This window comes from Pan troglodytes, chromosome 4, assembly GCF_028858775.2.
Source record: "Pan troglodytes isolate AG18354 chromosome 4, NHGRI_mPanTro3-v2.0_pri, whole genome shotgun sequence".
Classification (NCBI taxonomy): Eukaryota; Metazoa; Chordata; class Mammalia; order Primates; family Hominidae; genus Pan; species Pan troglodytes.
Genome location: NC_072402.2, coordinates 116,315,703 through 116,387,791, shown reverse-complemented (window position 1 = coordinate 116,387,791; position 72,089 = coordinate 116,315,703). Strand labels below are relative to the sequence as shown.

Sequence of the window (72,089 nt, the reverse complement as noted above, 5' to 3'; positions counted from 1 at the left end):
AACTGTTAAAACTAATAAATTTAGTAAAGTTGCAGGATACAAAACAATATACAAAAATCATCAGTGTTTTTATACACCACCAACAAACTGTCTGAAAAAAGAAATCAAGAGAGCAAACCTTTTTACAACAGCTACAAAAATAAAATGGGATACTTAGGAATAAATTTAATTAAGGAGATGAAAGACCTGTACACTCAAAACTGTAAGACATTGATGAAGAAAATTGAAGAAGACACAAATAAATGGAAAGATAACTCATGTTTACAGATTGTAAGAATTAATATTGTTAAAATGTTCATACTACCAAAGTGATCTCAGATTCAATGCAATCCCATAGAAAAACCAATGAAATTTTTCATAGAATAAGTGATTCCAAAATACAGATGGAGCTATAAACCTTCAAATAGCCAAAGCAATTGTAAGCAAAAAGTACAAAGATGGAGGTATAACATCACATGATTTAAAACTGTACTGCAAAGCTATTGTAATCAAAATAACACAGTACTGGCAAAAAAAAAAAAAAAAAAAAAAAAAAAAAAAGAAAAGACAGATTGACCCAATAGAACAGAACAGACATCCCAGAAACATACCCATGCATTATGGTCAGTTGATTTTTGACAAAGGTGCCAAGAATACACAATAGGAAAAGAATAATCTCTTCAATAAATGGTGCTGGGAAAACTGGATACTCACATGCAAAATAATAAAATTGAGCCCTTCTCTCACCATATATACAAAAATAAAATGGATTGATGACTAAAATGTAAGACACTAAACTGTAATCTAATCTAAGAAAACAAAGGAGAAAATCTCAGTGACATTAGTCTGACAATGATTTCCAGGTTATGACCCCAGAAGGGCAAGCAACAAAAGCAAAAAGAAACAAATGAGGTTTCATAAAACTAAAAATCTTCTGTGTATCATAGGAAACAATTAACAGATTGAAGAGACAACTTACAGATTGGGAGAAAATATTTGTATGCTATATATCTGATAAAGGGTTAATATCCGAAGTCTATAAGGAACTCAAACAACTCGATAGCAAGAAAACAAAAATCCCAACTAAAAAGTGGGCAATGGATTTGAATAGCCATTTCTCAAAAGAAGACATACGAGTGACCAACAGTGATATGAATAGAAGCTATCATGGCTAATTATTAGAGAAATACAAATTAAAACCACAATGAGATACTATTTCACACACATCAGAATGGTTATTACCCAAAAGATAAAAAGTGTTGGTGAGGATGTGGAGAAAAGGAAACCCTTGTGCATTGTTGGTGAGAATGTAAATTAGTGCCACCTGATATAGTTTGACTCTGTGTCCCCACCCAAATCTCATGTCGAATTGTAATTCCCAATGTTGGGGAGGGATCTGATGGGAGGTAATTGGATCATGGGGGCAGATTTCCCCCTTGCTGTTCTCATGATAGTGAGTGAGTTCTCATGACATCTGGTTCTTTGGAAGTGTGTAGCACCTCCCCCTTCACTCTCTCTTTCTCCTACCGCTATGTGAAGACATGCTTGCTTCCCCTCACCCTTCCACCATGATTGTGAGTTTCCTGAGGCCTCCACAGCCATGCCTCCTGTACAGTCTGTGAAACTGTGAGTCAAATCTATTTTCTTTATAAATTATCCAATCTTACGTAGTTCTTTATAGCAATGTGAGAAGAGATTATTGCAGAAAATTGGTGCAAGAGAAGTGGGGTATTGCTATAAAGATACCTGGAAATGTGGATGCAACTGGGTAACAGGCAGAGATTGGAATAGTCTGGAGGGCTCAGAAGATCACAAGAAAATGAAGGAAAATTTGGAATTTCCTAGAGACTTGTTGAATGGTTGTGAGCAAAATGCTGATAGTGATATGGACAGTGAAGTCCAAGTGGAGGTGGTCCCACATGGGGATGAGGATCTTATTGGGAACCAGAGTAAAGGCCACTCTTGCTATGCTTTAGCAAAGAGACTGGAAACATTGTGCCCCTGCTCTCAGGATCTGTGGAACTTTGAACCTGAGAGAGATGATTTGGGATGTTGGGTAGAAGAAATTTCTAAGCAGCAAAGCATTAAAGATGTAACCTGGTGTTTCTAAAAGTGTATGCTCATATGCATGAAGAAGGAGATGGTCTGAAATTGGAACTTATAGTCAAAAAGGAAGCAGAGCATAGAAGTTTGGAAAATTTGTGACCTGAGCATGTGGTAGAAAAGAAAAGCCCATTTTCTGGGAATAAATTCAAGCTGGCTGCAGATATTTGCATAAATAAAGAGGAGCCTAATGTTAATAGCTAAGACAATGGGAAAAATATCTCCAGAACATTTCAGAGAACTTCTCAGTAGCCTCTCTTATCACAGGCCCAGAGGCCTAGGAGGACAAAATGGTTTTGTGGGCCAGGCTCTGGGCCCTGCTGCTCTGTACAGCCTTGAGACATGGCATCCTTTGTCCCAGCCACTCCAGCTCCAGCCATGGCTAAAAGGGGCCAAGGTGCAGCTCAGGCTGTGGCTTCAGACGGTGCAAGCCCTAAGTCTTGGCAGATTCCATGTGGTGTTGCGCCTGCAGGTGAACAGAAGACAAGAGACAAGAGTTTGAGGCTTGGAAGCTTCTGCCTAGATTTCAGAGGATATATGGAAAGATCTGGATGTCCAGGCAGAAGTCCATGGAGAACCTCTACTATGGCAGTGTGAAGGGGAAATGTAGGGTTGGAGCTCCTACACCAAGTCCCCACTGGGGCACTGCCTAGTGGAGCTGTGAGAAGAGGGCTACTGTCCTCTAGACCCCAGAATGGTAGATCCACTGACATCTTGCACTATGTGCCTGGAAAAGATGCAGACACTCAACACCAGCTCGTGAAAGTAGCCATGGGGGCTGTAACCTGCAGAACCACAGGGGAGCTTCCCAAGGCCTTGGCAGCACAGCCCTTGCATCAGTGTGGTCTGGATGTGAGGCATGGAGTCAAAGGAGATTAGTTTGGAGCTTTGAGATTTAATGACTACCCTGCTGGGTTTTGAACTTGCATAGGGCCTGTAGCCCCTTTGTTTTGGCCAGTTTCTCCCTTTTGGAATGGAGGCATTTAACCAATGTCATACCCCAGTTTTATCTTGGAACTAACTTGTTTTTTATTTTTTTAGGCTCATAAGCAGAAGGTACTTTCCTTGTCTCAGATAAGACTTTGGACTTGGACTTTTGAGTTAATGCTGGAATGAGTTAAGACTTTGGAGGACTGTTGGGAAGGCATGATTGTGTTGTGAAACGTGAGAAGGACCTGAGATTTGGGAGGGGCCAGGGGCAGAATGATATGGTTTGGCTCTGTGTCCCCACCCAAATCTCATGTTGAATTGCAATTCCCATGCTGGGGGAGGAACCTGGTGGGAGGTTATTGGATCACGGCGATAGATTTCTCCTTTGCTGTTCTTGTGATAGTGAGTTCTCCCAAGATCTGGATGTTTAAAAGTGTGTAGCACTTCCCCCTTTGCTCACTCTCTCATGCTGCCACATGAAGATGTGCTTGCTGCCCCTTCACCCTTCGCCCTTCACCATGATTGTGTTTCCTGAGGCCTCCCCATCCATGCCTCCCGTACAACCTGTGGAACTGTGAGCCAATTAAACCTCTTTATAAATTACTCAGTCTCAGGTAGTTCTTTATAGCAATGTGAGAACAGACTAATATACCGCCATTATGGAAAACATTATGAAAGTTCCTCAAAAGGATAAAAACAAAACTATCATATGATCCAGAAATTCCACTTGTGAGTGTTTACTCAAAATATTTGAAATTACTTTGTCAAAGAGATGTCTACACTCTCATGTTTATTGCAGCACTATTCACAGTAGCCAAATTTTGGAATCAATATAAGTGTCCATCAATAGATGAGTGGATAAGGAAAATATGGAACATATACATAATGGGATTCTATTCAGCCTTTAAAAAGAAGGAAATTGTCATTTGTGACAAATTGATGAAATCGGAGAACATTATCCTAAGTGAAATAAGCCAGGCCCAGAAAGATGATACTGCACTGTTCTCACTTATATGTGGAATCTAAAATGTTTGAATTCATGGAAGCAGAGAGTGGAATGATATCTGTAGAGGATGGGGTTGGGGGAAACGGGGACACGATAGTCAAAGGGGACAAAATCTCAGACATGAGAAATAAGGTTTTTTTTTGAGAATTATTACACAGCATTGTGAATATAGTTAATATTAGTGTGCTGTACTATTCTAAAATGCTGAGAGTTAATTTCAAATTTTCTCAACACAATGAATAATACATATTTGAGATGATGCATAGGTTAATTAGCTTGATTTAATTATTCCACATTTTATCACAAATTGGTAACATCACTTTGTACTCCATAAATATATGCAATTATAAATAGTTAATTTGCAATTTAAAAAATTGTGATTGAATAATTGGATATCCACATTTGAAAAAGTGAATCTGGACATAGACCTTACTCTTCACAAAAATGAACTCAAAATAGGTTACAGACTGAAATGTGAAATATAAAACTACTAGGAAATAGCATAGGAGAAAACCTAGATGAACTTGGTTATTTCAATGTAATATTCATATTAGATAGAGCACCAAAGACAAGAGCCATGAAATAAATAATTGGTAAACTGGACTTCATTAAAATTAAAAACTTCTGCCCTGCAAAAGACAATATCAAGAGAATGAGAAGACAAGCTGCAGACTGGGAGAAAATATTTGCAAAATACATGTCTGATAAAGGACTGTTATCAAAAATAGACAAAGAACTCTTAAAACTCCACAGTAAGAACTCAAACAACCCAATTTATGAAACGGTTCAAAGACCCTGACAGACAACTCACCAAAGATTTACAGATGGTAATTAAGCATATGAAAAGATGCTCCTCATTACAGATCATCAGGGAAATACAAATTAAAACAACAGTGAGATGCCTTTGCATACTTATTACAATGGCCAAAACTCAGAACACTAAACACCAAATGCTGACTAGGCTGTGGAACAACAGAAACTCTCATTCATTGCTGGTGGGAATGCAAAATGCTATGGCGACTTTGGAAGACAATTTGGAGGTCTTACAAAACTAGAAATACTCCTACCATATGATCCAGCAATAGTGCTCCTTGCTATTTACCCAAAGGAGTTGAAAACTTATGTCCACACAAAAACCTGCACACAGATGTTGATAGCATGCTTTTTTTTTTTTTTTTTTTTTGGATTTGCTAAACCTTGGAAGCAACCAAGATATCCTTCAGTAGGTAAGTAGATAAACTGTGGTACCTCCAGGCAATGGAATACTTTTTAGCGATAAAAAGTATCACTAGTTGAAAAAAGAAATCTGAAAAGACTACATGCTGTATGACTCTAACTATATGACATTCTGGAAAAGGAAAAAGTATGGCTACAGTAAAAAGATTAGTGGTTGCCAGGGATTGGGGTTGGGAGGTGGGGGAGAGGGAGGAATAGATAGAGCACAGATGTTTAAGTCAGTGAAATTACTTTATGTGATAGTGTAATTATGGATACAAGTCATTGTATATTTGTCCGAACTCAGAGAATGTGCAACACCAAGAATTAACACTGATGTAAACTATGGACTTTGGGTTATAATGTGCCAGTGAAGGTTTATCAGTTGTAATAAATGTACCACTCCGGTGGGGGAGGCTTATAATGGGGGAGGCTTTGCATGTGTGCAGCAGAGGGTATATGGGAAATATCTGTACCTTTCTCTAAATTTTGCTGTAAACCTAAAACTTCTCTAAAAAATAAAAGTTATTTAAAATGTTTAACAACAACGGAAAGATGTACCCTCCTAATGGTGACAAAAAATCATATTTTAGACCTTCTTCAACTAGAGCAGAGAAAAGAAAACTCAAGTCACACTCAGCAGACTATCCATCTACACTTTCATTTTCTGCCTCTAGGCAGGGACTGAATCTACTTTGCCTTTCCATTCCCAGGATCTAGCACAATGTTTGCCACATAGAAGGTCCAAATAAGCTTTTATTCCATTCAGTTGCTAGTGCATGCACATGTGCAGAAGTCCTTACAGACTATCCTGCCTCCCAGCTGAGGGAGATCCTTAGATTGGAAAGACTCTGGAGACCTTTCTTGGGCAATCTACAATAGAATTCAGTTTCTGAGCACAATCTCTAAATGGCCTAGGAAAATCCAGCTTTGCTTCTTCTCAGCCTTCTAAAAGTATCACATGCTAAATTTCAGTATCACTTCTTGGCATAGCATGAGTATATTCATTCCAGCATTCTTTTTTTGCGGCTGAAACGTAAAAAATGTCTCTTTTAAGTGATAATAAACTGCCTCCCAATTTTTCTAAGAAATTTTCATGTTCATTTTAAGTGTGTAGGTAAAATCAGCTACCTGTCATGGGGCTGGTCACAGATAAAGCACCTCCCTGTTTCAGCATAAAAAAAGCTGGCAGTAAACATCGTTTTCCCATCACATTGCAGAGCCCTGTTATTGCTTTCAGGGGAGCACCCCTCTCAAATGGCAGCTTTTTGGCTCCATATTTGCCCCTGAAAGGCCCACTGACCCCATGAAAGCTGTTACTTTTTATAATCCCAGATGATCAGATTCTGTTAAAATCTAACCAATAGGCAATTCCGGCATTAGAACAAATTCAGTTCTCAGAGTTGCTAGATTCTTTATTTCTAGTCCACTTCATTCTCCAGCTCAGGAGCAATCATCTTTGTAAAGTGTCTTAAGAGCCTTACAGTAAATAAAAATGATAAATGTTGACCTTCCTGGTCTCTTTCCAACCCTAAAATTCTATGATTCATTTCTTCTTAAGGCCTCACATTTTCAAGGCCCAAAGAGGTTTAAATAACAAGCCAATGTAAATAGCAGGTAATGGGCCCTGATAAGTGTCCTGAACTGAAGGAATAGCTAAAGGAAAAAAAAATGTAAGAAAATGAAATACAACAGGAAATATCTTTATAGTTGCCATCAGAGATGGTAGGAAGCCTCAAAAACTGCCCTTGAGAGCAACTCAAAACTAAGCAGCCTGTTAACAACAACAAGCAGATATCATTTACTGCCTTCCCCAAACTGTTCTTTCAGAAGGTTGGTACTTTTAACTTCACCATTCCAAGCGTCATGATGAGGCATTAGGCAGCCAGCTGTCCCCAGCACACTATGCTATCAAGACCTGGGTTTGCTAAAGGCGCGTGGATTGTTAGCAGCCCACGGGTGAGTTGTATTCTGGCCAAGCATTCAGCCTGGCAATAAGAAATGCATTTCCATTTTTCCCCCATCACAAAAGGAAGTTTTACCTAGAAATTGGACAAAACAAAAAAGTCAAATCTATTTTTGGCTACTGGAGTCTTCCCACAGCTTCCTTATCTTTCCTCAAGCCATCTTCCTGGCCAGTCTTCCCTTTAGATATTCCCAGATGCATAGCTAACATTGTCATTCTACCTTTTTGCATCTGCTAAAAATAAAATTGTCCACCAACACCTTGAACAATGTCTCTGAAGTTCCCACAACATGCTTTCCTTGCCGTACTTCCTGCTTCCATTTTCCTGAACCTTTCACACTCAGAATCTATAACTAATACCTCGTATTTGGGGACAGCTTTTATTCTTGGCTTTTTATTTTCCTCCATTGTCTTTTTTCTTTTGTAGATATCACCCAAGGTGCTCACCAATGGTCAGCACTGATAGAAGTCAATAAAAGTAGTAGTAAAACTGTCCACTGTTTACGTTAAAAATGTTCATACCAGAAGCCAGGCTGTGCAGAGGGTACAAGAATATTTATTTTTTTCCTTCCCTTTCAGGTTGAAATGGAAACAATGGCCTTAAAAAACAGGCCTTTTGCATGCTGGTCCATGTTTTTGCTTAGAATTATCACTATGACATCTAGAATATTGAGTATTTTCCTGTCATAATTTTTATTTAAAGAGCTAAAAAGTATAATAAGCAATATTCATTTGGCAACTGATATGAAGTGAGTTTCTAAATTCTGTGTGTTTTTGATTCAACAAAGCAATTTTTTTTTTGCAATTTTTTGGTGTAATACATACTCAAAGGGCTAATGTGCTTGGTGTTTAATCTGCTGATATTATCTATGTTGCTCTCTTTTATCCTTTAGTATATGTCTTTGGGTCAGGGAGAGCATGATGTTCTGTCTTCCACCTTTCTAAGTTTTATTTCCCAAAGCACCAAAGAGTAAATAACTTAGAAGAAGAGAAAAGGCTGCCACAGTATCTTACTAATGAAGAGGATATTGCCTGTTTTCAGAATGTTCTTCACAATAAGATACATCAGATTAAGTGTGCCATTTCTCAATAAGCACATAAATACAGCTTGGCCTTTTTAATCCTATGAAAACAGCAACACAGTCTTCTCATATGCTATCTTTCTCCCTTTCAGTTTCCAGTCTTCAGTGCATTTTAACGTTGTATACATATCTGTCCTTTCATGAGGCCAATTTATTCCCTATTAATTAACCTCGATGCTAATTAGTTTATTTGAGCTCTACTGGTAGAGTTTACAGAAAATAACAACATATCCATTATGTCAGCAATCAAAGCAAAACGAGATTGGGATGATGCCAGTGATCAAAGCTCATCAGCGAGATTCAGGGACAAGGAGAAGAAGGTGTTTTGACTTCAAAAGACTTTTCATGATAGTGTTAGCAGTCATTTACTTATTTGAAAGAGCCATTTCAGAAGCAATCATCTGAAGAATAAAATGAAGGGGGAAGCTTTAGCTTTACCCAGTGTCACTTTACCTTGATCCTTCAAGCCATTCATCCTCCCCTCCTCCCAAAACGCTGAGTCTGGAGACCGGTGGAATTGTTTGACTTATCAGAAATGTCCTGATTTGTCTGGAGTAGAAAATTAAAAAAAAAGATGACTGTTGCTCACTTTTGCTGAGGACTCAACAGTGGCAGGCAGCTTTTTAGAGAAACTCCTTCCCCTGGTAAGACTTACAAAACGCTGATGTTTAAGAAGGTTCATGTAATCAATAAGGTGATATTACCTAATAGTCCGAGGTCAGCCTGCAGTTCTTTCCCAGTGTAGCGTGGGTGGGGCGGGGAACTATAGCAATTACTTTTGAAATCCTACTCTTCTTAAACCCTTTGCCAAAAATACTCCTTATATCACTAGCCATCCCCAGATATCAATGTTACCAATTTCAAGTACTTATCACTCCGCTAAATTCCACAAGGTGAACAGGAATAGTATAAAGTATGGTCTCTACTGATCTTGACTGGGTAAAGAGCAATTAGAAGTGTGTGTGTGTGTGTGTGTGTGTGTGTGTGTGTGAAGTAGTGCTATCTCATATCCTTGATTTTGGTCCCCCCATCTATATACTCCCCTGTTTCTAATATCCCTAGAGATATTCCTTCTAGATTGCCTCCGCCACACTTATCCAGCTACAAACATTGATTGTTCAGAGCAGTGCAGCACACACAAGCCAGATGAACAGCCAGAGAGTGGGGGAATTTCAGACACAAATCATATTCCCCTGAAGAAGCCTAATACTTATACTTTCACATTGTACGGTCAGCATAGCTCAGATTTAATTAAAGCACTCAATCGCACCATTACCATTTTTGGTGACAGCTCAGGTATAAATATATTAAGCACAATTCTTCCCAGGCCCAGCTTGTCGGCACTCTCCTTAAATGCCCTTTTGTCTTCTCTAGCCTTTTTTGAAAGCCCTGAACTTTTAGCTTATAAATGATTAGTACCTATACACTTCCACCTCCAATTCCTAAGTTAAATTACTGTCTTCAGCCTTTCTCTGGATTCCTCAGGAGTAATAAGTCTCTTCCATTGGACCATAATTTTTCCATTTTAACTTTAACCAAAACTGCATTGACATCTCAACCTCCTTCCTCATAGCTGACTTCTTTTTATCTCCTCTGTCACTGGCATGGATATAGGTTTTCTCTCTCTCCATGTATCTTATTTTCTCCATATTATGCTCTTATTGCTTAGTTCCATAGTTTCTTACTATAGCATCATTCTCTGTGTTTCTTCAGTTTCGATTGAAATTCTTTTTCCTCATTTATTTAAAAAAATATTTTTTGAGTACAACCTCTGTGCCAGGATCTGTCCTGGGGGCTTGAGGTACTTCAGTGAACAAAACAGACAAAGATCTCTGCTCTTGCAGGACTTAACATTCATTCTAGCAGCTGGAGTGAAAAATTAAAAAAATGAAACTCTTATGTGTTACCATACTGTGGTTAGTACCTTAGGAAAAAAGAAGTAGAGAACGGTAAGGGGAACAGGAGCATGGTGGGGATCACCACATGGAGAAAGACTTGCATTTGGTGAGGGAGATAGCTCAGTAGACATCTTGGGGAATAGCAATTGAGATGAAGAAACAACCAGCTGGATCAAAGGCCTGCAGGCAGAAGAATGCTTGGCCTTGCCTGGAATGTTTACAGAGAAGAAGGTGGTCACTGTAGCCAGAGCAGTGTGAATGAGGGGAAAAAAGCAGAGAGTCATTGACTCCTCTTGAAAATCACCTGCCTTCTCTACCCACTGATGGATCAGTGTCTCCCATTCAAAGTAGAATCATATCCCTTTAAAACCTCACAATACACATCTATGTCTAGGTAACTCCTATACATATAAAAAAGTAGCTGCTGATTAGTGGGAATGTAAATTGTACAGCCATTTTGGAAATCGGTATGAAGGTTCCTCAAAAAATTAAAGATAGAAGTACCATGTAAGAAACAACATCAATATCTCCAAGAGCTATCTATGCTCCTATGTTCACTGCAGCATTATTCACAAGAGCCAAGATATGGAAAAAAACTAACTGTCCATCAATAGATGAATGGGTAAAGAAAAACACTCTGTAATATTGTTCAGCTGTAAAAAGAAGGAAATCCTGCCATTTGTGATGACATGAATGAAACTGGAGGTCATTATGCTAAGTGAAACAAGCCAGACAGAAGGACAAACACTACATGATCTCATATGTGGAATCTAAAAACGTCAAGCTCATAGAAACAGAATAGAATGGTGGTTGCCAGGGGCTGGGAGTTGGGGTGGAGAAAACGAGGATGTGCTGGTCAAAGGGTAAAATCTTACAGTTTTATAAGTTCTGGGTATCTAAAGCACAGCATGGTGACTATAGTTCACAAGTTTTATATACTTGACATTTGCTAGGAGATTAGATCTTAAGTGTTTTCACCACACCAAAAAGAATAAGAAAAAAAGGTAACTGTGAGGTGACAGATGTGTTAACTAACTTGATTACGGTAATAATGTCACAATATATAAGTATAGCAAATCATCACATTGTATACCATATATATATATATGCAACTTTATTTGTCAATTATACCTCAATAAAGATGGAAAAAAGTAAAAATGCAAATAAAAAGTAGTTGCCCACATTAAAAAAAAAACCAAAAACTTGACACAGACTAGTTTGTACCACCTTCCTCTGGCTGTGGGCCATTTTCTCAATTTACAACACCCACATTGCTGGGGAATATGGAACACTCTTACTCTGAACGGAATATGCTGTATATCCTATAGGATGTATTAGGCGAAGGCAGAGACTGAAGTGGAGCACAACACAAGGGTGAAATTCACGAAGGAAATGGGTTAACTATCAGGGAAGTGAGACGATGGATGAAGCAGTTTTCCTCTCCCACTGAAATGACTCAGTCCTTCTCTGTGCCCTCCCTTGATGCCTCTAACAAGTTTTTAAGGGTCCACAGGCATTAGAAATATTTCATTCATCATGTAGAGAACAGTGTTGAGATGAATTGTGTAAACAAGAGTGTTTTTAAAAAAGTGTTTATTCATGCATTAAACAAATATTTATTACACATTGTCCTGTGGTGAGAAAGATAAGCAAAATATGGCCCTGAACTTGAGGAACTCACAGTCTTTTTAGGTTGAGAAGGACACACACGAACAGAATATAAATTAAAAACTCCATGCAGTTTTAAAGATAGGAGGCCAAAATTAGGGGTGCTCTTTAACTGGAAATGTTTTTATAAACACACTTGGATCCCATCCTGAAACCGCTAACAGTGTTTTTCAACCTTGACTGCACATTGGAATCACCTGAAGAGTTTTCAGTACAAGACTGCCTAGGTCCCAGCCCAGAAATTCTGATTTAATTGTTCTGAGATGCAGCCTGGGCATCAGGATTTTTAAGCTCTCCAGGTGACTCTAGTGTTCAGCAGTGTTTAAAAACCATTTGTGGTAGGTTGTATAAAGGTTCTGAAAGTATCCGTGCCCTAATCTTCAACACCTGTGACTATTTTACCTTGTCTGGTAAAGGAATTTTGCAGATATGATTACATTAAGGACATGGAGGTGAGGAGGTCATTCAGGTGAGCCCAGTGTAATCACAAGCGTTCTTAAGAGAGAGAGGGAGGAGGCTCAGAGTCCACAGTGGGAGATGTGGTGATAAAAGGAAGGCGCTGCAGTGATATGAGGAATGGGCTGTGAGGCAAGGAACATAGGTGGCCTCTAAATGCTGAAAAAAGCCTAACAAAACAAAACACCCAAAAAACAACAACACAAAGAAAAACCCTGATTCTTTCTCGAAGCCTCTAGGAAGAGGAACATAGCCTTCCTGACACCTTGATTTTAGACTCTGACCTTCGCAACTGTGTAAGAGTAAGTTTTTGTTGTTTTAAGCCATTAAGTTCGTGGCAATTTGTTACAGCAGCAATAGAAAACTAATATATCACTGCTTTAACCCAGTAGGTCCGAATGGAACCCAGGTATTGGATGTTTGCGTGTGTGTGTATTTTAGGTTCCCCAAGTAAGTCAAAATTCATGTCCTCCTTTACTATGTAACAAAGAGAAAATTCCTCCTGCCTTCTTCCAGCCCCCACTGCTGGACTAGTAAAACGGCAGCTCTCCAAGCCAGGGGAGTGAGGGGAGCATAGGAGTGTGGTGATGGGGGGCGGGGCAACACTAATTTGTAGGGTCTGCCACTTTCTGTGATGTAAATAGTCCCATCATGGTCCAAACTGGCTCCAGGACACCACTGGTGGGACACTGGGGAAAAAACAATGCAGATCTCATGGCCTATTTGGTCTGAGCCTATCTGAGGCCAGCCCTGCTTAAGAAAAGGAATCCTCCACATGGAGCAGCAGCCTAGCTCACTTAAGTTTGCTGGAGTTTCTCTCCAAAGCTCAGCTAATAAATAATGCGGTGTTACTTCCACTCATTCAACAAGTTGTTTTTTTTTTTTTTTTTTTTTTAGCTCCCATTCTTCTAGGTATTATTTTAGGCACTAAGGAAACAGCATTTAACAAAACAATTTTTCCTTCAAACATGCAATGCACACTTACTGAGACCAACTGTGCCAAGCACTATTCTAAACCCTAGGGATATAACATTAGAAATATATATATTTCTTTATTATATATATAGCATTATTTATTATATATAGGATTAGAAAAATTATATATATTTCTGAAGAGAGATATATATAGCTTTTTCATGGACTTTTATTCTAGTTAATAAAGACCTTTATAAACAAAAAAGTAAAATGTAAGAACATCAAACAGGTTATAGCTATGGAGAAATGAAGCAGGGTAAGGACATACGTGGCAGGGGCAGTTAAGATTTTAAACAAGGGATTATGAAAGGCCTTCAGAAAAAGTAACATTTGATTAATGATCTAAAGGCAGTGATGGAGCAAGTCCTGACGACATCCGAGCATGTCAAGTGAAGGGAACAGCGTATGGAAAGGTCAGAAAGTGGAAGTACGCCTAGAAAATTCCATTTTGGAGCAGAATAATAAAAGGCAAGAGCAATAAGAAATGAAGTCATAAAGATAGCAGGGGCCAGACAACAGGACTTGTAGCCCTTAATAAGGAATGTGGCGTATTATTCTAAGTACCATGAAAAGTCATTGAAAGATTTTAACATGTCTAAGTCTTTATAATTGAAATGGATTTCTTGTAGAAAACATGCAGTTGTGTCTTTTTTTTTTTTTTTTAAGACAGAGTCTTGCTCTGTCGCCCAGGCTGGAGTGCAATGGCACAATCTCGGCTCACTACAACCTCTGCCTCCTGGGTTCAAGTGATTCTCCTGCCTCAACCTCCTGAGTAGCTGGGATTACAGGTGTGAGCCACCATGTCCAGCTAATTTTTGTATTTTTAGTAGAGACAGGGTTTCACCATGTTGGTCAGGCTGGTCTCGAACTCCTGACCTCGTGATCCGCCCACCTTGGCCTCCCAAAGTGGTGGGATTACAGGCATGAACTACTGCGTCCGGCCTTCCTTTTTTTTAATCCACTCTGACAATCTCCTTTTTTTTAAGTTGGTGTATTCAGACCATTCACATTTATTTTTATTTCATTGTTTTTATTTTATGTTCAGAGGCAGATGTGCAAGTTTGTTATATAAGTAGATTTCATGTCTTCTTTTCTTTCTGTTTTTCTTCTTCTTCTTTTTTTTTTTTTTTGAGACAGACTTTTACTGTTGTTGCCCAGGCTGGAGTGCAATGGCACGATCTCGGCCTGCTGCAACCTCCGCCTCCCGGGTTCAAGCGATTCTCCTGCCTCAGCCTCCCGAGTAGCTGGGATTACAAGCATGCATCACCATGCCAGACTAATTTTTATATTTTTAGTAGAGACGAGTCTTCTCCATGTTGTTCAGGCTGGTCTCGAACTCCTGACCTCAGGTGATCTGCCCGCCTTGGTCTCCCAAAGTGCTGGGATTACAGGCGTGAGCCACTGCGCCCGCTGGTAGATTTCATGTCACAGGGGTTTAGTGTACAGATTATTTCATCACCCAGGTAATGATCATAGTACCTGATAGGCAGTTTTTCCATTCTCACCCTCCTTCCATTCTCTACTCTCAACTAGGCCCCAGGGTCTGTTGTTCCCTTCTTCTTATCCATATGTACTCAGTGTTTAGTTCCCACTTGTAAATACATTCGGCATTTGGTTTTCTGTTCTTGTGTTAGTTTGCTTAGGATAATGGCTCTTGGCTCCATCCATGTTGCTGCAAAGGGCATGATCTCATTATTACGGCTAAGCAGTATTTCATGATACCACATTTTCTTTATCAGGTCTACCGTTGATGGGCATGTAAGTTGATTCTATATCTTTGCTATTGCGAAAGGCACTGAGATGAACTTTGTGCATACATGCATTATTATAGACCATTCACATTTAAAGGGATAATTGATATAATTAGATTAATAATTTCCATGTTTGTAACTGTTTTATATTCATTGCATTTGTTGTTTATTTCTTTACCCTTTCTTTTTCTGTCTCTTTTAGTTGAGCCTTTATAGGATTGTATTTTACTTCCTCTCATAGAGTATCAATTATACTTCTTTTTAATAGTTTCAGTGGTTTCCATAAAATTTGAAACATACATTTTTAATTAATTGAAGTCACCTTTAAATAATACTATATTGCTTTACATGTAGTATAGGTACCTTAGTAAAGAATATTCCCAATTCCTAATTTCTATTTCTGTGACACTGCTGTCATTAATTTCACTTATCCATATGTATAATCACCCAATGCATCGTTATTATTGTCACTTAAAAAATTTCAATAGGTTTTTGGGCAACAGGTGGTGTTTGGTTACGTGATAGGTTCTTTAGTGGTGATTTCTGAGATTTTGGTGCACCTGTCACTGAGCAGTGTACACTGTACCCAATGTGTGGTCTTTTATCTCTCATCTCCCTCCCACCCTTTTCCCCAAGTCCCCGAAGTCCATTGTATCATTTTTATGCTTTTGTGTTCCCATAGCTTAGCTCCCACTTATAAGTAAGAACATACGATGTTTGCTTTTCCATTTTTGAGTTATGTCGCTTAGAATAATGGTCTCCAATTCCAACCAGGTTGCTGTGAATACCATTATTTCATTCCTTTTTATGGCTGAGTAGTATTCCATGGTGTGTGTATATATATCCACTTGTTGGTTGATGGGCATTTGGGCTGGTTCTATATTTTTGCAATTGTGAATTGTGCCACTATAAACATGCATGTGCAAGTATCTTTTCATATAATGACTTCTTTTCCTCTTGGTAGATACCCAGTAGTGGGATTGCTGAATCAAATGGTGGATCTACTTTTAGTCCTTTAGAGGATCTCCACACTGTTTTCCGTATGGGTTGTACTAGTTTACATTACCACCAGCAGTGTAAAAGTGTTCTCTTTCACAACATCCACATCAACATCTGTTATTTTTGATCTTTTGATTATGGCCTTTTTACAGGAGTGAGGTGGTATTGCATTGTGGTTTTGATCTCTGATCATTAGTGATGTTGAGCATTTTTTCATAAGTTTGTTGGCCATTTGTGTATCTTCTTCTGAGAATTGTCTATTCATGTCCTTAGTCCACTTGTTGATGGAATTGTTTGTTTTTTTCTTGCTGATTTGATTGCATACCTTGTAAATACTGGGTATTAGTCCTTTGTTAGATGCATAGTTGGTGAAGATTTTCTCCCACTCTGTGGGTTGTCAGTTTACTCTGCTATTTCTTTTGTTGTGCAGAAGCTTTTTAGTTTAATTATTTCCCATCTGTTTATCTTTGTATTTGTTCTGTTTGCTTTTGGGTTCTTGGTCATGAAGTCTATGCCTAAGCCAATGTCTAGAAGGGTTTTTCTGATGATATCTTCTACAATTTTTATTGTTTCAGGTCTTAGATTTAAGTCTTTGATCCATTTTGAATTTATTTTTGTGTAAGGTGAGAGATAAGGATCCAGTTTCATTCTCCTACATGTGACTTGCCAATTATCCCAGCACCATTTGTTGAAAAGGGTATCCTTTCCCCATTTTATGTTTTTTTTGTGTGTGTGTGTGTGTGTGTGTGCGTTTTTGTTGAAGATCAGTTGACTGTAAATATTTGACTTTTTTTCTGAGTTCACTATTTTGTTACATTGGTCTTTGTGACTTTTTTTTATTATACTTTAAGTTTTAGGGTACATGTGCACAATGTACAGGTTAGTTACATATGTATACATGTGCCATGCTGGTGTGTTGCACCCATTAACTCATCATTTAGCATTAGGTATATCTCCTAATGCTATCCCTCCCCCCTCCCCCCACCCCACAACAGTCCCCAGAGTGTGATGTTCCTCTTCCTGTGTCCATGTGTTCTCATTGTTCAATTCCCATCTATGAGTGAGAACATGCGGTGTTTGGTTTTTTGTCCTTGCGATAGTTTACTGAGAATGATGATTTCCATCCTCATCCATGTCCCTACAAAGGACATGAACTCATCATTTTTTATGGATGCATAGTATTCCATGGTGTATATGTGCCACGTTTTCTTAATCCAGTCTATCATTGTTGGACATTTGGGTTGGTTCCAAGTCTTTGCTATTGTGAATAGTGCCGCAATAAACATATGTGTGCATGTGTCTTTATAGCAGCATGATTTATAGTCCTTTGGGTATATACCCAGTAATGGGATGGCTGGGTCAAATGGTATTTCTAGTTCTAGATCCCTGAGGAATCGCCACACTGACTTCCACAATGGTTGAACTAGTTTACAGTCCCACCAACAGTGTAAAATTGTTCCTATTTCTCCACATGCTCTCCAGCACCTGTTGTTTCCTGACTTTTCAATGATCGCCATTCTAACTGGTGTTAGATGGTATCTTATTGTGGTTTTGATTTGCATTTCTCTGATGGCCAGTGATGATGAGCATTTTTTCATGTGTCTGTTGTCTGCATAAATGTCTTCTTTTGAGAAATGTCTGTTCATATCCTTCACCCACTTTGTGATGGGGTTGTTTGTTTTTTTCTTGTAAATTTGTTTGAGTTCATTGTAGATTCTAGATATTAGCCCTTTGTCAGATGAGTAGGTTGTGAAAATTTTCTCCCATTTTGTAGGTTGCCTGTTCACTCTGATGGTAGTTTCTTTTGCTGTGCAGAAGCTCTTTCGTTTAATTAGATCCCATTTGTCAATTTTGGCTTTTGTTGCCTATTTTTTATACTAGTACCATGCTGTGTTGGTGACTATAGGCTTATAGTATAGTTTGAAGTTGGGTAATGTTATGCCTCCAGATTTGTTCTTTTTGTTTAGTCTTGCTTTGGCTATGTGGAATCTTTTTGGGTTCCATATGAATTTTAGGATTGTTCTTTCTAGTTCTGTGAAGAACTAGCAAAAAATAACCATCGTGGTATTATGATGGGAATTGCATTGAATTTGTAGATAGCTTTTGGCAGTATGGTCATTTTCACAATATCAAATTCTACCCATCCATGAGCACGGGATGTGTTTACATTTGTTTGTGTTGTCTATGATTTTCTTTCAGCAATGTTTTCTAGTTTTCCTTGTAGAAGTCTTTCACCTCCTTTGTTAGGTATATTCCTAAGTATTTTATTTCTTTTTGCAGCTATTGTAAAGTGGTTGAGTTCTTGATTTGATTCTCAGCTTAGTCGCTGTTGGTGTATAGCAGTACTACTGATTTGTGTATATTGATTTTGTATCCTGAAACTTTACTGAATTTATTTATCAGTTCTAGGAGCTTTTTTGATTAGTCTTTAGGGTTTTCTAAGTATACGATCATATTATTGGTGAACAGCAACAATCTGACTTCCTCTTTACCGATCTGGATGCCCTTTATTCCTTTCTCTTGTCTGTTTGCTTCAGCTAGGGCTTCCAGTACTATGCTGAATAGAATGTTAAGAGTGGGCATCCTTGTCTTGTTCCAGTTCTCAGGGGAAATGCTTTCAACCTTTCCCCATTCAGTATAATGTTGGCTGTGGGTTTGTCATAGATGGCTTTGCTACCTTAAGGTATGTCCCTTCTATGCTGATTTTGCTGAGGTTTTTAATAATAAAGGGATGCTGGATTTTGTCAAATGCTTTCTCTGCATCTATTGAGATTATGTAATTTTTGTTTTTAGTTCTGCTTATCTTGTGTGTCATATTTATTGACTTGCATATGTTAAACCATCCCTGCCTCCCTGGTATAAGGCCCACTTGTCCATCGTGGATTAGCTTTTTCATATGCTGTTGGATTAAGTTAGCTAGTATTTTGCTGAGGATTTTTACATCTATGTTCATCAGGGATATTGGTCTGTAGTTTTCCTGTTTTGTTATATTTTTTCCTGATTTTGATATTAGAGAACTGTCTTCATAGAATGATTTAGGGAGGATTCCCTCTTTCTCTTTTTTTGGAATAATGTCAATAGTATTGGTACCAATTCTTCTTTGAATATCTGATAGAATTCAGCTGTGAAGTCTAGTCCTCGACTTTTTTTTTTTTTTGGCAATTTTTCAATTACCGTTTCAATCTTGCTGCTTGCTGTTGGTCTGTTCAGAGTTTCTACTTCTTCCTGGTTTAATCTAGGAAGGTATTGTGTTTCCAGGAATGTATCCATCTCTTCTAGGTTTTCTAGTTTGTGCGCATAAAGATGTTCATAGTAGCCTTGAATAATCTTTTGTATTTCTGTGGCATTTGTTGTAATAACTCCCATTTCATTTTGAATTGAGCTTATTTGGATCTTCTCTCTTGTTTTCTTGGTTAATCTTGCTAATGTTCTATCAATTTTATCTTTTCAAAGAACCATCTTTTTGTTTCATTTATCTTTTTTTGTTTCAATTTTATTTAGTTCTGCCTTCATCTCTGTTATTTCTTTTCTTCTGCTGGATTCGGGTTTGATTTATTCTTGTTTTTCTAGTTCCTTGTGGTGTGACCTTAGATTATTTATTTGTGCTCTTTCAGACTTTTTGATGTAGGCATGTAATGCTATGAACTTTCCTTTTAGCACCGTTTTTGCCATAGCCCAGAGGTTTTGATAGGCTATGTCACTATTATTATTCAGTTCAAAGAACCTTAAAATTTCCATCTTGATTTCATTGTTGACCTCATGATCATTCAGGAGCAAGTTATTTAATTTCTATGTATTTGTGTGGTTTTAAAGGTTACTTTTGGAGCTGATTTCCAGTTTTATTCCATTGTGGTCTGGGTGGCTTGATATAATTTCAGTTTTCTTAAACTTATCAAGGCTTGTTTTGTGACCTATCATATGGTCTATGTTTTAGGTAAACAGCACATGGGGAAAGTTCCATGTGCTGACGAATAGAATGTATATTCTGCAGTTGTTGGGTAGAATGTTCTACAAATATCTGTTAAGTCCATTTGTTCTAGGTTATAGTTTAAATCCATCCTAGGGTATGGTTTAAATCCCTTCTAGTTTGTAGGGTTTCCTTCGTCTTGACTTTTGATAACCTGATGACTATGTGCCTATGTGATGACCTTTCTGCAATGAATTTCCCAAGTGTTCTTTGAGCTTCATGTATTTGAATGTCTAGATCTCCAGCAAGACCAGTGAAGTTATCTTTGGTTATTCCATCAATTATGTTTTCCAAACGTTCAGATTTCTCTTCTTCCTTAGGAATACCAATTATTCTTAGGTTTGGTCATTTAATGTAATCCCAAACTTCTTGGAGGTTTCATTCACTTTATTTTTACTTTTTGATCTTTTTTCTTTGTAGTATTGGGTTAATTCAAAAGCCTTGTCTTTGAGCTCTGAAGTTATTTCTTCTACTTGTTTGATTCTATTATTGATACTTTCCAGTGTATTTTACATTTCTGTAAATGTGTTCTTCATTTCCAGAAGCTGTGATTATTTTTTATTTATGTTATTTATTTCTCTGGAGATTTTTCCATTTATATCCTGTATCATTTAAAAAATTTCTTTAAGTTGGTATTCACCTTTCTCTGGTGCCTCCTTGAGTAGCTTAATAATCGACCTTCTGAATTCTTTTTATGGGAATTCAGAGATTGTTCTTGGTTTGGATTCATTGCTGGTGAGCTACTGTGATCTTTTGTGGGTGTTAAAGAACCATGCTTCGTCATATTACCAGAATTGCTTTTCTGGTTTCTTCTTTTTTGGATAGACTATGTTGGAGGGGACATCTGAGGCTCAAGGGCTGCTATTCAGATTTTAGCCCATGGGGCTTCTCCCTTGGTGTGGTGCTCTCTCCCTTCCCCTAGGGATGGAGCTTCTTCTTCTTTTTTTTTTTTTTAATTATACTTTAAGTTTTAGGGTACATGTGCACATTGTGCAGGTTAGTTACATATGTATACATGTGCCATGCTGGTGCGCTGCACCCACTAACTCGTCATCTAGCATCATCTTAAAAGTCAAACTGCAGTGCTTATTATTTCCCTTCTGGGTGTAGCCACCCAGTGGAGCTACCAGGCTCCAGGCTGGTACTGGGGAGTGTCTGCAAAGAGTCCTGGGATGTGATCTGTCTTCAGGTCTCTCAGCCATGGATACCAGCATCTGTTCTGGTGGAGAGAGCAGGGGAATGAAGTGGACTTTGTGAGTGTCCTTGTAGTTTTGTTCAGTGCATGCATTTTGTGTTGGTCGGCCTTCAGCCAGGAGGTGGCACTTTCAAGACAGCATTAGCTGCAGTAGTATAGGGAGGATACAAGCTTGCCCCAGGGTCACCTGGATAAGTATTCGGGTTTCTCAGGTGGAAGGTAGGGCCATGGAGCTTCCAAGAGATATGTTCTTTGTCTTCGGCTACCAGGGCGGGTAGAGAAAGACCATCAGGTAGGGGTAGGGTTAAGCATGTCTGAGTTCTGACTCTTCTTGGGCAGGGCTTACTGTGGCTGCTGTGGGGAGTGCACATGTGGTTCTCAGGCCAATGGAGTTATGTTCTGAGGAGGATTATGGCTGCCTCTGCTGTGTCCTACAGGTTGCCAGGGAAGTAGGGGAAAGTCAGCAGTGACAGGCCTCATCCAGTTTCCACACAACCCGAAAGGCCAGTCTCACTTCCACCGTGCCCCCAACTACAGCAATGAGTTTATTTTCTGGCAGCAGGTGAGCAGGGCTGAGAATTTGCTTTGGACTGCAAGCCTCCCTGCTGAAAAAGCAAGCAGGGCTTTCAGGTTTTGAGCCTCCCTACCTGCCAAAGCTTCTGTGCTAGTATCTCCACTTCCTGTTCACCCCATTACAAAGTTCAGCTGGAAGTTTCCTTCTCCCTGTGGTCTTTCCCTAATTCCACTGGTAGCCCTCCGCAGGGACCCCTGTGAGACAAAGTCATAAATGGCTTCCTTGGGGAACAAGAATGCCCACAGGGCTCTTACCGCTGCTTCCTCTACCCCTGTATTTCTCTTGGCTCTCTAAATTTGTCTCGGCTCCAGGTGAGGTTAGATCCTTCTCCTGTGATCTGGACTTTCAGGTTCCCGGTAAGGATGTGTGTTCAGCGGTGGACTTCCCTCCTTACACACTTTGAGCACTCACAGCTTTTTGGCTGCAGCCCCAAGCCGCTTCTTTCAAAGGATCTGTTGATTCTCTTGGCTTTCCTGGTATGTTCCTTGTAGTAGTTCTTGGAGCAAAAGGTCACGATGTAAATCTTCACGTGCTTCTTTGTCTATCTGAGTGGGAGTTGCAAATTAGTCCAGCCTCCTGTCTGCCATTTTTTCCTATTATCACTTTTTGCAAAAAGCTTTTAAAGAAAATTAAAAAAAAATGGTTTTAGGTAAACAGCAGAATTGAAGGAAGGTACAGAGTTCTTTGTATATTTTAGATAACAGTTTTTTATTAGATGTGTCTTTGGCAGATATTCTCTGCCAGCCTGCAGCCTGTCTTCTCATTCTCTGGGCATTGTCCTTTTTAGAACAGATGTTTTCCATTTTAATAAAGTCCTGATTATTAATTATTTCTGTCATGAATTGTACCTTTGTTGTCATATCTAAAATATTATTGCCAATCCAAGGCCATCTAAATTTTTTCTCTTATGATGCCTTTTAGGAGACTTATAGTTTTAGATTTCACATTTAGATCTGTAACCCATTTTGAGTTAATTTTTTGTGAAGGGTATGAGGTCTCTGTCAAGATTCACCCCTTTTGTTTTGTGAAAGTGGATGTTCAGGTGAGGTGTAGTGATTCATTCCTGCAATTCCAGAAATTTGGGAGGCTGAGATGGAAGGATGACTTGAGGCTAGAAGTTTGAGACCGTCCTGGGCAACATAGTGAGATACCATCTCTACAAAAAATACAGATAAAAAAATGAGCTGGGTGTGGTGGTGTGTGCCTGTAGTCTTAGCTACAGCTTAATCTGCTGGGGCATTATCAAAACCTAACTGACCTGAGGGAATGGAAATACCCAACTATACACCTATAGCCTTCACTTGGGAGAAGAGAAATAACAACTTCAGCTTATTCCATCCTTCCCGTTTCGCCTAAGAGGGCAAGTGAAAAGCAAGCATGGAGTTCACTGTCCAGAGACACAAACTTCCTAAAAGACTGAGATGTAATCATAGGCCTATAGAACACTCCCAGCACCACCTTACTACCACATTACTAAAGGACTATTTGCAACAGTTCCTTTTACACAGTATGTCATGTCTATCTCTCAAGAAAAAAATTAGAAGACATACTAAAAAGCAAAATATATATATATACTTTGAAAAGACAGAACAAGCATCAAAACTACATCATTCAGATATGACAGGGATGTTGGAATAATCAGACCAGGAATTTAAAACAACCATGATTAACATACTAAGGGCCCTAATGGATAAAGTAGGCAGCATGAAAGAACAGATGAGCAACATGAGCAGAGAGATGGAAATTCTGAGAAAGAACCAAAAAGAAATGCTAAAGAACACTGTAACAGAAATGAAGAGTGCTTTTTATAAAATTTTTGAATTATTTATTTATTATTTTTAATTTTGATGGGTATATAGTATGTGTATATATTTATGGGGTATAGGAGATATTTTGATACAGGCATGCATTGTGTAATAATCATATAATGGAAAATGGGGTACCTATCAACTCAAGCATTTATCCTCTGTATGACAATTCAATTATACTCTTTCAGTTATTTTTAAATGTATAATTTAATTATTATTGACTATAGCCATCCTGTTGTGCTATCAAATACTAAATGTTATTCATTTTGTTCTGATTACTTTTTGTACCCACTAACCATCATCACTTTTTCCTCACCCCTGGCAACCCTTTCCAGCGTCTGCTAACCATCCTTCTACTCTCTATCTCCATGAGTTCAATTGTTTTAGTCTATAGCTCCCACAAACAAGTGAGAGCACATGAAGTTTCTGGTTTTATGCTTGGATTATTTCACTTAACATAATGACTTCCAGTTCTATCCATGTTGTTGCAAATTACAGGATCTCATTTCTTTTATGGCTGAATAGTACTCCATTGCGTATACATACCACATTTTCCTTATCAATTCATCTATCGATGAACACTTATGTTGCTTCAAAATCTTGGTTATTGTGAAAACTGCTGCAATAAACAAGAGAGTGCAGATAACTCTTTGATATACTGCTTTCCCTTCTTTTGGGTATATACCTAGCACAGGGATTGCTAGATCACATATTAGCTCTATTTTTAGTGTTTTGAGGAACCTCCAAATTTTTCTCCATAGTGGTTATACTAGTTTACATTCCCACCAACAATGTAAAGGGTTCCCTTTTCTCCACATTCTCTCTGGCATTTATTAGGCTGGTGCAAATGTTTTATTTTTTTCAGTTGCTTTTAATTGCCTGTCTTTTAGAAAAAAGCCACTTTAGCTGGGGTAAGATGACATCTCATTGTAGTTTTGACTTGCATTTCTCTGATGATCAATGATGTTGAACACTTTTTTACATACCTGTTTGCTATTCATATGTGTTTTTTTGAAAATGTCTATTCAGATCTTTTATTCATTTTAAATCAGATTATTAGATTTTTTTTCCTATAGAGTTGTTTCAGCTCCTTATATATTCTGATTATAGATTCCTTGAGAGATAGGTAGTTTTCAGATATTTTCTTTTGTTCTGTGGGTTGTCTCTTCACTTTGTTGATTGTATTCTTTGCTATACAGAAGCTTTTCCACTTGATGTGATCCCATTTGTCCATTTTTGTTTCGGTTGCCTGTGCTTGTGGGGTTTTGCTCAAGAAATTTTTGCCCAGGCCAATGTCCTGGAGATTTTCCTGAAAGTATTGTTTTACTAATTTCATAGTCTGAGGTCTTAGATTTAAGTCTTTAATCCATTTTCATTTGATTTTTGTATATGGTGAGAGAAGTCTATTTTCATTCTTTGGCATATAGATATCCAGTTTTCCCAGAACCATTTATTGAAGAGTGCACGTTCTTTTCCCAGTGTGTGTTCTTGGCAGTTTTGTCAAAAATGAGTTCACTGTAGATGTATGGATTGGCTTCTGGATTCTCCATTGTGTTCCATTGGTCTCTGCGTCTGCTTTTATGCCAGTAGCATGCTGTTTTGGTTACTATAGCTCTGTAGTATAATTTCAAGTCAGATAATGTGATTCCTCCAGTTTTGTTATTTTTGCTCAAGATAGCTTTGGCTACTCTGGGTCTTTTGTGATTTCGTATAAATTATAAGATTGCTTTTTGTATTTCTGTGAAGAATGTCATTTGTATTTTGATAGGGATTGTATAGAGTCTGTAGATTTCTTTGGGCAGTATGAACATTTTAACAATATCGATTCTTCCATTTCATGGACATGGAATATATTTTCTTTCTTTGTGTGTGTACTCTTCAATTTCTTGCATCAATGTTTTATAGTTTTCACTGCAGAGACCTTTCACTTCTTTGGTTAATTCCTAGGTATTTAATTTCATTTGCAGCTATTATAATTGGGATTGCTTTCTTGATTTCTTTTTCAGATTGCTCATTGTTGTCATATAGAAATACTACTGATTTTTCTATGTAAATTTTGTATCCTGTAACCTTACTGAATTTATCAGTTCTAATAGTTATTTTTTTTTTGAAAGAATCTTTAGGTTTTTCCAAATGTAAGATCATATAATCTATAAATGAAGATAATTTGATTTCTTTCTTTCCAGTTTGGATGCCCTTTATTTCATTCTTTTGTCTAATTCCTGTATCAAGAACTTCTTGAAGAATGCTTTTGATAGGCTTATTGGTAGACTAGATAAGGCCGAGAAAAGAATCTCTGAGCTTGAATATGTATCAGTACAAACCTCCAAAACTGAAAAGCAAAGAAAATAATGACTAAAAATAATAGGAACAGAATATTCAGGAACTGTGGGACAACTACAAAAGGTGTAAATACACATAATGAGGATACTCAAAGAAGAGAAAGAAAAAAAATAGAAGAAATATTTGAATAATGACAACTGGGAGTTTCCCCCAAATTAATGTCAGACACCAAGCCACAGATGTAGGAAGCTCAGACAACAATAAGCAAGATATATGCAAAGAAAACTATGCCTAGAGAAGTTGTTTTCAAACAACAAAAAGTTAAAGAAAAAATCTTGAGGGAATCCAGAGGAAATAAAACCACCTTATTTATTAAGGAGCAAACATAAGAATTTCATCCAGCTTCTCAGACCTGCAAATAAGAAGAGAGTGAAGTGAAATATTTACAATGCTGAGAAAAAAACTCCCACCTAGAATTCTGTTCCCTGCAAAATAATTCTTCAAAAGAGGAGAAATAAAGACTTTCTCAGACAAACAAAAATGGAGCAAATTTGTTGCCAGTAGACCTACCTTGCCAGAAATGTTAAAAAGAAGTCCTTTAGAAATAAGGAAAATGTTCTACGTCAGAAATATAAGGAAAATATGAACATTAAAGAAGGAATAAGTGGAGGCAAATAAAAACCTTTATTTTTCTTATTGTTATTTGATCTAACAGGTAAGTTTGTTCAAAACAGGAGTAGCCACAGTATATTAAATTACATATATATATATATACACATATATATGCTTATGTATGCCTACATATAAGTAAAATGAATAACAGCAGGAGGGAAGAATTAGGATTAATTTGTTATTATAAAGTGCTCACACTACCTATGAAGCACTATAATGTTATTTGAAAGTGGACTTGGGATAGCTTTAAATGCATATTGCAAACTCTAGGGCAACCACTAAAAAATGTTTCAAAAGAAGTATAACTTATATGCAAAGAAAGGAGAGAAAATAAAATTATAGGCTATGTGTTTCTGCTTAAAACAAGGCTATGCATTGATCAGTTGATGGAAAGGTAACCAGAGGCTCACAGGAACCTAATCCTGTATTTCCTCTAGGAGCAGTGGTTCAGTGTACTCTAATTTACTGTTCATGACACTTTATAGAACATAGCTAGCATGAAAATGAGAATGAACTGTGCTGTTTTTTTAAGTTTGAATGTGAAATAAGATAGGACTATATTAATACATTTAAGTTGTGGAAATGTTTATAAGTTTGGTTAACAAGAAATATTTATAGATTCTCTGACAGAAATTATACAGCCAGGTATATAATTATACTACCCTATCATTTTTAAGAAAAGAGAACAGATGGTGCCTCCACCCTCCCACTACATTCTCCTCTCATCCCTAGCTCCATCCTACACCACGTAGAACCTTGCATCCATATATAGACACTTCAAATTTCATGCTTAATTTTATTCCTCTTCTACCCCCTTAGTCCAAATAATTAGCCCTTTTTGATCCCTGTGGCTGAGGGATGAGTATGTTGATAGTATGGGACCCTTGGGAGTCAGATGAAAAGAGGCCTTTGCAGGCTCTGGAAGAGGGATCAGGACCACCAAGCAGAGAATTCTGAGACCCAAGTTATTGGGTCTACAAGGTAGGGGAGACACAGGTTTCTAGTTCTGTGTTGCTCAAGTCCTTGTTTTTCCTTTTGGATTCCTTGCTCCATGGGGAAGATCACAGTCAAATAAAAGACAGAATAGTACTGGGCCTGGCTCAGAAACCTTAGTTGGCTAGGTCTAAGTTAAGTACTGTGTATGGAGTATGGCGTATGACACAAAAAGTAGTTTTCTTTCTGAATTAGGAAGAGGAAATGGGTGTTGGGGGAAGTAACAGGAAATTCTTAATAGAGGAAATATCTTTCAAAACTCAGCTCATAAGTTAACTAGGGAGATTTCTAGGTGTGCTGAGATAAGGACTGAGTTGGAAGAAGATATTTCAGGCCGTAGTAGTCCCTTTACACACTGCTGATAAAGATATACCAGAGACTAGGTGCTTTATAAAAAAGAAGAGGTTTAATGGACTCACAGTTCCACGTGGCTGGGGAGGCCTCACAATCATGGCAGAAGGTGAAAGGCATATCTTACATGGTGGCAGGTAAGACAGAGAATGAGAGCCAAGTGAAAAGGGTTTCCCCTTCTAAAACTATCAGATCTTGTGAGACTTATTTACTACCACGAGAATAGTTTTGGGGAAACAGCCCCCATGATTCAGTTATCTCCCACCAGGTGCCTCCCACAACATGTGGGAATTATGGGAGCTACAATTCAAGATGAGATTTGGGTGGGGACACAGCCAAACCATATCACAGGCAGAGGCAGGAGTGTGAACAAAATCACTAAACCAAATAATATATGCTCTTTTCAGCAAGCTGTGAGTAATTCAGTAGAGCTACAGCACAACACAAGAGGGATGGGAGATACAAATAATAGAACAGGCTAAGTTATGGAGAACCTTGAATGCTGTACTGAAGGGTTTGTCCTTTATCTTGCTAATGCTGAGGATTTATAGAGTGACACCATCAAATCTCTGCTTTGGTTTAGCATATGCAGCTTGGATTGGAGAAATGGGGTTGGAAGGAGGACTTTGGAAGTAGCTATGAGTGTGCTATAATTTGCTCAAGTGAAAGGTAAAGAGAGACTGAACCTGTCATAGCACCATGGTGGTGATAAAAAAGAACATGAACAAGAGTGATAAAAACTTACATTTATTATGTAAAAGGCACTGTTCCAAGTGCTTTCAGGCATAAATTTAATTCTTACATCAACCCTGAGCAATAGGTACAGTAGTCCCCTTGTCTGCGGTTTTACTTTACTGTGTCAATCATGGCCTAAAAAAAATTAAATGGAAAATTCGTAAGTTAAACATTCATATATCTTCAATGGCATGCCATTCTGAATAGGGTGATGAAATCTTGTGTCATCCCGTTCTGTCCCACCTGAGACATGAATCGTCCCTATATCAGCAAATATTCACCATCTATGTTCCCTGCCCATTAGCTGTCCTGGTTATAAGATCGACTATTGTGGTATCACAGTGCTTGTGTTCAAGCAACCTTGATTTACTTAATAATCCCAAGGTACAAGAATAGTGATGCCAGAAATTCAGATATGCCACAGAGAATCCATAAAGTACCTCCTTTAAGTGAAAAGATGAAAGTTCTCAACTTAAAGAAAGAAAAAATATTGTATGCTGAGGTGGCTAATATCTATAAGAACAAATCTATCTGTGAAATGGTAAAGAAGGAAAGAAAATGCATGCCAGTTTTCTTATCAGAGTTCAAACTAAAAAAGTTACAGCCATAGTGTGTGATAAGTGCTGAGTAAACACAGAAAAATCATTAAATTTGTGGATGGAAGACATGAACAGAAACGTGTTCCGATTGATGGCAGTGGGCTTTAGTACAATCTGCAGTTTCAGGCATCCGCTGGGGGTCTTGGAACATATCCGCTGTGGCTAAGGGGGAACTACCGTACTGTTATTTATTCTTATTTTACAGATGGAGAAGCTAAGGCAATGGCAGGTTAAATGAATCACTCGAGGTCATATATCTAGGAAGGAGTGGAGTCAGGATTTTAACTAGTTCCAGTTCTAGAGCCCATATTCTTAACCCTTAAGTTGAGCTGAAAGGCGAGATGAGTCAGAATGTGAGAGGTTAGAGAGAGGTTGATTCTATAGGACCTGATAACAGATTAGATGTAGAGGATGAGAAACCAAGGATGGTTCTAGGATTAATTCTGGGTATGGCTTGAGAAGATGCTGGTGCCAATTAGAAATGGAGAACACAAAAATAAGAGTGACTCTGGGATGATGAGGCTGTGTTGATCTTGCAGCCTGCCAAGTTGGATGTGTTGATGGCACATTCAAGTGGAAACATCCCTCAGTGAGGTCCTGAAGCTCAAGGGAGAGGTCTGTCAGAGGAGTGGGCCCACTGAAAGGTGAAGGCTCATCTTTGATGAGCAACCCCTAGCTAACAGAGGTAGAGTGGAGAAGTGGACAGATTTAGCCTAGAAATGACTTATTTTACTAAAGAAGGCACATAGAGTAGATTATAAGAGTATAAACCATGGAGCTTTGCTACATACCAGCTGTACAATGAGTAGCTTAATCTTTCCAGACATCACTTTTTGAATCTGTAAAATGGAGGGTATAAATTCTCCCTCATGGTGTAATTATGAGAATTTAATGAGTTCATTCTTGAAAGTATTTAAAACAGTGCTTGGCACATATTAAGAAATAGGCAATACTTTAAGTCATGGCAGATTTCTCTACAAAGAAACTTTAATGCCAAAGCAGGGTCTCTCTCATTCTCTCTCTCTTTCTGTGTGTGTCTATTTCTCTGTCTTTGTCTTTCACTCTCTTTCTCTCCTTTTCTCTGCCACAACATGACAATCTGAGAAAATGCCTTTATAAAGTGGGTCCCTTTGTAAGGCAGATCCCATTTTGCCACAGGAAATACTGAATTGAATTAACAAGAACATTCAAATCACACACATACCAAATATAGCTTATTTTTTTTCTGTACATTTCTTCTTTCTCCTGAGCTCTTCCCTGCTGAATACATGAAGGCAAGTAAAATTTAATCCAACATAAAAATTATAGTCCTTTTCAAAAATTTAAAACAGTGGTAACTCAGTCTCTTTCAGGTAAGTGCTAACAACTTTCAGATATTCTTCCCCTTCCAGACTTGTCTCCAAGATGGAGTCGGTGTAGGGCATTTGGGGTAGAATGTGGAAGCTTTAAAAGTGACAGAGATAAGGGTGGCCTGAGACCCATGCTTCTAGGGCTTTCTCCTTTCCTCTGGGCCTCTGGTTTCTGAGGTTGTCCCTGTTTTCCAGGTGTGCCATTTGATCCTCACTCTATGGCTGGTGAATTCCTGATGGATTCTATCAGCCTCACCCAACTCCAGCTTCATCGTTGCTGGCTCTTGCCCTCTGCCTGAGGTCTGATTGTGGCTCCTTTCAGTCTCCAGGCTGAGTAACTTACTTTCTAGCCCAGAGTCACAGGGTCATGTTACTCCATCAAGACAAAACCTCAGGTAGGCTCCAGAGATTGACTATCCTTGACCCCCACTCTCCAACCCCGCAGTTTGTGAGACTATCCAGGCTCTTTGATGTCACACAGGAGCCCAGGGTGGCTGGGGTTCCTCATTCACACAAAGCTGTCACTCTCCATCTAGAGCAGCAGGACGCAGTGTGGGCTCATGTGTTTTACAAAGCAGTCTGCTCTTAGTCACAAATGGGAATGTGGCCACAGCTCCTCTCTCCTTTGTGTTTTCTCTTAAACCTAATTAACAAAAGTGTTCTCTCTGATTTGAGTCTGGAGAATGTGGTCAGGAAGGCCTGGCCTCACTGCCTCCTTTCTTTGCTTCCTTCCCCCTATTTTCCAAATCCACAGGGGCTGGAAGGAAATAGCCTTTTCACCTCCCCCTCCCCTTCTTGTTTGATGGGATATTCTCCATATCACATTCTCTTCCCTAATAAGGTCATCTTTCCTGTTCCCCTTTCCCTGGAGCAAATGGGGAAATGAAAATCTATTAATTATTCCAGTGATACTAGTGATCAAAGACTTGGCCACTTATATAAGCCATCACAATCCTCGAGGAAAAAGCAGAACAACTATAAACCTCTACAAAAACTTACATAGTAAAGCCTGTTCTAAATCTTATAAAATCATTTTAATGCACTTCTTAGCTTGGCATATGTAAAGAATTCCACAGTATCACAAATATTACTTTAGCATATAAAATAAAGCTCAATTGTGTCATAAATTGGGCCTCTTTAAAACCAATATGCTTACATAATAAGCTTTCGTTAAATATTTAATTCGCTAAAGTTTAGTCTGCTTTTTAGAATGTGGTTAAGTCTTCTATGGGCAGGATAGTAATTAATCCATAGTTTATTAACAACGTGTTCCTAAAAATGTTACTTAACACTCTGTACCTCAGATGCCCTGTTTGTAAAATGAGAGTATTTGCAATACCTACATCATAGATTTATTGTGGGAATTAGATTAGGTAGCACCAGGCACGTAGTAGATACTGTGTGAACAGTTGCAACATTCATTATGATTTGAGTGGGCTGGGTCCTATGTCTTACTCATGCTTTTCTTTCACTGTTGCAAACATTGGTGTTAAAAATTATTTCTTTGATCATTATTGTTTGTATTATTTGTTGTTATATACCATTGCAGCAGCTGAACATTTGAGGTCACCTTTGATACCTGTAGTTGTGAGGATTTGGAAAACAGAAGTACCTTGCCTTTATGTAGCAGGTTTATTTTCATTCCTTCATTGTTTCTTAGATGTCCCAGGTTCTTTCAACTCAGGTATGCCATGGTTCTTTCTGCCTCTTTCTTTGCCTCTCTTGAAATTCTTTGAGCACTAAATAATTCAGGTATTACAATAATTGTAGTTATTTTTGAGTCCGTTTATACACAGAATTCTTCCACATGGCAGAAGATATGATGTCAGAGTACCTGCTAAGCATCGCCACACCCACAATGGTTCTATCAAAGAGGAGAAAAATGAAAAGAGATGAAGAAGACACACTGGCATTAGCGATGGCTGAGGAAGAAAGGAACATTAAATAGCCTTGTTTAAATATACATTTCTGGGATTACTAGTGAGGTGGGTTTTACATGAGCTATTCAAAAAGATTAAAATCCTGTTTGTCATATTTTTAGCAAACATTTCATCTTATCAGTTGTCTTTTGACTTCAGATATGAAAAAGTTTTGAAATTTTACATCATCAAATCTATTGACTACATGTTTTGAGAATTATGTTGCTTTTAATGCTGGAGTTTTTTTTCCCTCTGTAGAGATTTGGCAAAGAACGACTTACATTGTTTTTGAGTCTTAAAGTTTTGACTTTTTAAAGCATTTAACTCTTATCTCCTTTGAGCTTATACTGTTTATTGTTTGAGATATGTGTAATAGCTAAACTTTTATTTTTTCTCTTTTCAATCAAAGGAGAAAATTGCTTTAATATAACTTACTGAACTTATTGTACTTCTTTTATCATGTATTAATTTTCTTTATACTTGCACTGTAGAGTAGTTGCTAGCAGTACTTGGTTGTTGAGCATGTGAAATATGGCTAGACCAAACTGAGGTGTGCTGTGAGTTTAAAATACATATGGTAGATTTCAAATACTTAGAACAACAACAAAATGTAACTCATCTCAATAATTTTTGGTGTTTATAACATGTTGACATGATAATTTGTCAGTATATCAACATGATATATGTTATATAATGACACATAATATACTCTATTGATATATATTATATTGATATGTAAATATATATTTTTTATATGATATGATATATGATATGAATATATGATATATTTATATGATATGTAAATAACATAAACATGTTATTTCACTTTTACTTTAAAAATGTTATTATTACAAAATTTTAACTTATGTATGGCTCATATTACATTTCTGTTAGGCAACTCTACACATTCGGGTTTGTCTCTATGCTATTGATTCTCAATATTGTTTGCAGATTTAATTATTGTACCCTTATAATATGTTTTTGGGTCTGATTGAACTAGTTTCTTCATTTTTATTCTTTATCAGCTTTCTTTTTATTTATATTTGCCTATTTATTCTTCCAGATAATTTAAACATTTTTGCCAAGTTCCAGTAAAAGTAAATCCCTCATTTAAATTTTAATCTAAATCACTCAAAATTTATAAATTGATTTGGAAAGAATTGACGTCTTTATAAGACTAAGCCTTTTTTTCCCCAAGAAAATAGAATTTCTTCTTATTTTTTGTCTTCCCTTTTTATATTTTTTGAAAACTCTGTTTTTCATCATGTAAATTATACACATTTGATCTTTCAATTATTTCTAGGTATCATTTTTGTTTGTTTATTTGTTTTTGTTTTTTTTGAGATGGAGTCTCACTCTGTTGCCCAGGGTGGAGTGCAGTGGCATGATCTCGGCTCCCTGCAGCCTCTGTCTCCCTAGTTAAAGGAATTCTCCTGCCTCAGCCTCCTGCGTAGCTGGGCCTACAGGCGTGCGCCATCACGCCCGGCTAATTTTTTTGTATTTTTAGTAGAGACGGAGTTTCACCATGTTGGCCAGGATGGTCTTGATCTCCTGACCTCATGATCCACCTGCCTCGGCCTTCCAAAGTGCTGGGATTACAGGAGTGAGCCACTGTGACTGGCCAGGTATCATGTTTTTTATTGCTGTTGTAAATATGAGTTATTATTCCAATATATTTTCTGACTAGTTTTTGGCAGTTTAGGGAGGATGATTTTTTATTTTATTTTTATTTTTTTATTTTTATTTTTATTTTTTATTTTTTTTTCTTTCTTTTTTTTTTTTAATTATACTTTAAGTTTTAGGGTACATGTGCACATTGTGCAGGTTAGTTACATATGTATACATGTGCCATGCTGGTGCGCTGCACCCACTAACTCGTCATCTAGCATTAGGTATATCTCCCAATGCTATCCCTCCCCCCTCCCCCCTCCCCACCACAGTCCCCAGAGTGTGATATTCCCCTTCCTGTGTCCATGTGATCTCATTGTTCAGTTCCCACCTATGAGTGAGAATATGCGGTGTTTGGTTTTTTGTTCTTATGATAGTTTACTGAGAATGATGGTTTCCAATTTCATCCATGTCCCTACAAAGGATATGAACTCATCATTTTTTATGGCTGCATAGTATTCCATGGTGTATATGTGCCACATTTTCTTAATCCAGTCTATCATTGTTGGACATATGGGTTGGTTCCAAGTCTTTGCTATTGTGAATAATGCCACAATAAACATACGTGTGCATGTGTCTTTATAGCAGCATGATTTATAGTCATTTGGGTATATACCCAGTAATGGGATGGCTGGGTCAAACGGTATTTCTAGTTGTAGATCCCTGAGGAATTGCCACACTGACTTCCACAATGGTTGAAATAGTTTACAGTCCCACCAACAGTGTAAAAGTGTTCCTATTTCTCCACATCCTCTCCAGCACCTGTTGTTTCCTGACTTTTTAATGATTGCCATTCTAACTGGTGTGAGATGATATCTCATAGTGGTTTTGATTTGCATTTCTCTGTTGGCCAGTGATGATGAGCATTTTTTCATGTGTTTTTTGGCTGCATAAATGTCTTTTGAGAAGTGTCTGTTCATGTCCTTCGCCCACTTTTTGATGGGGTTGTTTGTTTTTTTCTTGTAAATTTGTTTGAGTTCACTGTAGATTCTGGATATTAGCCCTTTGTCAGATGAGTAGGTTGTGAAAATTTTCTCCCATGTTGTAGGTTGCCTATTCACTCTGATGGTAGTTTCTTTTGCTGTGCAGAAGCTCTTTAGTTTAATTAGATCCCATTTGTCAATTTTGGCTTTTGTTGCCATTGCTTTTGGTGTTTTGGACATGAAGTCCTTGCCCACGCCTATGTCCTGAATGGTAATGCCTAGGTTTTCTTCTAGGGTTTTTATGGTTTTAGGTCTAACGTTTAAATCTTTAATCCATCTTGAATTGATTTTTGTATAAGGTGTAAGGAAGGGATCCAGTTTCAGCTTTCTACATATGGCTAGCCAGTTTTCCCAGCACCATTTATTAAATAGGGAATCCTTTCCCCATTGCTTGTTTTTCTCAGGTTTGTCAAAGATCAGATAGTTGTAGGTAAGTGGCATTATTTCTGAGGGCTCTGTTCTGTTCCATTGATCTATATTTCTGTTTTGGTACCAGTACCATGCTGTTTTGGTTGCTGTAGCCTTGTAGTATAGTTTGAAGTCAGGTAGTGTGATGCCTCCAGCTTTGTTCTTTTGGCTTAGGATTGACTTGGCGATGCGGGCTCTCTTTTGGTTCCATATGAACTTTAAAGTAGTTTTTTCCAATTCTGTGAAGAAAGTCATTGGTAGCTTGATGGGGATGGCATTGAATCTGATTTTTTTAAATGTATCTTGTACTAGAGATTTTTACTGAAGTTTAAAAAAATTAATTTTAATTGGTTTTCAACTGATTCTGTTGTTATTCTCCTTTTCAAATTAAAATGCAAGACCACAGTAAGCTCCAAATAAGCTTCTATAGCTCTCTCCAACATTATAGCTCAAAAAATCTAATTTTTGCAAAAAGAATAGCTAGGTATAACATACCGCTGTTTATTTTAGATGAAATTTTCTCAGAATTTGACTGTAATATTGGAAATCACAGAGTTAGAATGTTTTTCTTGTATGTCCTTTAGATGCAAGGACTAGGGAAAATGGTGAATGATTCAAAGAGCACAGCTACAAATACATTTGGGACACTATGTGAGTGTGAGAGCATGTGTCTGTGTGTGTAAGACCAGTTGTAAGAAAAAACTGTTGGCTCCTGATAGTTGCCTTTTGATGGGTGTTTGAGGTTGCATTCATTACCCTAGGTAGTTACAAGTTTAGATGAATATCTTCTCAACTGGGATTACACCTTGAAACCCTCAGCCTTTTTCTCGGATCTCTGAGAGCCTGGGGCTTAAGTTTCATTCTTGCTACATGATTATAGGAATTCAATTTTTATTTGGTCTTAAACATCTTTTCTTTCTGCTCTCTGCCCGTATGTTTTCATTAATGCCTTTAAAAAGCCTTCTTTCTTTTCAGGTAACACAAACAATATTTTTATTTTATTTCATTAAAAAGTAGTATGTTTATTTTTAACAAAAATATTTGAACACAAAAATCTCTTAAGTATTACAGTGATTTTAGTTATCTTTGACTCTACTTATATATGGAATTATTCCTAGTCACAGAAGTTATGATGTCATTGCATTCTGTAACAGTGACTGCACCAATACCAGGCAAAGTAAGAAAGGAAGGGGCCTGCAGGAGGGATATTCCCTCATTAAAATGAATGTTGTTAATCAACATCATCAAAGAGCAAACCAAATTAATAGAAATCAAGAGGCAGTCTATATTTGTAGATTAACCTCAACGCTTGCCTAAAGGGGGAATATAATTATCTCTAATGATGTATTCAAAGGTATCTGTCCACAACAAAATGTTTTCTCTCTAGGTCAACTTACAGCACAAAATACAGGCTCTAGACTTTTGTTGTGCTCTTGTGGGCAGGCACCACCTCCCTTCCTGCCACACCAGAATTTCATCAGGGGACTATCCTGCTGGCTGGCAGAAAACATGAATATAGCATTTGGAAACATGAAATTGCTGTTATGCAAAGTACATGTGCACACACACAAATACACACATTTAATGTGGAATGGAAATCTTTGCTGAAAAATGTCATCTTGACATGGGGTGTGTGTGTGTGTGTGTGTGTGTGTGTATGTGATGGTGAAGCTGTACCTTCTAACCTTTTGGGACTTTTATGTAAATGGAGATTATTTATATGTTGTTGGGATGTGGAATATGACTCTCTTGCCAAGCACTCCAGTTGTTTAGCTTATTTCCTGGGTAATATGATCAGAAAAGCAAAGACCATAAAATTTAAGGTGTTAAGCATCTCTTTAGCCCCGAGTGAGGAATCACTTTAAATGAGACAAGAATATGTTCATTTGTATTCCAAGCAAAGATGGAAAAAATCTTATAAATTATTAATCCACCAAGTAGCATGTATTATCCTGAGCTATTATCCTGGGTCAGGCTGCATTTCATGCCTGCTCATTTTCTGTTTGGAAGGAAAGCTGCCATGATGCAGAGGACAGACCACCACCCCTCCCCATTCCCAACCCCAACAAATACCAAGACAATAAATTGTAATGAAAGGATAAAATTATTTAAGTTCTTTCTTATCCATATTCTATTCTACCGTTAAGTTGTACTGAAACAGTGTAGATTTAGCTTTTTCCCCTCAAACCAACACTGAAATAAAAATGTATTTAAGCTGAAAGAAAAAACATCTCATAACAAAGAAAGGAATATATGTGTATATGCATATAAATATATACACACATACATACATACCTATTTTAAAACAGAGAATGTTTTAACACAGAATATATTAACACAACAGCAAGACTTATGACCTTGGGTTTGAAGTATGAAATACTAACACAGAAGTGTAAAAATGGAAAGAAAAACATTTATTCGAATGCTAATATATATATTAAAATACATATTTTTACTTATTAAGTACTGTTGCAAAAATAAATATTTGTCAATTTAAAATGCTTACAGTATAAATTCTCAAAGCTATTAAAATATATTTAATGTCAAATAGGTAATTAATTTTCTTTTTTTATTATACTTTAAGTTTTAGGGTACATGTGCACAACGTGCAGGTTAGTTACATATGTATACATGTGCCATGTTGGTGTGCTGCACCCATTAACTCGTCACTTAACATTAGGTGTATCTCCTAATGCTATCCCTCCCCACTCCCCCACCCTACAACAGGTCCCAATGTGTGATGTTCCCCTTCCTGTGTCCATGTGTTCTCATTGTTCAATTCCCACCTATGAGTGAGAACATGCGATGTTTGGTTTTTTTGTCCTTGCGATAGTTTGCTGAGAATGATGGTTTCCAGCTTCATCCATGTCCCTACAAAGGACATGAACTCATCATTTTTTATAGCTGCATAGTATTCCATGGTGTATATGGGCCACATTTTCTTAATCCAGTCTATCATTGTTGGACATTTGGCTTGGTTCCAAGTCTTTGCTATTGTGAATAGTGCCGCAGTAAACATACATGTGCATGTGTCTTTATAGCAGCATGATTTATAATCTTTGGGTATATACCCAGTAATGGGATTGCTGGGTCAAATGGCATTTCTAGTTCTAGATCCCTGAGGAATCGCCACACTGATTTCCACAATGGTTGAACTAGTTTACAGTCTCACCAACAGTGTAAAAGTGTTCCCATTTCTCCACATCCTCTCCAGCACCTGTTGTTTCCTGACTTTTTAATGATCGCCATTCTAACAGGTGTGAGATGGTATCTCATTGTGGTTTTGATTTGCATTTCTCTGATGGCCAGTGATGATGAGCATTGTTTCATGTGTCTTTTGGCTGCATAAATGTCTTCTTTTGAGAAGTGTCTGTTCATATCCTTCGCCCACTTTTTGATGGGGTTGTTTTTTTCTCATAAGCTCTCAATAAATTAGGTATTGATGGGAAGTATCTCAAAATAATAAGCGCTATCTATGACAAACCCACAGCCAATATCATACTGAATGGGCAAAAACTGGAAGCATTCCCTTTGAAAACTGGCACAAGACAGGGATGCCCTCTCTCACTACTCCTATTCAACATAGTGTTGGAAGTTCTGGCCAGGGCAATCAGGTAGGAGAAAGAAATAAAAGGTGTTCAGTTAGGAAAAGAGGAATTCAAATCATCCGTGTTTGCAGATGACATGATTGTATATTTAGAAAACCCCATTGTCTCAGCCCAAAGTTTCCTTAAGCTGATAGGCAACTTCAGCAAAGTCTCAGGATACAAAATCATGTGCAAAAATCACAAGCATTCTTATACGCCAATAACAGACCAACAGCCAAATCATGAGTGAGCTCCCATTCACCATTGCTTCAAAGAGAATAAAATACCTAGGAATCCAACTTACAAGGGATATGAAGGACCTCTTCAAGGAGAACTACAAACCACTGCTCAATGAAATAAAAGAGGATACAAACAAATGGAAGAACATTCCATGCTCATGGGTAGGAAGAATCAATATCGTGAAAATGGACATACTGCCTAAGGTAATTTATAGATTCAATGCCATCTCCATCAAGCTACGAATGACTTTCTTCACAGAATTGGAAAAAACTACTTTGAAGTTCATATGGAACCAAGAAAGAGCCTGCATTGCCAAGTCAATCCTAAGCCAAAAGAACAAAGCTGGAGGCATCATGCTACCTGACTTCAAACTATACTACAAGGCTACAGTAACCAAAACAGCATGGTACTGGTACCAAAACAGAGATATAGACCAATGGAACAGAACAGAGCCCTCAGAAATAATGCTGCATATCAACAACTATCTGATCTTTGACAAACCTGACAAAAACAAGAAATGGGGAAAGGATTCCCTATTTAATAAATGATGCTGGGAAAACTGGCTAGCCATATGTAGAAAGCTGAAACTGGATCCCTTCCTTACACCTTATACAAAAATTAATTCAAGATGGATGAAAGACTTAAATGTTAGACCTGAAACCATAAAAACCCTAGAAGAAAACCTAGGCAATACCATTCAGGACATAGGCATGGGCAAGGACTTCATGTCTAAAACACCAAAAGCAATGGCAACAAAAGCCAAAATTGACAAATGGGATCTAATTAAACTAAAGAGCTTCTGCACAGCAAAAGAAACTACCATCAGAGTGAACAGGCAACCTACAGAATGGGAGAAAATTTTTGCAATCTACTCATCTGACAAAGGGCTAATATCCAGAATCTACAATGAACTCAAACAAATTTAATTTATTTTCTTCTGCCAACTTCTTCATGGCCGGAAGCAGGAGATCAAAAAATCTTGGAAAGTTTTGTAGGTAAATATGAATATATCTTCCAAACAAAGACACGAAAGTGAGGACGTAAGGTTCTGGGATTATTCTTGGCTAGGATTCTTTAGGTATTTCAGGTATGGAGTTTGTCTACTTCAGGTAGTGTCTGTGTATTTTAAATATAGTTTCTATATTTCAGGTTTAGAGTATTTAGCCAACTAGTGTCTGTAGTTAACACTACAGTTAAAAAAAAGATCTTAATAGTCGAGTGGCTAAAATTCTCTTAAATTCTGTCATATACCAAATTTTCCATAGTGATTGAGTGACTTAGGGCATAGGCTAGTGCTAGCATGCTTAATGATTCAGGCTTTTATTGTTAGAGATTCAGGATGTATTCAGAGTGTGGAGAAGGGTTTCTCTGGGAACATAAATGAAGTGGGAGCCAGAATGAATATTTTCTGCTTCAAATGTCTTCTTGAGTGATCCTGCCACTGACGTTCGTTCTGTGAGCTCTGATGAGGGCAGCTGTTAGAAAAACATGCTTTTGTTATAGTGTGGTTTTCTTAAAAAGAGAATTGTAATAATAATAGCATTTGGCAGTAAAACTCAATGTGCAGTAAAATATCTTAAAATTGCACTGACTAAAGTTCAGTGGGTATCATGGGTTATGACATTCTTCTCTGAGAGAGAAGGCCAGAATTTCAATGGTGCCAGAAATGAAGACCTACTGAAGTGTTAGGTCATGGGAATGGCCTGGTCCACAGTAGGAAGGGGAACCCCCTGATGGCCAAAAGGGCCTTTGATGTTTTGCCTCCTCCAGGCTCTGCCTCACCTCTACTTCTGATCTTAAACTGAGTAACCTTCTAAGTAACCTAATTGGTGGTCCAGCACACTTCTCCTGCTGTTTAGTCCCAATTCTAATGAAAAAGTCTGGATAATTAAGCTCTTTCTTAGTTGCCTCAAGCCTGGCTTCTCTGACAGCTTTGGTCAGCAAGCCAGCTGACCCTGCAGAGCCCTGTACCATCATTCCCTTAGCTCACTGGGGCAGGTTTTCAGCATCCTGAGTCAGGTTTCCTCATTGGGTGATTTCATTAGCCCCTGTCTGGTGCCAAGCAAACAGTTCTCTTAACACTCGACATGCCCAAATTATTAAAGACCATAAATTACAGCCCATAGCGGTCTTACACTTGACTGCCTCTTCCCCTTACTTTGTTCACCCCCTTTGACCCCATTTGAACTGCAGTTCTTCACACTACATTCTTAACAAGGTTATTTACTCTGCATGCCCAATGAGATTGTGCCTTATGTAATAAGGTCTCAGCTCTGAGGTATGTCCAAGAGGGCAGACTTTTCAGCTGCTAAAAGAATTAACATTTTAGCTGAAGATGACCCTTTATTGCTAGATGTGCTTTCATAGCCCAAGTCTGTGACCATTTAAGAATGTCACAGTAACATATGGAGATTTTTACATCTTCACATAGATCAGTTTTGCAGGTCAGAGTAACCGAGGGTGAGTAACAATCTATGCCAGCTGTGTAGTTAAGAATGCCAATTTATTTTTAAAATGGCTGTGTGCAGTCAACTTGATTATTTACGAAAATGGGAGAAAGGAGTGACTATGATAATCAAAGTTCACTTGCAATTTCAAACCTCATTTAAACAAGCTGTTTAACCTGCTCTCTGTCTGCTAGTGGGAAGGAGAAAAAGCAAATGAGTCAGACAGTGGACCCACTAGATACTCAGGATATTGAGATGCTTGGGTGTGAGAGAAAATGTTTCTTAGTTTTATAAATGTTTACTGAGTTGTTTACACTGATTTGATAAGTATATCTGGGACTTGGTGCAGGTAGGTGTTTCAAAAATTTGAATTTACTTCACCCTCAATGGTTCCTGCCTTATTTATATATGTATGCTGGATGCATTTATTCACATTGATAGTCCCTGCATCCCAAATTCTCAGATGCTGCCAGACATTCTCTCTGTCACAGCCCCTTGTTCCCCAACACACTCCACTTTAGGTTCTGTGCACAAAGGTGTCACTCTTACAACCCTAAACACTACCCTTCTGTCCTCTTCTTGTCTCCTTTTGTCCCCATGTTTTTCACTTATTATTTCTATGTAGTAGAGGGCTTGGCCCAATGAATAGCATTGAGAAAGGGGGATGACAAATGGCAATAAGAAAATAAAAGCCTTAAAATTTGATGAAGCTGAAGAATTTTTATCTTCAAAAGATACTACTTAAATGTAGATCAAGTAGTAGTTTTATGTTGCTCTACTTTTGGTGCCACTTGGGGATATAATGATGATTTCAGGATAAAGGGGGTGTAGAAAAATCAAATAGGGCAGATACAGAACAATGTCAAACACAGCCTAAGAAAACAGTGATTTCACAATATTGCATCCTCCACTGGGCATGAAACTCTAGTATTCTGCTATGGAGGTTTCATTTAAAATGGAAGAAAAACACAGATCCTTGAGCACTCTGAGCTTTCACTTGCCACTTTAACGCTGAAGCAAAATTATAGAATTGAAGCATTGCTAAGAGGAGGGAAGGCCAGGCAGGGCTGGTGGAAGGCAGAAAGGAAGACCTTATCTCAGTGCCGCTGTAGGGAAGGGACTGTATTGGAGCGGCTGCAGGTTCCCTGGGATTCTGTTTCCACTTATTCTCCCTAGTAAGTGGGTGTTCATGCTAAAATAAGACAATTGTGGTTTCCCTAATTTCTATGGAAAATTACTTAATGGATAGAAATTGAAATTGTCTTAAATATTTGGCTTCTGCTGCTATTTATCTATACTAGAACCTGGAATAATATGGTATATAAATTAACCCTAAAAGACAGCATTTTAATTTCCACAGGTTGCCATTGTGCAGTGCACAGAGAGCGCTCCCTGCCACCATGAGTCCTGTCATCTTGGAAAGCAAGATGTTATAGATGCAAGATCATAAATCTTAGAGTCCTGGATTTATCTTTCTACTCTATTGCTTACTACCTTGCTTGTGCTCAAGGTAGCTCCCTTACCTCTCTGGATCTCAGTTTTCACTGAGATTCTGCAAATTTGGATAATAACCAAAGCATAGGATTGTTTTGCTGTAATTATGCATGTTAAAGCACTTGGTCTTTGCTAGGGTATATGGCGTATATATGTGCCCAATATATGTTTTGCCTTTTTCCTTTCTTTACTTTTCTTGAATAAGTAGGAAAAACACAAGTAGAAAAAAAACAGCTTTCTAAGCCATTTCAATTTCTCACAAAGTAACCTTGATCAGTGTTTTCAGGCTTTCCTTAAATCTTACCTATGAGCCAAATATAAAACAGATAAAAGTGGAGCTTGAGTAGGAGCTTGGGGCTTCCACTCTTCAATTTCCCAAGCCTCATTCTTCTTGTGTCCTGAGGGAATGGAACTCCCAATTCCAAGTAAATAGTGACCTCTGGAGCTGTGCAATGGGATATATGCCATGGCATCTCCATGGGTTATGACATCTCTGTGCCTTCAGTAAATTATTAGAATTACCTTTTCCTCCTAATTTACTGATTTATCTGAGCTATTTTAATGATATCATATACTGGATTCACAAAGACTATATCAGAATTCTGCACCATGCATTCTCACCAAACCAAGGGGAGAGAAGCACATGCTTAAGGGATTCTGAAGCACAAAGTGTTTGGACCTGAGATATGCACAAAATTTCCTTGAGGCATTTTGTTTTGAGAAAGGATATTCCATTTTTAAGCAACATGATCCAGCTATCTGCACATTTTCCAAGGATTATTACTTGTCCTTGGGTGTACTCTGATGCCTGGTGTCAAGATCAACTAGAATATTTACTGAACTCCCTGGCATATAGTGCATTTCCTCCTGATAATTTATAAACATTAGGTTTTAGTAGAAAGTTACCAAAAAAGTTTCTTGAATAACTGAGCTCCCTTATTCGTGCTCACTGATGCTTAACTGGATGGAGCATTGGCACCCAGAATATTAAATCCTTTTCATACAATTAGGTTATGTGCTTATGCATACTAACAAGTATGTGAGTGTGGGATGTTTATCTTCTTCCTGAAGATTATAAATTCTTTTGGCAGGTACTGTCTCTTTCTATTTCACTGTGTAATATGTGCCCAGAGGCAATTGCGCATCCTCCAAACAGAAATCGATGAAGTTAGAGAATGTCCTGAAATGTATGTCTCAAATATGTTGCATTTTCCCTCACTAGTACGTGCATCAACCACTTGGTGGCTATCCTCCTGCATCTGTTATATTTATTACATTAGTTTTCAAAATAGATTCTTTATTTCATAATCATTTAAATAAGAGAAATTAAAATTGGTAAAGTATAGAATGCCATCCTAATTTTTGATTTGGGACAAATACTTAAATGACTAATTCAAGAACTGAATTTTAAACCTAAATTGCAGTTGAGAATATTTTGAGATTTGGGAAATGTCATTATGCTATCATTGTATTTGTTTTCTTTTGCCCATCTTGTACCTACCAGCTGAAGTAAACGTCTTGAGGTACAGGGACAGTAGTACTGTTGCTGTTTCCAATCCAGTCCATTTTGGCATTGAATGAGATGTAATATCATTGGAGTCTGATTGCTGAATCGGAGAGAATTGAACCTATTTTTGTTCTCAGGAAGGGAGAAATTTGAAGGTTACACTGAGATAAGGAGTAACAGGAGGAGGAAGAATAAGAAATTTTTGTTTCTGGATTTTCCAAATCCAGTGGCCCGTATAACTACACCAACTGTTTTCAGGTGGTCAGTCCCACATTGTGGATGTATGTCGCCATCCACCAGAATAATTCTATTATTTTTTTGTCATCTTTATAACCAAGTATGGAAGTACTGGCATGCTTTGCCCTCTCCTGGCTTGATTATTACATTAATCAAGATGTAATAATTGTCTGATAGGCATCCAAGGTTGGGCTCCCATAGTTGTGGTAGGGGTTGTGTTCTTACTACTTCCAGCACATCAGTTTGGCATATCAGTTATCTGCTTCCTCTACCCTGCTAACCACAGTACACTGTAGTCCTTATATGTGAAACCAAGAGAAATGACTTGAAATGAAAATGAATATTAGTAACCTATCGCATGGGTGGCCATGGGCTGTAGTTCATTCTGAATAGTGCTAGTTAAGACTCTGAACACATGTCTGAGAAACTTCAGATAACTGGTTTTATCACACACAATCATCCATGAGAAACTGCACCCCAGAAAGCTTCCATGTGTGTTGTTTACATTTTTATAGGTACATAAGCATTATAGTCTAAATAGTTCACTTAAGGTCACCCTACTAGTATTTAATAATAAATTAAGTTTAATCAAGAAAGGAACCAGATTGCTCTTAGGTGTATGCAATTCTATAATATTTTTCTGTAAGAGTAGAACAATGATACTGAATCTTGGCTATATTTTAGAATCACTTGGGAGCCAAGTGATTGTTTAAAAAGTAGTGCCTGATCCTACCCCACAAATATTTTATAATTCATGCTGGGATGTGACTTGGGATTTTTGAAAGCTTCTCATGTGATTCTAATGTGGTAACCAAGGTTGAGAATGCTTGCTCTGAAGTACAGATTCTTCTTTAAACACCATTTGATTTTATCATTTAATTGAATCATAATTTGTGAGCATTATATTTGTTGACTGATAACTTGTTTTATCTGTCCCTCTCAGAAGAATGTAGGCTCTGTCAAGGCACAAACCATTTCTATCTTATTCGCTTTTGTATCCTTGGAGCCTGGTATAGTGCTGGATAAATGAAAATAAGTAATATTGTTTGTCTTTGAAAACAGTTCATTACCAAGGAGAAGTACAGGCTTCAGTTTTTCTAGGCAGCATTTAGCACTTTTACTGGAATAGTAATTTACTTAAAATGTGAGGGTGATAGCAATTTCTGCGGATAAGTGACCACATAAGAGAGTCAAGTGGAGGAGGAGATGGGGAGGAAGAGAAACAACAAGTCAGTGGCATGGAGCTGTGCTCCTGAGAGGAGCGTTCTTTACATGAGGAATTTTCAGAATGATAAGTTGGCTTTTCTTTGGCTGAAAATGACATTTTAAACTTCAATCTAATTTTTTATTCAAACTTAAAGTCGGTGTAAATGAGGAACCTTGATGGACAGTACAGGATGAAGGAAGACAATCTTAGTGGGACCTTGGTTTACCCAACATTTCAGGAAAAGAACCGGCTTTCACAACGAGTAAGCTGGCCTGGGCTGGGCTGGGCAGGGCTGTGCAGGGGGTTGTCAGAAGCAAGGCTCTCTCATGTCTACTTTAATTTTACACTAGGTGATTAATACAACCAAAAGTCACCTTTAACCTGGAGAATAATTCAGCCCGCAACAGCTCATCAATCTGCTGTTGCTGTGCAGCAGCAAAAATTTAATACATAATAAATAATTTTTCACTGGCTCACAAGGAATAAAGATTTCTTTGTAAAAATATTTCTCATTTTAAGGTTAACTATCATCACACACCATTAATGCTTAATCATACACCTAATTTGAAATCCAAATACTGAAGATTTAAACTGAAATTTTACCCACAACGTGAAATGATTAATTTGGTAAGTTGTGATCTTTGCATGTGGTTCCACTACTTACAAAGATAGGATGTGGAGGAGGAGTTGTAAGAAAGCTGAGTGGGAACACATTGAGTCAGGGTATGTGTTTATATAATGCATTCCACAGACTACTTTAAGTTTTACATGACAGACGTTTTAATAATACTTAGTATACACCAGGCGTTGTTATTAGCAAATAACAAATATTAACTCTTTAAATCATTATATCCATCTATGAAGTAGATACTATTGTTATCATTCCTAGTGTGCCGACAAGAAACAAAGGCACACAAGAGATTATAACCTCTGCCTGCGTTAGTCTGTGCTGAAGATCACAAAGTGTATTAGTGATACAAGCAGGAACCCAACCTGAATTGTCCAAATTAGAGTCTGTGTACTTAATCCATAAGCTAAATTACCTCTCTAGGAAAAAACCTTCCACCTCTATGTGCTCTCTTCTTAAACCTGAGGCAGGAGGCCATTCTCACCACTTCAGTTAAAGCTGTTTCATGTCCAGGAGGAAGATGACTTTTGTAAGATCGTTGACCAGTGGCAAGGGGCACCGTAAGTGCATTTTGAAGGAGTGGCTGTTCTGATCGTTGGACCTGCACTTACCTGAGCAGTCCCAAGAGAGGTGAAGACCAGAAAGGCCAAGTTAAACATTTTGTTTGCATCTGTATTAAAAGAGAAAGAAAACATGTGTGAACTTTCTCATGGATACAGAAGTAATGGCCTCTAGTAAGCGGGCTGAAGTGTGGTGAGTTGGAGACTCACTTTTCCTCACATGTCTTCTGTGCTACACAGGTGTTTTCAATACTGTGCAACTGTTAGTTTCATAATATTTTCTACAAAAAGAAATATCATTCGCCTGTAATCCCCAGCACTTTGGGAGGCCGAGGTGGGCCGATCACGAGGTCAAGAGATCAAGACCATCCTGGCCAACATGGTGAGACCCCATCTCTACTAAAAATACAAAAATTAGCTGGGTGTGGTGGCAGGCACCTGTAGTCCCAGCTACTTGGGAGGCTGAGGCATGAGAATCGCTTGAACCTGAGAGGTGGAGGTTGCAGCGAGCCAAGATCCTGCCACTCCACTCCAGCCTGGCGACAGAGCAAGACTCCGTCTCAACAACAACAAGAAAAATATTCTGTGTGTATACCAATTAGTATAAGCCCGAACTCAGGGAGGTCTTTGCTGTAGAAATTCATGTAGAAATTACAAGTATCTGAGCAAAGGTAGATCAGGACAAGGGAAGCTGAGTTTGGGGGCTCTTAGGGAAAAATAACCCTTAGGAACTGGTGACTTGTGAGTTCTACCTCGTTAAGCTAGGTACCCAGTGATGGGAAGGGGAAGCATATCTGACAGGTTTCTACCATGGCCATGAGAGCTAATGATAACAGAGCAGATGGAGGTTGAGGAGATTTGGGAGGAAAGGGCACATGAAGTTTAGGTTATGTTGCATTGGTGTGGCCTGTTGAGCATCTAAAATAGGAGGAGAACCCAGATGCATGATCCTAATGCCTGCTGTGGCATTGATGCTTGATGCAGATATGCTTGATGGGACTCTGAATCCTTGGAAGGGCCTTATTTTGACGACTTGCCAGTTGAAAATGTCAGTAGGGGCTAGTGCACATGTATCTAGGCTGATATTTTTGCATTATAGACATGTCTTTAAATCTAATAGCAGAATTAGGTGCCATGAGTTAAAATACATATGATTAAGTCTGGACGTGGTGACTCAGGCCTGTAATCCCAGCACTTTGGGAGGCCGAGGCTGGTGGATCACTTGAGGTCAGGAGTCCGAGACCAGCCTGGCCAACATAGTGAAACCCCATCTCTACTAAAAATACAAAAAATTAGCTGGGAGTGGTGGTGGGCGCCTGTAATCCTAGCTACTCGGGAGGCTGAGGCAGGAAAATTGCTTGAACCTGGGAGGTGGAGGTTGCAGTTAGCTGAGATCATGCCACTGCACTCCAGCCTGGGCAACAGAGTGAGACTCTGTCTCAAAAAAAACCAAAAACCAAAAACCAAAAACCAAAAAAAAAAACCCAAAACCCAGAAACATACAATTAAGTGTTTTTTAGAGCTGTGGTTAATCAGATCATGATAGTCAAATGAATAAATTTTAAACCCTTATTAATGTTTTTAATGTTAAGCATTTACAGTTAAAATCAATATTTTTCTCAAAGTAATGACTCTAGATATTGGATTATATCATTTAGGCATGAAACTTTCTGATAAATATGCACTGGGAAATGATTTCACGTCTAACTTTTCTTTCAGGGAAAGTGGAAAAGTTAAAGGGTTTGGACAAAACCACATATAACAATGTATTTTGTGCAAAAATATTTTTTAAATAATAAATGTGCATTTAAAACATTGTGAAAATTTGGTTTCTGTAACACTGTATGAATTCTAAGAAGGCAATAAAAAGTATTGTTAATCAACTGTTGAATTAATGTTTATTATAACCAGAAATTTTTATTTAGAATTGTCAAAATTATTATAAAGTAGAATTGCATATTTTATATGCTGCAATACTTTGGGGCCCCTCATCATTAATGTGTGGACTAATAGGAACATAGTTTTAATATAAGCTTAACTCCATTCTTTGCTTCACTGAGGGTCTAAAGTACAAGTTCTTTTTGCTTTCAAGGAAAGGAGGATTTAGAAAGTTTGTTTAGTGTGATAATTAAGGGCATGAGCCCTGGAGATAAACCACACAGGTTCAAATCCCCTCTCTAGCACTGATTAGCTGTGTGGCTTTGGGAAAATTATTTTTTCTGTGCTACAATTTTATAATCTATAAAAGGGGAATAAAATTATACCTACCTCTGATAGATGTGGGTATTAAGTTAGTTAATACATATAAAGCAACTAAACCAATGTATGAATATACTAAATATTTAATTAACATCAGATATTATTAGTTTTTGATTGGCTCTAGATCTGGTAGTAATCAAGGCCTTGCACTATCAAGGCCTATTATAAAAGACTACAGAGAAAGAATAATAACCGCTCGCTTGTTGAGTGCTTACTGTGTATCAGACACTTTTCAAGGCACCTTTTATGTACTAAAGAAAAGGGAATTTATAGGCATAGAAAAATTGTTTTTGATAAACATAGAGAAGAAATTTTCCCTGTGTCTGAAAGATCCTCTAAATTGGCGAGAGAGACCATGGGTCCTAGGAAAAGAATGGGCTTGGGTCATGCTTCCTAACAGCACAGCCCCGAGAGAAAGTTGGGGGTTGGTGCTTCTGGGCCAATGGGATCATAGGCACTTTTGTAAAGAAAAATTCCTGATGAGAAGATTTCTATCATGGAAACAAAGGTCCATCAAGAATAGACTATGAAGAGTAGTGTCATTGTTTCAGCATCCTGAATCTTTGTGGTTCTTGTATTGACCTGCAATATTGGTCAGCTGTCACCAGAGGGTGCCCTGTCCACATCTGCCCAAAAAGACTAGATTAACTCTCCTTCCTATGGACATACAGGAAATATTTTATTAATGGCAGCTAGAGTAGTCTCCTTCCACCAGGGGATATACCTGTCCAGTACAGTGACTGACTTACTCCATGTGAACGTCCATCCTCATATCACAACACTCCAGCATATCTGCAAGACCAGAGATGGTGGCGGGGCGCCGATCAATCAGTTGATGGGACGGTGTTATCGTGGAGCTGAATTGAACCCTCTTAAAACCCCCTGTGCTGTGGCAGCAATAAATGATCCCTACATTGCATTAATATTCAGTGTATATTTGGGCTTATTTTAGAGACTTAATAAAAGTATAGTGGCTGGACATGGTGGCTCATGCCTGTAACCCCAGCACTTGGGATTAGGAGGCAGGAGGGAGGAGGACTGCTTGAACCCAGGAGTTTGAGACCAGCCTGGGCAACACAAGGAGACCTCATCTCTATGAAAAAAGTATGTCCTATAGCAAGATAGAAGAGGTAGATTCTATACATTCCGTACTTAGATTTCCCCAAATCTGTGTGAGCCTGTGTGAACCGAGGCAAGTCATTTAATGTTACCCGTTTCCATCATCTGAAGAATCAAGGGGTTGGGTTACAAGATGATAAAATTTCTAATAGTTTCTCTAAGATTTGGAACTTAAATGGATGATTGTGAATGCCTATAGAAGATCATGGTAAAATCTTTGAAGCGAGCTGGTAATGTAGTACTAGTATTTGCAGATTGACAGGCATGAGTGCTGATAAAAGGAGAGAGAGGTTATTGGAGCAGGCTTTGATGATGGATGTGACTAGTTGATTAAGGGAAGAAAAACAATAGGCTGGAGAATGGAAACAAGATGATGACTGCTGGAGTAAGTAATTAAGATTCTTATCCTCTGGTGACATTAGGCAGGGTTCTGGAAATCTTCATGCCTTGGGTGGATTTGCAGACTGATTTTTTTGTGGGCTAAACTCAATAATTTATTGTTCTTTTTTGTTCTCCTTACATTATTTGCGCTCCTTAACCCTGAGAACTTAAAGAAGAATGGAAAGCTATGCATTAAAGATAGAAATAGTGGCAGGAATATTTTCTTAGCTTCTTGGTTTCTTGTACTTGGCTCCAGGATGCAGACTTTCACAAATTCAGGCACACTTTCTTTAGGGAGGAATGTGGCTTAGAGTTAAAAGATGTTAACACTCCTTGGGGACTATTCTTATAGCTGCCTGAGTGGCAGGGTACTGTGACCTTGAAGAGAACCAAGGAGAAAGAACAGGTTTCAGGAGATAGGTATCATGCCAGCTGTAGCAATTGTGACCCATCCAGCTTCTGTGCATCAGAGTTGAACCATCTTTTCACTGGTTTCTCTCCTTGAAAACATTAAAAGTGAGTATTTATCTCTCGTTGGCTTATTTATTCCTCAGACTCAAAATGGTGAATGCATTGAATTACTTTCTCTGACATAAAGTTTTTAGACACTTAGAAACTCTTTCTTTGTTATTTTTTTGGTTTCAGTATATCAGTAGAGAGTTATGTTTTCATATATAATACTAACTTTTTAGATTTTTAACATTGTTATGGTAGTTTTAGTTTTCTTTCTTTTTAACAAAAGGGGGAGATAAATCTGTGGATGAATGTTTCCTTACCTAGGCTGAAATCTCTTAGATATTTTCTTTTCTGTAAACTTCTGAGGCACACGGTTTCAAACTTTCTCACTTTCAGAAACTTAGTGCCCTTAGTGATTCAGTATATTTTTCACAGTCACGCCTAGGCCAAAAGAAAAACCTAACAATTGTGTTTATTAAGTACATAGGTCCAAACAATTTAAGTATTTATACCTAACAACTTAACAGCTTTATGAAAAAATAATATACATAAGTTACCTGTGAGATTACTGTAGCATCCCAGAACACCTTGGCAAACAGTTTGGGAACCATGACTCTCAGAATAGATAACCGCAGATGGAATTTAAAGAAATTCCCACTGCAGTAGAGAGTTAGGTGGACAACTAACAACTTCTATATGGCCTGTCATTATCCAGATGGTGGGAAGCTGAGACATTACCATCTGGGCAACTAGAAAGGCAGGTGTGGTAGTAGCAGGGGGAAAGATGATGGCCTTCTTGGGAAAAAGCTGAGAGAAAATCCTTGGCTAATTCTAACTCAAGGAATGCAATGAAGGTCCTTGGAAGACAGAGTCAAGTTTGTTCCAGTGTCCCACCTCAGTGATTGCTGGTGAGGTGAATGGATTTTATACACGTAAAGTGCCCAGATAGTCTCAAGTCTCAGTCTTTATGCAGTCTCATAATGTAATGTTTGATATATGCATTATATAAATTTTGCTGCTACTTAAATTCATTGATGAAACTCTGTGGAGTGTGAGTCCTACCTCTGCATTTCATATAACACCAAGAGTGCAAGAACTGGGGCAATATGCTATCTATCAGTGTTCCTTATGGAATTTGGGTGTTACATCTTTTTTTTTTTTTTTTCTTGAGATGGAGTCTCGCTCTGTTGCCCAGGCTGGAGTGCAGTGGCACGATCTGGACTCACTGCAAGCTCCGCCTTCCGGGTTCACGACATTCTCCTGCCTCAGCCTCCCGAGTAGCTGCAACTATAGGCGCCCGCCACCACGCCCGGCTAGTTTTTTGTATTTTTAGTAGAGATGGGGTTTCACCATGTTAGCCAGGATGGTCTCGATCTCCTGACCTCGTGATCCACCCGCCTCGGCCTCCCAAAGTGCTGGGATTACAGGCGTGAGCCACTGCGCCCAGCCCGGGTGTTACATCTTAATAATACTTGCTATTATAACATTTCCCAGAGTGTGTTCCATGGGAATTAATTGATGCTACTTGAAAATAATGTTCTGCAATTAGATGTGTTTGATGAATGCTGGGTTAAAACAAATTATGCTGGGCTTCACAGAGCCTTTAATATGTTAGTCTACATTGTGAAGCTTCGGGAGGAGAGATAATAGCATAATTTATTCCCTAAGCTTCATTGATCAAGGCAACTTTTTATATTGAATGAAACATCTTATAGATTCATGTTTCATAGAATATACTTGGGGTGAGTAGTTCCAAAGGATCTTTTTAACCTATTTCTTTTGAATTATTTGAATAGATATTTACTGATCAGGGCTCTGATTTATCTGATATTGTCTTCCACGTTGGGATTACAAATTGAACCCTAACGTTATTTTTATGAGAAAGGACAATGTATTTTAAATCAGTTCTTTTGCACACTAGTTTTCTTCAGTGCACCATGGTTTAGGTGTGAATCATCTGTATAGTGTGATTGCGTTTCCAACATTCTAATGCTGAATTATGTATATAACACAATTCATAATTTACTGACAATTTCCTTGCAGATGAGTGCTTCTAGTCATCAGAATATAACAATGCACATTTATTTCCAGTTATCCACAAAGTCTTCAAGCCTAATAATACATGTTTTTTAAACATGTATTATTTAAAGGGGTAACCTTTTAAATTCCTAAGTATATGCTGTATCACATAAGTTTGGTCCCCCCATTAAAAACATAACAAACCCTCTTGCCTTTCTAGGTTTTGGATAAGTTGGCAAACAACCAGAGAAAATGTGGATACCAAAATATCACAAAATATAAAGTCTGTTATTGAAATGGTCAGGTTAATATTGAACTCCAGAATTAGGCAGACATAACCCTTCAAATCCAGTTAGCATTAGAGTGAGGTAGGCCTCCCCCTACACAACTTATGCCAAACATATGCTTTCCTCAGATAAAGCCAGTTGTACAAAAGAAGGAAGGGGGCTGAGTCTTGCATCCTTCTACTGCCCCCATTTTACCTGGTCCCTAGGAGTAGTGTGAGACTGGAACAAGAGATCTGGGATTACACTGATTAGCATGCTTCACAGGAGGGAAATATAAGGAGAAAGGAAGAAGTATTTCTCAGTAAAATCCGAGTTAGCCAGGAAGGCTCAGGAAATCCCTGTTTGGTGATGAGATCATTGTATCATTGTTGAGAGATTTCTAATTCATGATGCAATGTATTTTTAAATGGTAAGTTTTGGAAAGCTTGTTTTTATAATTCTAAACTCTTTCAGACATCAGTTGTGTATCTAATCTTTTGTTTACAGGACCTACTCAATCTAAATCAGAAAAAGAACAGGCTGAAGCTACAAATAAGATAAAAAGACGTAGAAATGACTGTCTTGTATTTATAAAATGGCGATCATGAGATTTCATGTTAATAACTGACTACCGAGACATGCTATTTGGCTCTATGTGTCTGTTTCCCACAGAAAGGATGTCGGGCCTGGTGTTGATGGGCAAGCTCTCCAGAACATGGGTACCACACGTGCAGCACGGGCTTGGGCCTCAGTCAGGCACGCTGGAGCACTCATTGCCGCTCTGGTGCCACCCACAGGACGAGCTCACACATGCTCACTCTGGTGAGTGCTGGTAGCAGACAAGGATGCCTAGGCTCTCCTTCTATATGAAGAAATTAAATACATTATTTAGGACTAATTTTAAATTAGCTAGATCTCTTTTTTAAATGAAAAAAAAAAAACTGGGAGAAGGATGATTTGACATTATGAAAGCAGTTTGTAAGGGCTTTTCATGTAAAGCAACTCTAGAGGAACTAGAACTGTGAAGACACCCAGGCAAACTTTGGTCTCCAGGTTAATTCAGGGCAAGTTAAAAGAGGAGTCTGTCCAAACCTGGGGTAGAATCCCAGGGTGAGAAGCAGTATTTGAGCTGTTGACACTTAATAACAAATAAAACTAATAGTAGTGCAGATATTTGTATTTATTTAAATCTCTTTTTAACTGAATGTCTTTAAAACACAGTATAAAGAGATTAGGAATACTTTTCAAAATAAATTTTAGTGATCTTAATATTGAGGCTTTATTTTTTTAAGTGAAAAGAGTTAGTAAGGCAAAGGTATCCCTTCTTCTCTCCTTCCTTTTTTTTCTTCTGTTGAATTCACCACATTTACGGGAGAACTGAATATCCAATGTTGATGTCATAACCATGCACTCCTCCTCTTTCTGATAGTTGTATATCCAAATAATAGGTCAAATATCTCAGAGAAAATAGCTATGTTCTTAAGTGCTTTGTTGTTGTGTCTTAAATATATACAATGTTTTAAATATATACAATGAAATATATACGTAAGGGTTTATATAAGTTTAAATACCAGCTGTGTAACTATGATTATTTTTCTAGGAAAATCTAGACAAAATTGATAGGTTTCATTTTTAAAAATCAGAAAAAGTTATAAAGGGATTTCTATAAGTAAAATATTTTATTTTAAAACATCTTGTTTAAGGTAGAAGAGGTAAGGACTAACAGTTTAGAACTGGAGAGGGTCTATTTCTGAAGTAGCGATATTTCAGAGTGCAAGATTGCTGCAGGAAAAAAGAAAGGTGAATTTTTTCCTACCTAGATTTGGACACAGCAGCAGTTAATTTTGGTAAGTGAAGGACTTCATCTGAAGCAAAGCTTTACTGATAGGGGACTGGAGTAGAGCTAGGAGGAACAAGAGGCTGCACTTGGCACAGCTGAAGGAACCTCAGTTCTCATACCTGCTGGTGAGTGACACACAAAGTCAAGTGTGAAAACAGGAAAAAGTGGGTTTCGAAGCTGAGGCAGTCCAAGCCACCCACGATCACTTTGAAAAAATTTTCAGCATTCATCTTAGGAAATAAGCCTTCACATTTCTTGCTCACATTCTGCATGGCAGCCCAGAAGTGGGGGATTGAGGAAGATGATTTTACAATTCATAACTTGGCTGGGTGTGGTGGCTCACACCTATAATCCCAGCACTTTGGGAAACTGACACAGGAGGATCACTTGAGGCCAGGAGTTTGAAACCAGCCTGGGTAACACAGAGAGACCTCCTCTCTACAAAAAAAAATAAAAAAAATTATCCCGGCGTGGTGGCACGTACCTGTGGTCCCCGCTACTGAGGAGGCTGAGGTGAGCAGATCGCTTGCGCCCAGGAGGTTGAGGCTGCAGTGAGCTGTGATTGTGCCATGGCACTCTAGCCTGGGTGACAGAGTGAGACTCTGTCTCCATAATAATAATAATAATAATAATAATTTTTAAAATGTTTAAAAATTAATAAAATTCAAAAGTGCTTAAGTAAGGCCAGATTAGTTTGCAAGTCCAATACTAAGTTGGCTCAGTGGTGGAGTAGGGTAGAAGTGATGGGGAGGACATGAAGGAGAGTTGTCATGATGATGATTTTTTTTAAATTAAATAGTGTTTAAATAACCTTTTAAGGAGTTTATTTTGACTAATTGAAAGAATTTTCAAATGCTTCAACTCTGATATCGTATTGGAACAATTTGGAGTAAGATTGGTAGAAATGTTAAATCTGTGGGTTCTGATGGCCCAAGGGGAAAACAGTCACAGAAAATTAACTTCGGATGCACTCTACCCATAACCCAGTTCAGCCAATACACTCTGCAGCTGAGGAAATCCTATCTTAGAAAAGTTCACCTCCCAAAAATGGAACAACCAAGACTAGCACCTGAGTTATTTATCTTCATATTTGGTGGTGGTCTTGTTCTAAAAGGCCTAAAACAATAATTCCATAACATTGCATTACAAAATAAGCCATGGGCTCTACCACAAGAAACTGATGTCTTGCTGGATACAAATGAATTTGATTGCAAGGTTCCCCAGTCCCTAAGAATTTAAAGGGAATACTTTAATAGGATTTCTTCGGGTAAATTTTTAAGAAGAAAGTTTATGAGACCACTTAAACCACTTTTCCCAAAGTTAAGTAGATTTTTTTTTTTTTCTTTAACAAAGGGTCAAACAGGTCATCTGGAATAGTGGTACGTTTTTGAGCAAGATAGCATTTCTGCCAGGCCAGTTAGTTTACACTGAGCTGTAACTGTCTTTGGCTGGAAGTGATAACTAAAAGCCTCCTATGAGCTTGTGATTAGCTCATAGGAGTATTCATTTGTGTGGATACCTGGGTCTGTCAGTAAATGTGTCTTAATTCATAGCTTTGGGTTTGTCAGAATAGCCCCAACAACCCTGACTTTCATGTAGGGTCAGGATATGAATTTTGTGTAAAGAAGAAGCATCCTCACTCTTGGCTCATACAACAGATCCAGTGGATAATAATGAATTCTTTCTCTCCAGGAATCTGAACAAACTGCCAAGTTGCAGGTTTTCTTTAAGTAAAATTGGAGCCTATTCACATTTGTTTCTGATACTTTTTACGCAACTCCAGGAATTTTGGCTTTAGTACCTGTGAATTGCAAGCCTGTTTATATTGGTGATTAGTATATGAGGGAACTTGAGGCTGGGATAGAACAAGATGTTAAAAGTTTTATTAAAGTCAACTCAAGACCTTTAGAGAGATAGCTGAGGGAAAAAGAGGAGCATAAGGAAGGGGAAGGAGAAGGGAGAATAGGCGGAGGAAAGGAGGGGAGGAGGGTGAATGGAAAGGCACAGTAACTGTGGTGATCATTATTGATTGTTCACTGAGTATTTCTAGCCCTCCTTGCCTGTGAAAATAGACAATGACGTGAAAATGGATAATAATACTCCCTCAATTCCTGAAGTTAATCTTGGCTTTGTAACCTACTTGGCTAAAAATTCATGAGTGGACCTGATATGTGCCACTTCCAGGCAGAAATGTAAAGAGCCAGTGCCAGTTAGTGGTTCTCCACATTTCCTTCTTTCTACTGTAATTGTAGCAGTACCTGCTAAGATGTAGCCCTGTCAGGTTGATCCATGAGTGAAAATGATGAGCAGAGTCCCTCTGCCAACCTGCATTGATAATTCATGTCAGCTAAGAAATCAACTTTTATTAACATTGAGTTTGTTCCCATAGCGTAACCTAATTTATCCCACAAACACAGAAATTAGGATCTAAGAAGAGGGAGTCAGCATAACAAAACTATGAAATAGGTAACATTGGCCTAGCTGCTCAATGGAGGGTGGCAAATAAACTTGTCAGAGGCTAGAAAATGATGGTGATTCTTATTATACAGTGGCAAAACATTTGGTAAGAATGTTGGTTGGAATAGCTTTGAAGGCAAATCATTTACCTAATGATTTTGAAGGCAAATCATTTATCATTTGTAAACTTATGAAAAGAGGTTGAAAACAGAATCTTAGTAGCATGTGTTGGTTGCTATTGATTATTCATGGCAAGCTCAGGAAAAAACTGGTCAGTGCAAGCAGGAGTACAAGGGAAGAGATGAAGTCCAGAAATTTGGAGAGACTTGTGGGTTTGGAAGAGACTACTGCTTCTCAAACTCAAGTTGTAAAAGAGAAAATTGGACAACAAAGGCTGAATAAACCCATCCTCATGGCAAATAGCAATTCAAGAGTATGGTTGTCATACATTGTTAAAAGCTTTGGATGGATTAAGATGTCTTGGAATAAGGGTCCAACTAATGAGGCAGTACCCCCAAAATCCTTTTGATAAGGTAAAATGGCATGGAGGAATGAAAGCTAAAGTTATGGCTCTCACTCTCTAGCCAGATAGACCTAAGGTATGTGCAATTCAGAATACATATGTGTATATATATATGTGTGTGTGTATGTGTCTATATATATGTGTATATATATACACACACATATACACACATACACATATACATACATGTGTGTGTATATATATATACATACACAGAGAGAGAGAGATAGTAGGGGGGACAGTGAGAGAGAGAGGCAGAGAAAATGAAGTGGAGGCATGGGGATGGGAAAGCAAAGAAATACAGCAAATCTAAGTGTATCTAGTAGAGAACCATGAGCATAGCTGCTGGCACAAGGAGGCTACAGGCCTCAAATAGCCACAAAGTTAAGTTTTCAGGAGAGTTGTATTGTCATAAGACCCAGCAGCCTGAACTAAGAGAAATCGACTATTGAAGACCTAAAATGACTTTTGGTCAGAAGTAGATCAATAAAGTTTCTCAGCCTTCATTGAGGGCATGTTCTTCAACATCTGTATTAGAGATCTGTATTAAAGACAATGGAAAAGAAAAAAAATGTCTAGAGGGTGGGAGTCAAGGGCTATGGACAGTGATGTTTGGAGAGCTTCTCCCATACAGCAAAACTGCAGCCTATTTAAGGAGCATTCTCCACCCCTGGGGTGGAGGACCTTTGCTGTGCCCACTCAGAGGAATTTTAGGATGGCTGCAGGCCAGTGACTGCTGTGGGTCTCCCACACTTCCTCGTATTTCACTTTTGTATATTGGTGTGAGTTGGGCCTACAACTTACTGTCTAGATCTCCAGATCGAGAAGAGTTACACCCACATCTTATACAGAGATTCCCATGCATCACCTAGAAATTCTAGAGATGCTTCTAAATGGGAAGGACAAAGTAAGCCAAAGATTTAAACCGACTAAGGAAAGATAATTGCAACACATGTGACAGAAAAGGTCCCAATCATTATTATATTAGGAATGCCTATAAATCAACAAGGAAACATGCAATGGGACAATAAAATGATGAGCAAAGAACAGCTAATGTGTTGTTAGTCTGGGTCTAGTGAGAAATAGATGCCAATAGGGGATTAAATGTGCAAGCGGAATTGAGAGGAAATGGGGAGGAATCTGTTAAAGGCTGGGAAGGTTCTTAGACCACGATGCAAATCTGACCCTAAGTGAAAGAGAGAGGGAAGGAACATTGAGTAAAAGCATTTCAGACCAAGGGTACAGTCTAAGGAAACTTCTGTGAGGTTGTTGAGGACCCTTGAGCCAATGTAACCCTCTGAGGAGTCTTGTGTCTCTCAGGAATGGGCCTGCCTAATATCTCTGCCATGCTCAGTAATGGGCAGGGAGCAGAGGACAGCAACTAGGACTCTCGGTCAGTTGTGCCCCTTGTAGTTGGAGGTCTGCAAGACATAATCTTATGGCCATCACTGTTAACTTTAACAGTGATATGAAACACATGAAGAGATGGACAACTATTCTCATAATAACTGTATTTCAAAATAAAACAATGACAAGAGATTACTTTTTTTATCCCCCACATAGGTAAAAGATTTTGAGAAAGATACTAGACCCTATTGGTAGAGATGTGGGAAACAGCAAACTTATCCTTCAGTTTTGAGAATGTAAGTTGATATAATTTTTCCACAAGACATTTTGCCGTATCTCTTAAAATTACAAATGCACACACGCATAGCCCAGCAATTCTATCTTTGTGATGTATCCCACAGATACATTCACAAATGCACAGAGAAGTATGTCCCAGGATATTTATTTAATGAGTGCTTGTAATAGCAAAAGATTGGAGACAACTTAAATGCCCATCTGTATGGAACTGATTATGTAAAGTATGTCTATCCATAAAATTAAATACATGCCTTTAAAATAATGAGGCATGTAATGATAAGTCACACTATCTGTGATATATGTTAAAGATGAAAAAGAATATGCAGAACAATGTGTAAAGTATGCTAAATTTGTGTTTTAAAAAGAGGGAGTCCCTATATATGCATCATTTGTATATGCATAGTGTACCCCTGAAAGGCTACATGAGAAACTAATGTCACCTGCTGCCCCTGGGAGAGGATTTTAGGGGACAGAAGTTGGAAGAAGACTTAACTTTTCACTGTGTTTCTTTTAGTACTATTTGAATATTTTACCAAGAGTATTTTTTTTTTTTTTTTTTTTTGAGATGGAGTCTTGCTCTGTCACCAGGCTGGAATGCAGTGGCACAATCTCAGCTCACTGCAACCTCTGCCTCCCAGGTTCAAGCGATTTTCCTGCCTCAGCCTCCCGAGTAGATGGGACTACAGGCATCCACCACCACACTCAGCTAATTTTTGTATTTTTAGTAGAGATGGGGTTTCACCATGTTGGACGGGGTGGTCTCAGTCTCTTGACCTTGTGATCCACCTGCCTCAGCCTCCCAAAGTGCTGGGATTACAGGCATGAGCAATCATGCCCGACCCCCCATGAGTATTTTTTAAGTAAAAAATTTAACAGTTTAAAACTAAGTAATATATTAAAAACAAACAACAAACAAACCTTTCTTCCCTGCCCCCCGCCACCCGTAGCTACCATGCATGCATCAATTTCATTTCTTATCATCCTGTTATATGGTCATGGAGAACTGTCCTTGGCTGGCATCAGTACACATTATTAAGTTAAAAAAAAATTCAAATGTTATTTCAGTCACATTGGAATCTTGTGCTGGGACAATTTTGCCTAAATTGAGAAGATTTGTCTTCTACCAGAATCTGCCCTTAATGAACATTACTACAGCATCTGAAGAAAATCCAGAATACAGTGTGATAATCAAGTTTGGGCATGATTTTATGCTTTCATTTATCACTTTGCAAAAGATATTTTGAAATGAAAAAAAAAAAAACCCCACATATCTCTTGGAGGTTATGCATTAGTATGGGAAGCTATGAATGAAGAACATGATATGACACACTCTTTCTGTTTTAAAGGAAAATCAGAAATATAAACATTATATTTTTAATGGGATGCCTATTATTTGCACTTACATATTTGAATTTATATATTCTTGGCTCCCATCTGCATCTCTGAGATACAGTATATGGTATCACACAACTGAAGGAATCTTAGAGATCATTTTTTTTTAATGTTACAGATAAAAAACTGGGGCCTAGAGAGATTAAATTTCTCAAGGTCACATAGTCAGAATTAAAACCAAATTTTCTCACTTTCTGGCATCAGAATATTTAATGTGAGCATGACTCTGTCTTCACAAATGCAGTGTCTCTGACCACACTACCTAGAGCTCAGGAAACACTTTATGTGGGCTTCTTTGTATACGCTCTCTTTTCCTTCAAGTGCTTAGGCCTTCCCAGAAAGATGACTTGTGGGCAAACATTTGTTGGAGAGCCAGATAGCAAGGTTGACATAAGAACTGAGATTGGTCATTTTTCTCCATTTAAAAATTTATCTTGAGCATTTTTCCTTTTCACAACTACCATATGAGTATTGATTTTAATTAGTTCTGTCTATTAAGATTCCCCTTAGGTTCAGAAGCCAGACTGGTAATTAACTGTTCAGCTTTCCTCTTGCTGACGGCATTGTTAGGTGAGTTGCTGCTACCCTCAGTCAAATACTGGGATCAATGTTCCTCTATGGATCCACCCTTAAGAGTTCAGACTCAGATAGAATTCCTGTCTCAGGTGGTTTCCCCTAATTCTTATAGACATGGGAAGAGAAAAAGGAGACTCCTCAGATTGTTGACATTTTCCCTATTCATTATGGCGAATACACTTAAACCAAAAACTCAAAATGGTGTGCCTGTTGTAGGCAAGTAATGTGTTGATGTCCAGATGGATTACTTGAAGCTTGCTTGATGGGTTAATATTAAACCATTTCCTTTTGCATTTCCTGAATGAATGTGGTACTTCTGTTGGGTAGAGCAGGGCCTGAAATTGTATAGTCAAAAGTTTTCTTCTGCTTTCATTTTATTCTGAATTCTGGGAAAGGTAGAGATTGTGCCTCAATAATTTATTGATATATGAAATTTAATCTCCCAGAAATATATGTGATGTTCAGACTTTTAGAATAAAATTTCTGAGACTGAATTCCTGAAGTGCATATTCGGTACTTATGCAGATTTTCGTGACCAAATTTGTGTTTGAGTTTGTAGTTACAATGTAATAGGTGTTTGGGATAATGATAGTAATTCTGGATTTGTTTGTAGATAATTAATTAATAATTGGGTATGCACCATGACAACAACCTTTTAGATTAAATCAAAATCATTGCCATTTTCTGGGGTGTTTTATTGAGTGCAACCCCTTATTTTTAATGAAACAGCTAAACAGTTTAATGTATCCTTTGTGATGTTCACAAGCTCTGGATTTACTGTGATTAGGATGACACTACAAAATTCTCTGTGTTCAGCTGAACAAAAATTGAAGGTAGAGAATGTCCGGGCCCATCTGTTTCTTATGTGCCAAGTGCCTTTCCTTTATGACTACTCTTCCCTCCCATGGTGTCCCGTCTGCCTCAGGAGACTCTCTCTTGGGTACCTTGAAACATTTGCAGTCAAAATTTATTTCCTGAATTTGGTAGCCAAGACTGTCCGTCATAGCTGAGGATTTAGTTCCTTTGTGATATTTTTATTCTTGCCTGGTCAATCTGGGAGAGTTAGACTTGAATGAAAGTTGAATTCACATCTTGAGGGCTAGCTGGAACAGAGGACTTAGAGTGGTCATTATAAAACAAATCATATAATTAGATGACTGTCTTTGCTCATCTACTCCTGGATAATATTTTTAAGCGCCTGTCATATGGCAGACTGAAATGAAGCACTTTGTGCCCCTTGTCTTATGCTTAGCAAAGCATCACTGGGCAAGAAAAATATAGGGATGCACTGAAGCATAACACAAATTTGCTGCAGTACCATGGACTTTTAGAAAGAAACGATAGATTATCAACCCACGGGTATTAGAGTTAAACAATTTATTCATTCAGTCGTTAGTTATTGAGTGTATAGTATTTACATAACATCCTAAGATCCATAAAGTAAACTCTAGATTTCCTGCCCTCAAGGAGAATATTTCTAGGAGTGATTTAGTCTGATCAAAGATATTGTGCTTTCTGTGAAACAAATGAACTGAAGTGGTTACAACGACAGAGCCTGTGAGCAGCTGTCACATAATTGAGCCAGAGAAGAGGGTATTCATGTACTCAGCTCAGAAAAGACTTGGGTCACACGTAACTATGTGTAGGAACACGACTGACAGCTGGATTTTAAGGGCAATTATGCAACTATGACAATACTAAGCAAGATCTGATTTCCCTTTAGACTTGAGTCCTGCAAAATAGAAATGTGTTATCTATCTTCTTTCACAGCAACACTTAATGGTATGTCTGTGCAGCAACAGAACAATCCTTTAAGCAAGAAAGTGAGTGACAGTCATTGACAAAATTTGCTGGGAATTAATTTTCTTCAGTTCCCTAGTGAGCACATGCATTTTATACTTCCAGTTGATTGTTGCAGATGAAAGGAATGCAGAATAAAATGGGGCTATATTCAATACATGTTAAATGTAATACTTTATACTTTCAGGAGAATAAGTGTTTGTATTTCTTCCAAGGAGGGTTATATAGAGGCTAAAGTTGCTGGTGATGAAACATTAAATGTTTGAGTACTAACCCACCTTGAGATTACTTAATACTGTATATTCTGAGGCCATTGCTTCAGGTGTCTGATGTATGGTTATTTCCAATGTTCCTCTTCTGGAAGATGGTGCTCGTGGGAAGAATAAACAGGACTAGGAAATAAGATTTTTTTAAAAGCAGTTTCTTTAAAGTTACTCACAGTTTATCCTCTGAAAGGATTGCTTTATAAGAATCAACAGGATCATGCATGCTAAAATGTATTTAAATGCAAGTTTGCTATTAACACACATCCCCAAGATAGCATAGAATGAATAAAGGTATACCTCTGGGATCAGACAGCCAGATTGATTTGAGTCCTGGCTCTGACATTTATTAGCTGTATGACCTTGGCCGTGTTACTTAACCTCTCTGTGCCTTAAAAGGTATCTAGCTCTTAAAGTTGTTGTGAGGACTAAATAAGTTAATAATAACTCGAGTTGCATATCTAATACATGTTTAACATGTATTGAAAATTATCCTGTGTATTCCTGGTGCAGAGCATGTGCTCAAAAGGTGCTTGTGGTTGTATTGTCATTATCTCCAACCTTAGCCATTTGCTATTGTATCATACCAAGGGCCACCAAACTTCATGTCTGTCAGTGACTGCTTGATTGTGTAACCCCAGAAACATTTTTAGTGATCATAGAGTGATTATCATTCCTTAGCCTAGGCTAATTCCCAAGATCCACTTCTTTTCCAAATGCTATACGTTGGATAAATTTATCTTTATTTACTTTGTATATGATTTACTGCCTATTTCTAAAAGGGATTCGGGGTCGATTTGAAGTCTGAGTCCTCCAATTGCACTGGCGTTTCCTGGGGGGTCATTTCAAAGTTGTATACAGAGACCTTATTGTTCTCTGCTACCACATGACTGAACAAATGTGACACAATCATTTTCTTGTTGGAGGCAAATTTGCTGACTGTGGAATTTCTATTGAAAAATTTAATATAGGATCTAAAGGATCCTCCTTGGCTTCACATAGATTGTAATTGAACTGATGTCAGAATGTTCTGATGATACAAGAACTAACTCCCATCCCACCAGGACTGTAAATATTTCCTTAGCACCTGCTATGTGCAAGGTAGAAAATATTAGCTTATCACTGTCACTTACCTTCACAATATCTATTTCCAAATCAATAAGCATGGCGTGTCAAATTTTCCAAGTTTCAGGCACCAGAATAGATCCAATGGGAACTTTCTGAGTACTGTGTTGAAAAACAAAACAAAACAAAATTGAGAAGAGGATGAATTTCTCTCAGTCTCACCAGCTAGAAAATATCCAAATATGTCGGAGTACTAAGAATAGGGCAGCCTGAGAAAGGAGAAGGAAACGTGGTGTCCAGGCCACACCACTGTGAGAGGCTGTGTGAAGACAGGCAACATGGCTACCCTTCATTCTTTTCTCTCTGCCTTGTGGTTTCTGTCAGTTTTCTACCTGCCAGGAGGAGCCTGGGTCTAAGCCCCTGCCTTCCATTCTGCCTCCTGTCCCCACCCCTGATCTTGGGGAACCCAGTGCTTTTAGACTCGTCTTTTCCAGTCAATCCAAATCTCCTTAGGCTCTGTCCCTCTGCTGTTTCATTCTCTGACAGTCACCAGAGAAATGAGCAATGGTACTCACTCTGGCCATCTTGGGGTCACTTTAATTCCAGGGTAGGCATGTGTCCATGCATTTGTATGAGCTGCAAGAGGTAAGGATCAATATGTATTTAGGAAACAATGTGAGTAACTCTCATGCAGCTTCTAATAAATCTAGGCACCTTAGCTATTACTTTTTTTATTGAATAAGCCAGGGCATTCAATGTTGACTGGATTTTTAAGAATACATTAATTTATGTATGTATTTTATATGTCTATATTTTTACATATAATATAAATATAAAATTTTATCACTATACTATATACTAATATTCATTTTTATATGTATAATGATTAAACACAGTCTTTTATTCTACTGATGGGCTAATTTGCTTGTTTTCAGTAAGAAATGTTTAAAGAAATGTACAGATGAAGTAAACTATATAAACATGCATAAGTTAAAACACATCACCATGAGAATATTGCAAAAGGAAGAAAAGGGAGAACCATATCATTATTTGATTTATTTAAAAAAACTTTATAATTTGCAGCATTGTGTGTTAGTTATCTTGTGAAAGACAAATAAAATATTTGCCCAAGAGTGTGCAGGGATGTGCCAGTGTGCGTGAAGACACATGTTGGTCTGTATTTCAGTGCATACCCTAGTTTACACTCTTCAGAAGCCATGAAGCTGGGGCTCCTGGTCATGCCCTCCACTGTCTCTCCTCCCCTGGCCAAGGTGAGAGTTTCTCATTGTCACACCCACCCAGGGGCAGGCTTGTGACCTTCAATTGCTCTAAGGACCAATGTCAAGGGCCTTCTAGCTTCCACTACTCTGGCAAGGGGACTGTTACACCATGTAAAATAAGAACTATCCTACAAAATCCAGGGCACAGAGAGCAGAACATGTTGGAATGTACTGTTTAGATGACCAACAGCCACCAAAATTGGAGTGGGGAGGAAGGATACCTGTCATGTATGTTTTCAGCATAGAGTCCCCCTCTGCCCTGACAGTGTTTCCATCACTGTACATTGGCGATTCCATGTAGAATTATTTACAGGTGCAAATGACCCCTTTGCTGGCTCATTCATTTTGCTTTGACAGTTGGCTTGTGATATAGAAATTATTTTATATAAGTACATTACCTTTTTTGTTTAAATTTAATAGATTTGTGTATTTAATTGCAAACTATTTTTAGCCCTATCATTAAATGGAGAGGGAGAGAATGCAAAACTGAAACAACAGAGGCATGTGGAAGCAGGATTTATGGAGGAAACATGGGAAGAGGGTTGGACTGAAGTCCCAAAGTTTGGGTTTGGGTCCTGCTGTCCAGGATCCCATCTGCTGGGGCTGGCCCAAGAACATGTGGGGCCATGCCCTGTGCTTAACTCATTTTGTGAAGTTCTTGCATATCTCTTCTCTTTTCTCTGGTCAGGCCACATGTTGATCCTCTTCTCTTGATTGCTTGCCAGGCAGAGTCAAATCTGTATTTTGGTTTTGGTCTTATTCTTTCTCAAGGATGCCAAATAGGAGAAGTAAACCAACATTTATTGCAAATCTTCCATTTGTCAGGGACTTGATTTATCACTGATTCATCACTGAATCCTTGCAACAACCCTGAAAGTTGGGACTGATTATTTACATTAATTTAAATATTTTCATTTTTAAAAATTTTATGGGGGAGGAAACTGAACATAAGACATGTTTAATAACTTGATGAAGACCACATGGTTAATATTGCAAACCTATATCTATCTGAATCCAAAATCCTATGATCTTCCCATTCCAGAGCATTGCCTCTCCTTGAGAATGTCCTGTCTCATGGGGTCTCCATTGCTTTGAATAGAGACTACCCACACTCATGTAGGCAGCTCTGGCTTTCTTTTTAGCCTTTTCAAAATAAGTGTGGGTCTCTTCATCTGTAGAGATCAGGACTCAACTTTTTATAGGTCAGAGAGGTACAATATCTGATGAAAGTTTTACATTCTCTCAGAAGTCATGTACACACACACATACACCCCCCCCCCCCCACACACAAACACACATGTTTGCATATTATGTAAGGTGATTCAGAGGCCTCCTGAGGTCTAACTCTGGACCTCTGTTAAAGACTGCTTAATCTGGAAGATTACTTTTCACTGGTTAGGGGCTGGGAAAATGTCCAGTTGTCTCCATCCTGGGCAGGCAAAGTAAGTCATTTTATAGCATCATATGAGGCATGGTGCATGCCTCATCCCAGCTGAAGTTTTTTCAAGATAGATGATTATGTGTCTGTGCCTGGTTCCTTTTGACTGGCCCCTGGAGGGCTTGGTGGAGCAATTAACTAAAAGATGGTCAGGAGAACTGGGTTTCTCATCTGTACCTTGCTTTCTTCACCTAAAATATTGACAAGATTTCTGTTTTCTCTGCTTTTCAGGGTGAAGGTAAAATGAGAAAAGGGGATAAAGTACTTTGAAAGTAAATGTCAGTGAGTCCCTGAGGAAAACCTGGGCTTGGTCATTTTTACACAGCTGGCCATTTCAGGTCTTCTCCTTGGAATATCCTGTAGCTGTAGCTGATATTTCTCAAAGTTTCTGAAGGGAGGGAACACTTGGTGTTTTCCACCTGAGGCTTAGCTGAGGATGAGCCCCCTGCTGGTGTACTTCTAAGCTGCTCAAGCCCTTCATTTTAAATGAACTTTGAGCCTGAAATTGGGCAGACTCTTCTATTTAGCATTTTAATCGAGAGCTGCTCAGTTCTGGTGGCAACATTATAGCTGGAAGGTTTGATTAATCTGAAAAATAATCTGATGCTTAAAGATTATGTTAGTCTTAGAGCACTATAAAGTAAACATCTGCCAAGTTTTACAATCCACCCAAGGAAACATGACACCTGTCCTTAAAATGGCTGACGTAGCAATTTTTTTTATTATTAATTTGAAGTTTGGGATGTGCCATGGTAGTCTCCCTGTTGTTCATTTAGGTAGAGATCCAACTCAATAGTACTCAAGCCATAACATGGTCTTATGATAGGAAAGGCTCTGGTGTCTTCAACTGAGTGAGCAATTCTGATTCATTTTCTTGGTGTGATGCAAAAGATACTTGCAGCTTTACTGCTGTCTTTGCTGCCTGTTGGAGCCTTTTTTTTGGGGACTAATCATTTGACTTTGCGCTAATGAGATTAAACCCAGCAGGGGCAGATATTTTCTTTTTTAATTTTCATTCCTGTTATTTAATTGGCATTACATGCACATAATGAGACCAGAAAAAAAACACCCTGTAGCAATCTGTTCAATACAAATAACTCAGGCAGATGCAGCCAGATGTATCCATGGTGACCTCCTTGACTGTGTCACTACACACACATTAGGGAAGGTGGCCCAGTATGCTTAACTCCCTGTTTGCTGAATGTGTCAGAAGTGTACTTTCTCTTTTTCTTCTCCCACAAGAAAGGACATTTCCCAAGTCCATGCATTTGCCCCATATTGGGAGTTGTCTTCTCAGCATCTGTGGGAGTGACACAGATGTGATGGTTGTCCCCAGTGTTAGTGTTGGCTTACTGCTCTGTGGCTTCAGTGTTGTAGACAAAGACATTCTCCATCTGCTCCCAAGGCTTCATCTTACAGTATTCCTAATGGAGGAGAAATATTGAACCATATGAGAAGCCAGCAGAGCAGGTAACAAACAAACAGAAGTTTCCTTCCCATGCTCTTGATTTCTGTATCAAAACTAGCCTTCTATTCTGAAAAAAGATAGTTTTTAGGGTCATCAGGAGTTTTTAGGATCATCAGCACCTTTCCCTGGATTCTGTTTTCGGTTCAGATTCTTGATCCACAAGTGTCCAATAAAGCACTATTGCATGGTCATGACCACAAGGCTTCCTTCAGTATACTTACAAGAAATGGTAAATATCTCCTTCTTTTCCAAACATGAGGTGAAAATTACAGTAAACCCCACCTCCCATGGAGCAAATTGGGTGATTCTACCATGTTTCCTGGAACTTTCCTTTGTTTATGAGGTACGTGGAAAATAAAAGTCTCCATACCTGTAATATATAGGACATTAACATGCTATTGTCCATCTGCCACTGAAAGACGGGCACGGAGGAAGGAAGTCTCACTCCACCTCAGTTACGCTCTGACCTCTCATGATTTTCTCCACCTTGAAGCTGGTTGTTTCCCAGTGTTCCCTATCTCAGTGACATGCACAAGCATCCTGGTAATGCAGAAATCTTAAGAGGCATCTGTAAAACCTCCCTCCCTCTCTTCACTGCATTTACTTGTCTTCATTTCCGTTGCTACCCCCATGCAGCCAGCCTCTGCCTGTAATACAGGACCAGGGTGATAACCTCTCAATTATCTTCCCCTTTTTTATCCTTCCCTTTTGCCATTCAATCCAGCAACTAGATTGTTGCTTTTAAAATGTAAGTCAGATCATTTCACTGCGACCTTGCGGTGGTGGCTCCCATCACACTTAAGCAAAACAAAACACAATAACCAAAACTAAAGCCAAAACCAAACCGCATTAAATTCTTTCTGTGGCCTGCAGGGCACTGTGTGATCTGGTATCTGGCCATCATCTACTAACTTGCCAACATCTCATGTTTGGTCCACTTGCAATCACTACCTCTTTATTAGCTTCTTTTCACTCTTACATGAAGACAAAATGATTAGCATCTCTCATGGCTCTGAAATGCCTCCAGCTTCATCTTGCTCCACACTCCCCTTCTTTCCCTTTGCTCCACAACCTGCTTTCAGTTCCCAGCGCGGGCCTCTTTCTGCCCCAGGACTCTGTGCCTGCTAGTTACTTGTTCTGGAACAGCCTTCCTTTTCCCCTTTGATCTTGTCAGCACTTAAGTAGCATTTCTTCAGAGAGCTTTCCTAGATTCCAAGGTCAAGTCATGTTCTTTGTCATTTGGAATCACATGACTCTGATCATTTCCTACTACCTGCTTACTGTAAGCCCTATCCATAAAGTGACCTTAATCTTCTGGTTTCCTGATGAGAAGATGGAACAACTTGTTTTTCGAACTTGAATAAATAAACATTAAGAGATACAGATAAAACAGCCAAGAGCATAGTTGTTATATTTAATTTAGGTGTGCTAAATGTTTAAAATTACGCTAGATAAAATAATGTGCATTTAGAGACCTGCTTCTTTTTTTTAACTTTCATTTTTCTTCATGCTCTTCACATTTATCTTTGACATCCATGTCTTCATCATCACTATAGCCACTTTTTGAATGCTCTAATGCAGTTTTGTTAGGCATGTCACCTTCACTTCCACTGAAGTTGTTTGAGATACAGTACTTTGTGAATCATGCATGATCCTGTCACTGGAAATTTATCCCAAGCCACTAGAATCCATTTGCGTAACATTAGGACAGTTTTTTTTTTATTTGTCCTGTGGGTATGTATTTATGATCTCTACACTCTAACCACTCACTGTATTGTTTTAAAAGTAATCTTTAAAATTTAAAAGGCTTGTTTACAATGACATCCAACATTTGCAATTGTTAGGTCATCCCTCAGGGACAATTACTAAATCTTTGTTAAATTCCATTCCTTCTTTATTACCAATTATGTCCGTTATGGGTTAATTTGCTGAAAGACAATTCACTGAATGGCCAATTTGCTTAATTTACCTGTTTCTTTTCACTAATTTTAGTCCACTCGGCTATTATTTTGTCTTCCTAACAGTATTTTTTAAATGTTAATTGTTCTCTGCCTCAGTTCCCTGCTACTTGAACTAAACATTGTGTTTGTCATTTCTGAACCCATAATCTCCCCTTCTTCCCCACCATGTCTTTGCTAATAGAACCTCTGTTTTCTTTAGGCATCCATGGCTTTCTCACAGTCATGGGACTCTGAGGAAAAAGGACCCCATCCTGCTTTTTTGTTTTTTTTTTTTTGTTATTGAGGTGGAGTTTTGCTCTTGCTGCCCAGGCTGGAGTGCACTGGTGCAATCTCAGCTCATGGCAACCTCCGCCTCCCGGGTTCAAGTGATTCTCCTGCCTCAGCCTTCTGAGTAGCTGGGAGTACAGGCACCCGCCACCATGCCCAGCTAATTTTTTTTTTTT

At 38.3% G+C, this 72,089-nt stretch overlaps 1 long non-coding RNA gene across 1 annotated transcript; it reads right to left on the bottom strand.

The window, feature by feature from the left end:
• Positions 1-32,176: 32,176 nt before the first annotated feature.
• Positions 32,177-65,601, bottom strand: LOC134810023 (uncharacterized). Its single transcript, XR_010157091.1, has 5 exons — positions 65,568-65,601; positions 51,975-52,113; positions 50,423-50,490; positions 47,491-47,549; positions 32,177-32,418 (listed from the first exon to the last, which is right to left on the bottom strand). It is a non-coding gene; the product is annotated as an uncharacterized LOC134810023 (long non-coding RNA).
• Positions 65,602-72,089: the final 6,488 nt, after the last annotated feature.